At 43.6% G+C, this 60948-nt stretch overlaps 2 protein-coding genes across 2 annotated transcripts; one reads left to right on the top strand and one right to left on the bottom strand.

The window, feature by feature from the left end:
* Positions 1-1418: 1418 nt before the first annotated feature.
* slc4a1ap (solute carrier family 4 member 1 adaptor protein) lies at positions 1419-17781 on the bottom strand. Its single transcript, XM_029714080.1, has 14 exons — positions 16816-17781; positions 16392-16590; positions 10748-10876; positions 10594-10654; positions 10203-10342; positions 8644-8804; positions 8252-8321; positions 7755-7944; positions 7414-7516; positions 6943-7171; positions 6402-6491; positions 6036-6121; positions 5563-5632; positions 1419-3100 (listed from the first exon to the last, which is right to left on the bottom strand). The coding sequence occupies exons 1-14, from the start codon at positions 17662-17664 to the stop codon at positions 3051-3053; spliced, it is 2427 nt and encodes an 808-aa protein (XP_029569940.1). The 5' UTR covers positions 17665-17781; the 3' UTR covers positions 1419-3050.
* Positions 17782-17890: 109 nt separating this feature from the next.
* supt7l (SPT7 like, STAGA complex subunit gamma) lies at positions 17891-46190 on the top strand. The gene is made up of 5 exons (XM_029714081.1): positions 17891-17992; positions 40478-40957; positions 41271-41595; positions 42156-42393; positions 44293-46190. The coding sequence occupies exons 2-5, from the start codon at positions 40521-40523 to the stop codon at positions 44571-44573; spliced, it is 1281 nt and encodes a 426-aa protein (XP_029569941.1). The 5' UTR covers positions 17891-17992; positions 40478-40520; the 3' UTR covers positions 44574-46190.
* The last annotated feature ends 14758 nt before the right edge of the window (positions 46191-60948 follow it).

The raw sequence follows: 60948 nt of genomic DNA, 5'->3' as shown, positions 1-60948 counted from the left end.
TGGGCTGGGCCAGGAGCTTAGAGAGGAGGCTCTGGAACGAGAGCCCAGGGCCAAAGCTGTCTGGAGGTCCTGCGGCACTGGGATTTGGAAAAGTGTGTTTATGGGAACTGAGATTTGAACGTGTGTGAGTACAGTACGTGCCTGCATAAAGTATGTGTGTGCAAAGTGTGTGTATTTGCAGAAGTGTGTGCAGCTTGTGCACCTGGTATGTGAGTTATGGGCTTCTGCAGATAGAGGCCCACATATCAGAGAGTGCATGCGCGAATAATAGTATGTATATGCGGGTGCAAAGGCTGAGTGGTGGCGTAGAGTGAGGCAGGACTTGCGTGTGTGTCACATCAAAGACTGCCAAGACGGCAAGGTTCCCACCCCTCCTCACTGGATCACAGCAGAACATCTCACCAAATGGTGCAAGCTGCTTATTGCCAGATCAGACTGTTTGTGTCAGTAGGTAGGTTTCCATTCTCAGGTTTATTCGACAAAGCAAAAAAAAATCTTTGCGACGTGTAATGGAAACGGCAGATATACATATTTTCTAAACATCGGTAACATTTTTATCCGATTGACATTGATGGATTTTTTTCACGTGATGTCATCACACATCTAAAGCTCCACTCCACATTCAAATCTAAAATGTCTACTGCTAGGAAATTACATTTTTTAAACAAAAATGTTTTCTTTGCAGGACAAGGATTGTTCTGACTCAAGAATGCCCGAATTGTTTCGTCTTGCTGTTCTGGTTGGCTGGATGCAAGTTAACCATCCAATTATAACAGATCTACAGGAGTGCAAGTCTCACCATGGCACGGACCGAGGTGACACGTGGGCACATTATCATTATTAGAATATGGCAAATATTAGTCAATTATTGCATTCTATCCATGCTGGCTTTTGCAAGGTACCAGAGACATGAAAATGATCGGTGGGAGGACATACAGGCTGTCACCAATGTATTATTGCGCAATTTGCCTACATGAGTGATGGAAACACTTCAACCACTTAACTTTTATTCAACACTGGTTTCTTTTTTGTTGTTGAGGTGTGACATTACGTCCAGCTGTTTTTAAAATCGACATAGGATGGTTAAGCGGAAACGCACTGTAGCAGGCAATTGTCGCATCCATTTTCTATGTCAACAAAATCACTGGATAAGTTAATGGAAACAGTGGATCTCACACACACTAGCTAACGTAAGCACCACTCCACATGGAGAAACATGCCGGTATACATTGAGATGGATGGGGAGGGTGGAGGCATTGGGGATTGAAAATTGAGGGGTAGAGATTCAGTGGTTGAACTGGAGATGAGGAGACGTGCAGTTGTAGACTCAAACAAATGTCTAAAAACATGGAGCTATTTATTTGTGGGGAAATGAGTCTTCACTGCAAACCTTCAAAGATGGAATCTGAACAACCCCGTGGGCTAAGTACCGTGTGGACAACTTTATTGTACAAATAAAAAGTTACAAAATACACAACTTCTGGAAGGGTATTACTTTTAACCTTCCATGTTTAAGAGTCTCAGCTGGAAGGAATAAGATAGAATAGTAGTGAGGTGGAGGGAGAAAATGAACACAAGAATAAATGTCGTGTGGAATTTCTGAGGCAGTGTAATCCTGCTCTAGGTAGCCACAAACACAAATTAAACCCTACTTCACACACACACCAGCCTCCTAAACGCTGAGTCACTAGTAATGAAGATCTGGTTAAAAAGACACTTTGGAGAGGGAGGACACACACACACTACTTTTGACTTGACTCATTATCAGCTTGCGTTTTATCCAGTAATGCCACACACGTGTCCAGATGGTCTGCAAGCTGCTTAAATGCGCTCCCTCACTCTCCGCCACACTCACTCTCCTTTGAAAGACGGTTATGCCAGCAATTGACAGTGAAACCCAGCAGCGAAACCCATACTGTTCGGACGTCAGGTGGGCTTAGCTGTGAGAGAGCAGCCAAAGTAACAAAGCCGACCTCGGATGAGTGAATGTGGACAATAACACTAAATCCTTCACTATATGCTGTACACTCATCTGACATAGGATAGGGCCAATTCAAATTGGACTCGGTTTAAGTGTAGCCTCTCTATTACATACAAGGGGGGTGAGTCAAGTGCTTTCAGGCAGGCCTACTACGGTAACTAGCCAGCAGATCCAACCTGCTTCCTTACAGCTACACTAGGGTCGGGCATAATTCCTGTTTTTATTAACACAGCTGAGCCTGTTCAAGATATGCCTCGAAAACGAACCTCAATCCAGGGATGTGAAATGCATTATACTCCGAATTGTTCCATTATTCCAACATTTCTCATCCCTGGATTGAGGTTCATTTTCCGAGCCATATCTTGCACCGGCTCAGCGGTGTCTTAATACACACAGGAATGCTTTCCGACCCTAGTGCAGCTGTAAAAGCAAGTGGTTTGGATCTGCTGGCTAGCCTACTAACCAGTATGTGAGGACTGATATCTAAACTGTAATGGGACTGGTCCTTTTTCACACTGTTCGAGGATATGTAATGCAAAACATTCACCAAGTTGTTTCAATGACATGGTCATCTTGGGGAAAGAAGGCAATGGTTAACATGAGGCAACTACAAACCTGCTAGCAACCATCAAATTTAGTCATTTTCACAAAGAGGGCAACACTGTACGCTTTCCCAGTGCGAGCCTCCACATTGTTGCCATTTTCCCAGAAGTGAATTCAAATGTGGTAAAGGGTACACTACCATTCAAAAGTTTAGGGTCACTTAATGTCCTTGTTTTTGAAAGAAAAGCACATTTTCTGTCCATTAAAATAACATCAAATTGATCAGAAATACAGTGTAGACATTGTTAATGTTGTAAATGACTATTGTAGCTGGAAACTGCTGACTTTTTATGGAAAATCTACATAGGCTGAATGGTAGTGTATGTTGTATGCAATATCCCTTACTCAGGAATGTCATAGAACACAAATAGATACTGAGGGGATGGAGGCCTGTGTGTGTGTTGCTGCCAAGTCTGCAGGTGGGTGGAGTCGAGAAAAAAAAGGGTCAAAAGTTTGAGCCTTGTGTTCAGTAGCCATACTTTTCATTGAGGTGGGTGCGGCCATCCCCAGACTGACCTGTAGACATGGAGGACAACGTTTTAGGCATATTATTCAGAACATGAACATTAAAAAAGAAGTGACAGTGCAATGACCAAAGAGTCTAAAGTGCCTGCTTTAAGACCGGCTCGCAAAACACATTTAGTATGTTGGCCTGTTTTGTTGCTATATTAAGTCACTGGCTATCTGCTCCAAGAACAAAACCCTACATAGTCACATGTGTAACAGCTATGTGGGAAATAAATGATTCCACATAACCATGCCAACCTTCCTCACATATCGCAGTGTCTTCCAATGACATACGTTTCCCTTTAGGTACTCGCACGCAATCTTATCCAAGAACCAAATTGTGGGTTTCTTGCTAGTTGCTAAATACAATGAGTTTTGTCAATGAATCCAAATGGCTCTTAGCAGTGTACTTACCCCCGCAAAACGTTAAAACCTTATCTTAACAGTGTGGCTTTGATCTGCATTCCTTGGCCACTGATGAAAATGCAGTCTAAACTCTCCCTTTTCACAAATTGGCCATAAAGCCTGTTTACTTCCCTTTTCTCTTTCTCCCAAGCTCCCTTCATCCCAGAGGTCAGGGACAACCTTATTCCTCTTACTCAGGAGTGGTAGAGAACACAAATAGTCCTTCTGATAAAGAACATTGTGCAGTGTGTTCAATAATAGGTTGACAATAATCTTGCTCTGTAATGTACATTTCCTCAGTCCTGAAACTCTTGGTGTAACTCCAAATGTCACCTAGCTGCGAGGTTACAAGCCTGTGAGATTGTTCAGACAAAAAGGTCTTATGTCTTGATGAAGGTTCTTCAACAAAAACATTGACAGAAATTACATTACTGTAAAATGGTTGAACAGTTGACGAGTTTAACCTGTTGGGGCTAGGGGGCAGTATTTGCACAGCCGGATAAAAAACGGACCCGATTTAAACTGGTTACTACTCTTGCCCAGAAATGAGAATATGCATATAATTAGTAGATTTGGATAGAAAACACTCTTCTAAAACACAGTTTCTAAAACTGTTTGAATGGTGTCTGAGTATAACAAGTCTCATATGGCAGGCCAAAACCCGAGAAGATTCCATACAGGAAGTGCCCTGTCTGACAATTTGTTATCCTTCTGTTGCATCTCTATCGAAAATACAGCATCTCTGCTGTAACGTGACATTTTCTAAGGCTTCCATTGGCTCTCAGAAGGCGCCAGAAAGTAGAATGACGTGTCTCTGGGCGAAGAACAGCAGGAGTATTTGTTAGTGGTCAGGCTGGGAACAGTGACACTGGAGATGCGCGTTCATGAGAATTCTCAATTTTTTTTCTTTCAGCCTTTGAATGAATACAACGTCGCCCAGTTGGAATATTATCGCTATTTTACGAGAAAAATAGCATAAAAATTGATTTTAAACAGCGTTTGACATGCTTCAAAGTACGGTAATGGAATATTTTGCATTTTTTTGTCGCGAAATGCGCTCTCGCGTCACCCTTCGGATAGTGACTTGAACGCACGAACAAAACGGAGCTATTTGGATATAACTATGGATTATTTGGAACCAAAACAACATTTGTTGTTGAAGTAGAAGTCCTGGGAGTGCATTCTGACGAAGATCAGCAAAGGTAATCCAATTTTTCTTATAGTAAATCTGAGTTTGGTGAGGGCCAAACTTGGTGGGTGTCAAATTAGCTAGCCATGATGGCCGGGCTATGTACTCAGAATATTGCAAAAATGTGCTTTCGCCGAAAAGCTATTTTAAAATCTGACACCACGATTGCATAAAGGAGTTCTGTATCTATAATTCTTAAAATAATTATGTATTTTGTGAACGTTAATCATGAGTAATTTAGTAAATTCACCGGAGGTTTGTGGTGGGTATGCTAGTTCTGAACATCACATGCTAATGTAAAAAGCTGTTTTTTGATATAAATATGAACTTGATTGAACAAAACATGCATGTATTGTATAACAATGTCCTAGGAGTGTCATCTGATGAAGATCATCAAAGGTTAGTGCTGCATTTAGCTGTGGTTTTGGTTTTTGTGACATATATGCTTGCTTTGAAAATGGCTGTGATTATTTTTGGCAGGGTACTCTCCTGACATAATCTAATGTTTTGCTTTCGCTGTAAAGCCTTTTTGAAATCGGACAATGTGGTTAGATTAACGAGAGTCTTCTCTTTAAAATGGTGTAAAATAGGCATATCTTTGAGAAATTGAAGTAATAGCATTTTTTAGGTATTTGTATTTCGCGCCACGCGATTCCACTGGCTGTTGACTACGTGGCTAGCCCAGGGAAGTTAAGGGCTTGGCTTATTAGTCAAAGCCGAGCCAAATTTAGTTGTCTTTGATCTCTGTGTTACCCTAGCGTTCACCTCAAGACATGGCCGCCCTATGTCAAGGGGCCAGGTGGTAGGTGATTAACATCACAAGATGAAAGAACTCATAGCAATAAACAAGTGAATATTAACAAGAAGTTATTTATACCTGTGGGGGGCACCCAGACACAATAGTCTGGGTCATCCTCAGGGTACTGTCCTGATTGGGCAGCTGGAGGCTGGAGACAAAAGCATGATAATGTGACACAGCATTTCTCTAACGAGCGAAGAAAAAAAATGCACCAACACTACAAAGTAGCTCTCTTTCCGCAAGGTACAAATTAGGTAGTAAATGGAATATAGACCGAATATAATATAGATTAAGAGGGTGAATCTTCGCATGGTACAAGAAAATTCACAGAGTAACCTACTATTGTATCAGCCCAGTTTCTTTGTATAACTCATGTTGGTCTAAAAGTACACTGGATTTAAATTTGGGGGATTGTGTAGAACGCCAGCATTCTTGATTAACAGTATTAATTCATTCTCAATCAAGTTTTGGCTCATTATTGGCTAGTGTGTGTGAGAGTGAGTGATTGAGTGAATGTGTGTGAGGGAGCCCTCTGAGCTCGAAGTGCTTACTCTGTTGGGGCCGGTGGTTCTTTTTTTCAAGAACATCTTAGGACTGGGCTTGGCAGCTGCCGCCTCCTTGCCCCCTTCTTTAGGGTCTAAAGAAAGATGGGAGGAGAAACACCAGAACTAAAGTTAGGAACTAAAATCCATCCACACAATGGGAGAATCTCAATTGCATTGCCTCCTTCTCAAAACCCATTGGATAAGAAGGTCAGAGGGGCGGGACCTCTGAACTTCTCATCCAATGGGTTTTGAGGAGGCGAGAGGACCCAGGAAATGAAACAGATTCTCCTGTGGACATAGTGCACATCACCAGACAGAGAGAAAAACAGTGTACCAACAGAAGAGCAGAGACACAAACGTGAGTCCCTGTACCTGGTAAGGGCTTTAAACGGCCGAGAGGCGCATCTTCCATGGTTTTCTCAGGTTCCTCTACATCTATACTTCTCTGGGACAGCTTTTTCCCTATAAAAACCAGACAAAAACACTGTTCAATGACCACAGCTGAATAGTGATACAGAAAACAATTTCACCATGATGATGCCACATCAGAGCCAAACTTTGGAGATACATAGATATGTAGTATAATATGTATAGCGCTGTCCAAAGTAACACTGCCATCTACAGGCGATTGGGAGAACAACAGCTCCATATGGATAAAATTGACACAGGCTACATTCCAATTAACTACCCTTCAATTGTGCACACCTACACCCCCTCATTGATTTAAAGGAATGGACTGCTGTAAGGAATATGGTGGAAACTCCCAGCAGTCATGCTTGCACCAATCAAATGCTTTTAAATATATGAGGGGAAAGTAAACGAGTGCACACCTCTGGAGAAGGGTAGAGAATCGGAACGCAGCCACAGTGAGAAAAATGGCGGCAAGACACAGCATCCAACTTTTATATCATACCTCTGGGGGGTTGGGACAGAGGTGGGTCCTGCCTCTGGCATCCTGTACTGCAGCCCTCTGTGGAATCAGTGCTTTCATTGGACTGTTGGGGTTCCTCAGCCTGGATGTCAGCCTCAGTCAAGTCTTCACTCCCTTTGTTGTTGTCATCCTCCTCCTCTTCTTCCTCCTCTTCCTCTCCTTTCATGTTGAAGAGTTCTGCGGGCAGGTTGGCTCGCTTTGGGGGCAACTTCTAAGAAAGAGGGAAAGAGAGCACATTGAGGAGTGAGACGACAAAAAATATTGAGTGGTTGTGAAGTAGAGGCAACTGTTGAGTAAGAGATGCAGAGAGGGAGAGAGCTAAAGAAAGACTTAAGACCGAAAGAAATGGCAGAAATAGGGATAGTGTAAACTGTAAAGCTTTTCCAGCATTTGCAAAAACCCTCTTATGAAAAGCTATTATGGATATTCTCCTCTGTTGCCAAGTGAACATACCCCTATGGTCCCAGTCTTCAGTTTGAACTTGGCGCCTCCCTTCATGGCACCAAACAGCGGTAGGGACCGCTTCTTAGGCTTGTCTGCGTCGGACGACCCACTCCTGGACCCGTGAAGAAGAAATTGTCAGAGTGCAATACTGTACAACCATGTGAAGCGGACATGCAGTATTCCTAGGAGGGAACAGCAATAGGCACTACTAATATACAATCATCATCTAGAGGCATTTGAGAGAATAACAGACAAATGGATACATTGTGAGAAAGAGGCACCAAGACGCAACATTCAACTAGGTGATTCAGATATTAGGGGAAAGCTGCATGCATATACATATATATCACCCCGTCTGCAGTGAAGGCATCTGGGCTGGCCGCGTGAGCTCCACCAGCCGACGCAGTCTCTGGGCCTCCTTGCGCAGGTCGGCGGCGTGCACGTGCAGCTTACGGCGCTCCACTCCGTCCAGCGCCGCCTCGCTGCGCACGGCGACCATGAAGGCATCCAGGGGGTCCTCGGAGGACGAGTGAGAGCCGTCTGATAGGGAGGAGAAATAGAAGTGAATGGAAACCCGAGGATAAAGCACTATGTCTCTGTCTCACACATATACAGACAAACTGACAGATACAACACCACTCACTTGGGTGAAACTACACATAGTAGACAGCAACGTAGGTGTACCAGTGTTTCTTAATCCTGGTCCTGGGGAACCAAAGGGGTGCACATTTTGCCCTAGCACTACACACCTGATTCCACTTTTCAAAGGACACAGGATTCAGAAACACTAACCTATACACATTGCGATGAAAGGTGGTTGAAAATACATTTTCTGTGCACCACTTACCTCTCCCTGTAGCACTGAGCTTCTTCTCGGTCTCTGCCAGCTCCTTCTCAACCACCAACAGTTTGGCCACCTTAGCAAGATAACAAGCACCCTGTCACTCTAGTTCACACCATAAAAGCCATAGTACCCTTCCTCCCCTGACATATCACATACTGTGCACACAAAACATTTCAATAGACAGAAGAGGCTATTTGAAACAAAAACTTTGTTTTAGGGATTTGTAAAGTGTACTTCTGTTTCAGAGAATTGGCAACATCAGTGATATCACATTACAACTCTGTATGTGGTGCACTCTTAGGTGAGCACTTCATTTTGAGAGATACTTTGTATTACCTTTTTTAATTCCTGAGGTAGAAATGTGAGAAAGCGTATTTAATGACATGATTCTTTACCAGTGACTCGTAAGTGTCCGGGCGCTCCTGAATCTTTCCCGCCCTCTTCATGCGCCCCTGTCTCTTCTTCTCCACAGCACCGGTGCGGTCCAGAAAGTTATCATCGTCACTGTCATAGAAATCCTCGTCCTCCCAGTTCTTCTTCTTGCGCTTGCGGGAAACTAGAGGGAGTGGATTATGAACAAGTTAAAGTACGACAACAGTAGAAGTTACAGACAATGAGCACGATTACATGTACACAATAGTGATAATTGTGGATAGTCAGGTTAATATAATGATTTGTTTAAAACGTTTACATGCTTTGCAACAAGAACGATTTCCCTAATAATCCTGTTTACATGGACACGGAAATCAGGCTACTGATGGGCCTTTTGATAAATGCAGAAAATCGGTCATCAAAATCAACAGTGACCATGTTATTTTTGCTAACACTTTTTGATTCTCAGTTTGGACATATAAAGTTTGTATGTAAAAACTATTTACAAGATGCATACTTTGTTTTTCTGAACTCACTTCACTCGAGCACAAGAGGGAGGCTTGCGCTACCCGGTGCTGGAACATGCGCAGATGCCGATGAAGTTTTTTTACATGTAGATTGCTCAGAAAAAGCAGGTGTTTTAATCGGCGTATGTTTATGACCTTACGCCGACTAAGATAAGCAGAGTAAGGTGTTTACATGACTAATACCATACTCTGCCTTAATGTTTAAAATGTCATTATTAGTGTGCATGTAAACATACTCAATGGTACCGAGTAAGGACTCAACGTCTGGCGGACCAAGGGGTTAAGCCTACATAGGGAATAAACAAAGTTGTTGGCGCATCTTCCAAGTGCCTAAACAGGCTACGATATGTCCAGAACTATGCTGCACGTGTCCTCAACCACACCTCCTCCCGCAAGCACATCACTCCAGTGCTGTTCAACCTCTACTGGCTCCCCATATGTTCACGCGTCGACTACAAAATCCCGGTTCAAACCTACCAAGCCATCTCTGGACTGAAGTATCTGTCTGACCTCATTCTACCCTCCTGTCCCACACGCACCCTTCGCTTCTCCAGGTCCGTATCCCTTCAGCAGCCCCGCAGCAGACTATGGGTGACAAGACTGTCAGTTGCGTGGCGCTGCGGCACGTATTTCCAGACACAATTAGGCTGCAGTCTCTGTCCTCTACTAATTCTGTTCTCCGGATCTGGCAACACCTGTATATAGCTTTGATTGTTGTCTGTGTTCTGGATTGTTTTTATTAAATGTTTTATTTTTGTGTCTGCGAAAATCGCTTTACAAATTAAATGAATTATTATTATAATAAATATACATTGTAAATAAAAACTTGAATAACAACCAAAACGGCAAGCCATCACCTCAATGTGAGCTATTCAGTGTTTTGTAGGGTATTCACTGTGTATAATGTTACATTTCAATATAACTTTGGAATATTTGAACAAATGACTAGGAGCTGCTGAACCACTCATTCTGCTGATGTAGCAGGCTGCATTGACTACAGTAAATAGTAACAGTTCTGCTGTGGGCTGATGTAGCAGCTCTGCTAGGACCCCCACCTGCCTCCTGCCTGAGCAGGCCCCGGGCCTCCAGGATGCGACACGCCTCCAGGGAAGACTGGATGGCCGCATCTTTCTTCTTCCCTGTGTGGGTCACCTCAGCGACCAGCTGCTTCCCCGAAGCGTCATCCACTGGGAGCCTGTGTGTGGAAAGGAGGTGACATGTTTTACATTCTATTCAGTATGTACATTTTCTACCTGGTAGTTTGTTGAAAGATAAATGTCACTAATTGACTAGGTCTGAATCAGTCCCTGATTAGTGGGGATGAATAAAAACCAGAGGGGCTGCAGACCTACAGGTCCTAATTTGAGAAGGACGGAAATATAATTTGCATGATATAATACATGGTTGCACACAATTACATACCCTCATACAAAATAAAAAGCTTACTTTACTCTGCAGAGCCAGGTACCGTGGCTTTTGTCTTCATACTCAAACTCGAGCTCTTCCCCTGAAATAAAAGACAGATAGCGAGACACTGTCAAACACACCAACAGGAAACATGATTATGGTACTAGTGAACGTCTTTCTCCAAAGGTCTGACCTTCTCTGTCAAAGAAGCCCTGCAGTGCTTTCTTAGGGTCCTTCAGGTAAGCAGCCTCTTGGTCCTCCTGGAACTCTGTGGAAAAGGGGTTCTCCTCGTTCTCATCCTCTTCAGGGGCCGCCTCATCAGCTACACATGTACAGTTGAAGTCGGAAGTTTACATACACCTTAGCCAAATACATTTAAACTCAGTTTTTCACAATTCCTGAAATTTAATCCTAGTAAACATTCCCCGTCTTAGGTCAGTAAGGATCATCACTTTATTATAAGAATGTGAAATGTCAGAATAATAGTGGAGTAATTAATTTCAGCTTTTATTTCTTTCATCACATTCCCAGTGGGTCAGAAGTTTACATACACTCAATTAGTATTTGGTAGCATTGCCTTTAAATTGTTTAACTTGGGTCAAATGTTTGGGTAGCCTTCCACAAGCTTCCCACAATAAGTTGGGTGAATTTTGGCCCATTCCTCCTGACAGAGCTGGTGTAACTGAGTCAGGTTTGTAAGCCTCACCCCTTTTCCTCCAAACATACCGATGGTCATTATGGCCAAACAGTTCTATTTTTGTTTCATCAGACCAGAAGACATTTCTCCAAAAAGTACAATCTTTGTCCCTATATGCAGTTGCAAACCGCAGTGTGGCTGTTTTATGGCGGTTTTGGAGCAGTGGCTTCTTCCTTGCTGAGCAGCCTTTCAGGTTATGTCGATATAGGACTAGTTTTACTGTGGATATAGATACTTTTGTACACGTTTCCTCCAGCATATTCACAAGGTCGGTAGGGTAGCCTAGTGGTTAGAGTATTAGACTAGTAACCGAAAGGTTGCAAGATCGAATCCCCGAGCTGACAAGGTAAAAATCTGTCGTTCTGCCACTGAACAAGGCAGTTAACCCACTGTTCCTAGACCATCATTGAAAATAAGAATTAGTTCTTAACTGACTTGCCTAGTTACATAAAATAAATAAAAGGTCCTTTGCTGTTCTGGGATTGATTTGCACTTTTCGCACCAAAGCATCTCCTTCCTGAGCGGTATGAGGGCTGCGTGGTCCCATGGTGTTTATACTTGTTTGTACTGATGAACGTGGTACCTTCAGGCATTTGGAAATTGCTACCAAGGATGAATCAGACTAGCTCCACAATGAGATAGGGTGCAGGCCAGGCAGCAGGGTGCGTGCAGGCCAGGCAGCAGGGTGCGTGCAGGCCAGGCAGCAGGGTGCGTGCAGGCCAGGCAGCAGGGTGCGTGCAGGCCAGGCAGCAGGGTGCGTGCAGGCCAGGCAGCAGGGTGCGTGCAGGCCAGGCAGCAGGGTGCGTGCAGGCCAGGCAGCAGGGTGCGTGCAGGCCAGGCAGCAGGGTGCGTGCAGGCCAGGCAGCAGGGTGCGTGCAGGCCAGCCTGCCAGTTTAGTGGAGTCTGCCACTAGCACAGTCAGTGTAGTCAGCTCAGCTATCCCCATTGAGACCGTGTCTGTGCCTCGACCTAGGTTGGGCAAAACTAAACATGGCGGTGTTCACCTTAGCGATCTCACTGGAATAAAGACCTCCTTCATTCCTGCCATTATTGAAAGAGATTGTGATACCTCACATCTCAAAATAGGGCTACTTAATGTTAGATCCCTCACATCCAAGGCAGCTATAGTCAATGAACTAATCACTGATCATAATCTTGATGTGATTGGCCTGACAAACATGGCTTAAGCCTGATGAATTTGCTATGTTAAATGAGGCCTCACCTCCTGGTTACACTAGTGACCATATCCCCCGCGCATCCCGGAAAGGGTGTTGCTAACATTTACGATATTTCAATTTACAAAAAAACCCCCAAAAAACGCAGTTTTCGTCTTTTGAGGTTCTAGTCATGAAATCTATCAATCACTTTTTATAGCTACTGTTTACAGGCCTTCTGGGCCATATACAGCGTTTCTCACTGAGTTCCCTGAATTCCTATCAGACATTGTAGTCATGGCAGATAATATTCCAATTTTTGGTGATTTAAATATTCACATGGAAAAGTCCACAGATCCACTCCAAAAGGCTTTCGGAGCCATCATCGACTCAGTGGGTTTTGTCCAACATGTCTCTGGACCTACTCACTGCCACGGTCATACTCTGGACCTAGTTTTGTCCCGTGGAATAAATGTTGTGGATCTTAATGTTTTTCCTCATAATCCTGGACTATCGGACCACAATTTTATTACGTTTGCAATCGCAACAAATAATCTGCTCAGACCCCAACCAAGGATCATCAAAAGTATAGCTATAAATTCTCAGACAACCCAAAGATTCCTAGATGCCCTTCCAGACTCCCTCCACCTACCCAAGGACGTCAGAGTACAAAAATCAGTTAACCACCTAACTGAGGAACTCAATTTAACCTTGCGCAATACCCTAGATGCAGTCAAAACCCTAAAAACAAAAAACATTTGTCTTAAGAAACTAGCTCCCTGGTATACAGAAAATACCCGAGCTCTGAAGCAAGCTTCCAGAAAATTGGAACGGAAATGGCGCTACACCAAACTGGAAGTCTTCCGACTAGCTTGGAAAGACAGTACCGTGCAGTATCGAAGAGCCCTCACTGCTGCTCGATCATCCTATTTTTCAAACTTAATTGAGGAAAATAAGAACAAATTACCTTTCAATGGCGTCAGACCGAGGCTCTGCATCTGTCCTTGTGCTCCTAGACTTTAGTGCTGCTTTTGAAACCGTCGATCATCAAATTCTTTTCGAAAGATTGGAAACCCAAATTGGTCAACACAGACAAGTTCTGGCCTGGTTCAGATCTTATCTGTCGGAAAGATATCAGTTTGTCTCTGTGGATGGTTTGTCCTCTGACAAATCAACTGTACATTTACATTTACATTTTAGGCATTTAGCAGACGCTCTTATCCAGAGCGACTTACAGTAGTGAATGCATACATTTCAATTAATTTCATACATGTTTTATTTTTCCCGTACTGGCCCCCCGTGGGAATCGAACCCACAACCCTGGCGTTGCAAACACCATTGCAAACACCATGCTCTACCAACTGAGCCACAGTGTTCCTCAAGGCTCCGTTTTAGGACCACAATTGTTTTCACTATATATTTTACCTCTTGGGGATGTCATTCGGAAAAATAACGTTAACTTTCACTGCTATGCGGACGACACACAGCTGTACATTTCAATGAAACATGGTGAAGCCCCAAAAGTGCCCTCCCTGGAAGCCTGTGTTTCAGACATAAGGAAGTGAATGGCGGCAAATGTTCTACTTTTAAACTTGGACAAAACAGAGATGCTTGTTCTAGGTCCCAAGAAACAAAGATCTTCTGTTGAATCTGACAATCTTGAAGGTTTTACAGTCGTCTCAAATAAAACTGAAGGAAATCGGCGTTACTCTGGACCCTGATCTCTCTTTTGACAAACGTATCAAGACTGTTTCAAGGACAGCTTTTTCCCCCCCATCTACATAACATTGCAAAAATCAGAAACTTTGTCCAAAAATTTTAAGAAAAAAATAATCCATGCCTTTGTCACTTCTAGGTTAGACTACTGCAATGCTCTACTTTCCGGCTACCCGGATAAAGCACTAAATAAACTTCAGTTAGTGCTAAACACGTCTGCTAGAACCTTGACGAGAACCCCCCAAAAATGATCCTATTACTCCAGTGCTAGCCTCTACACTGGCTTCCTGTTTAGGCGAGGGCTGATTAAGGTTTTACTGCTAACCTACAAAGCATTACATGGGCTTGCTCCTACCCATCTTTCCGATTTGGTCCTGCCGTACATACCTACACGTATGCTACGGTCACAAGACGCAGGCCTCCTTACTGGCCCTAGAATTTCTAGGCAAACAGCTGGAGGCAGGGCTTTCTCCTATAGAGCTCCATTTTTATGGAATGATCTGCCCATCCATGTGACAGACGCAGACTTTGTCTATTGAAGACTCATCTCTTCAGTAGGTCCTATGATTGAGTGTAGTCTGGCCCAGGAGTGTGAAGGTGAACGGAAAGGCACTGGAGCAACGAACCGCCCTTGCTATCTCTGCCTGGCCGGTTCCCCTCTCTCCACTGGGATTCTCTGCCTCTAACCCTATGACGGGCTGCGTCACTGGCGCTCTTCCATGCCGTCCCTAGGAGGGGTGCGTCGCTTGAGTGGGTTGAGTTACTGACTTGATCTTCCTGTCCAGGTTGGCGCCCCCCTTTGGGTTGTGCCGTGGCGGAGATCTTCGTGGGCTATACTCGGCCTTGTCTCAGGATGGTAAGTTGGTGGGTGAAGATATCCCTCTAGTGGTGTGGGGGCTGTGCTTTGGCAACGTGGGTGGGGTTATATCCTGTCTGTTTGGCCCTGTCCGGGGGTATCGTCGGACGGGGCCACAGTGTCTCCCGACCCTTCCTGTCTCAGCCTCCAGTATTTATGCTGCAGTAGTTTGTGTCAGGGGGCTAGGGTCAGTCTGTTATATCTGGAGTATTTCTCCTGTCTTATCTGGTATCCTGTGTGAATTTAAGTATGCTCTCTTTAATTCCCTCTCTCTTTTTCTCTCTCTCGGAGGACCTGAGCCCTAGGACCATGCCTCAGGACTACCTGGCTTGATGACTCATTGCTGTTTCCAGTCCACCTGGCCGTGCTGCTGATCCAGTTTCAACTATTTTGCCTGCGGCTATGGAACGCTGACCTGTTCACCGAACGTGCTACCTGTCCCAGACCTGCTGTTTTCAACTCTCTAGAGAGAGCAGGAGCGGTAGAGATACTCTGAATGATCGGCTATGGAAAGTCAACTGACATTTACTCCTGAGGTGCTGACCTGTTGCACCCTCAACAACCACTGTGATTATTATTATTTGACCATGCTGGTCATTTATGAACATTTGAACATCTTGGCCATGTTCTGTTATAATCTCCACCCGGCACTGCCAGAAGAGGACTGGCCACCCCTCATAGCCTGGTTCCTCTCTAGGTTTCTTTCTAGGTTCTGGCCTTTCTAGGGAGTTTTTCCTAGCCACCGTGCTTCTACACCTGCATTGCTAGCCTACCTGTTTAAATAAAGGTGAAAAAAAACAATTGAATGATTGGATTTTTTTTGTTGAGGTCATGGCTTATTTATTTTGATTTTCCCATGATGTCAAGCAAAGAGGCACTGAGTTTGAAGGTAGGCCTTGAAATACATCCACAGGTACACCTCCAATTGACTCAAATTATGTCAATTAGCCTATCAGATGCTTCTAAAGCCATGACATAATTTTCTGGAATTTTCCAAGCTGTTTAAAGGCACAGCCAACTTAGTGAATGTAAACTTCTGACCCACTGGAATTGTGATACATTGAATTATAAGTGAAATAATCTGTCTGTAAACAATTGTTGGAAAAATTACTTATGTCATGCACAAAGTAGATGTCCTAACCGACTTGCCAAAACTATAGTTTGTTAACAAGAAATGGTTGAGTGGTTGAAAATTGAGTTTTAATGACTCCAACCTAAGTGTATGTAAACTTTGATTTCAACTGTATGTATAGATAGGAAGGCGAGAGAGAGAGATTAAAGTCAACATATTGAGGGCTTGAGTTGAAGCAACAGAGTTGTTATATGGTAGCAGTGGTTAATTGCAATTATTGTAAGTAAACAATTCTGAGCCATGCATTACAGTCTCTCCGGGTGCTGAGCACTGAAAGCTTACCTATTCCCCAGGAACAGCCCGAATCATTGTTTAAACTCATTCCCTTGATGCCACTGCTTTCTTTCCCCTCTTCCTTTTCCTCCTCATCCGAGCCTTCTCCCATCATCCTCCTCTCCAGGTCCTCCCGCTGCTTCCTGGCTCGCTCCCGCAGCTCTGTGACAGTCAGGTCTGACTCCGCCTCTTCGTCAAACTCTGGACCCTGCAGAGACAGACAGTAGAGTAGGGCTATTCAGAACTACAATGATAAAGGACTACATAAGTGATAGAGGTTTATAGTCTAAGGATGTCTATTATGGTCTAGTACATCTAGCCTACTTGGGGTAGTAAGTGCACTGTGTATAACATTTTACTTAGCCTATTTCTGAATGGTACGAACACCAAGTAATGTTTTCTGGCATGAAGGAACAATTCTTATATTTTTTACCTGCATGATGAAAAGTCTAGTGCTTCCCCCGAATTTGAGTACGTGCCCAACTCGCACTCTGATGTAGGTATTCGGTGGTATCTTGTTCTTGTTGACGAAGGTACCATGTGTGCTGCCCAGGTCATGGACATAGAACCCTCTCGCCTCTCCAACTGCCTCCTCCTCTCCTGCCAGCCCACGGTACTGAATGACAGCGTGATACCTGGAGATTGAGGGGTGTTCCAGGGTTACGTCACACACAGGTAAACGTCCGACCACAAAATAACTCTGCTGGGTGAGTGGGACCGTATCAACTATAGTGCCATTCTTGAGGATTTCTAGGGAATATGGGACATCTGCCACTCCTGCCCAAGGAGGTTCGGCGTATGGAACAGGAGGGTGGGGTTTTAATTTGTCAATAGGTGTTCCTTTGACAGGAAATCTTGGTGGGGGTTGGACGTCTTGCAGTTTGGTCTTTGCGGCTACACCATCACTAGTCTTGTCTTTTTCGCTTGCTGCACCTTTCCGTGACGTTGTGTTGTCATTATCCGACGTGGAAGGGGTGGTTTGCTCATCTGAAGATGCCTCACTACTATCAGAAGTAGATGGTTGTAGTTGTTCTTTGTCGCCATTTTCTTCATGTGTGGGCTTTTTTGCTGCTCTGCTCGAGACAAGACCTCGTTTACTCACGAGCGAAGGCGCCGCAAAGAGAGCAGGTTTTTTGAAAGGGTCCTCTGTTTGAGTGTTAGTCACGTCTTCTTCCTTGTCACATTCACCACCATTCTCATTATTCACACGTTCTTCCATTTGAGTGTCCATTTCTTTACCAGTAAATATTTCACACTCTACTGTGCGCGAGGAGTCCGCCATGTTTATTTGGTTCGGCTCTCAACTCGGACCGTGCTGTAACACAATTCTATACTAATTGTTACCGTCAGAGATGTTATCTGGGATATTATGCAAATATTATGAATTACTCTAAAATACAGAACCCGTAAAACGGTACCATGTTAACTAAATTCATTTGTTTTTATACATTAACGTTACTGTGTGAAGCCAAATTATTAGCAAGGTGGAACTATTCCAAACATTCAAATTATTTACACGGTGCCTTTTAATGACACGGACCAGAAGCAACGTCTGAAAGCTGTTAAGTTCTGGACGTAAACTATACTCTTGTTACATCTCTTCGAATACGGTGAGAAGCTAGCTAAATATATTTTACTGATCTATAAAATCGCTGTGTTAACTACCTAAATTATAAAGCGCCGCCGCCAACCGTGGATTATCCATTGAGCGTGCGTAGCTAGTTAACAAGCTACATAGAACAACGTATGCACCTCATTTGTGTAATTGCAATTTGTATCGTATCTAGTAGCCAGCTAACACTATACTATGGGCAGAAATTGTTTTGGGGTAATGGCGGCAAATTCAAGATACAAGAACCATTTGAACAGTTTTCTACTACAGTGGATGGAGTAGCAGAAAGAGCATGTAGATTTTTTTTGGAGAGGAGTTGAGTATTGAGGAAGACTGGCGTCAAGTACTAAAATACGTACTCCGGTAGCTCAGAAATTAAACCTGACGAGCGTGGTATTGGAAGGAGAGTGGAAACGGTTCAGACAGAACAATGAGACAGATATTTCACCGGATGTATGAATGTGGAGCATCCGCTTGGCGTTTCCACTCAATACCAAATATGGTAGTGCGAGAAGATGGAAGGAGATGGATTATTTTTCAACTTTTATCATGGATGAATCTTTTGATCTCAGTACAGTTTTCCGTTCCCAAAACTAGAAATATGTTATGAACAGAGTGGACTGCGTTTTGTAGAGTGCAAAGGCGAATTGAGATATTGCACATGCGCACTTCAGAGTAGATTTCCCTAACGGAAATATGCAGATGTCTGCTAGCTCGTGTTTGGCACTGCCCACCTCCTTGCTTGTTCTGCCCACTATGACTCATTTGTTCCCAACGCAAACGACAGGATGTGGTGTATCTTGGTTTAGTTATATAAATCTTTGGGTCAGACTTGCCTGTGGAAAAGGCGGAAGTATGTCAGACTCGGATGGCACGTTGAGTAGAGTTAATGGAAAATTGTAGCGTTGAAAGTTTAGCAAAACGGACTAAAGTTGTTAATAAAGATAGTATTATATCTATTAATGCCTCGTTCCTTGTTTGAGAACGTTTCATGGAAAAGTATGTGTTTTTGGGAGATCCATTTGCGGTCAGGGAGATGGAGGCTGCACTGGGAAAGGTAGAGTCAAAGTGAACAGGGGCCGCATTTATAAACGCTACATACGCACAAAATGCCCCAAAACATGCGTGGGCCAGTTTCCAAGCAAAAGTTGGCATTTATAAAAACTGAACTTGACTTGAATGTGCTTATCCTCCCGTAAACTTTAGACCATGCATACGGACAAGCTCTAGTGGTTGAAGTATTACATTGTAAGAAGGCAAAAGCGGCCTAGGGGAATATATGATGGCAATCTTATTCGTAACAGAAAACTGGCAGTTAAGCCTAAATATAATAAGATGCAATCATTTGCTGTTAGTGACAAGTGAACATTTCTGTTTTTTATCTTTACATTCTAAAATAATTATAAATAGTCCTATTTATACTATTTATTTCATTTGCATGATAATTGCAAAATCAATTCCTCACCTGTTTGTGACTGATGGTTTCGTACTCAGAAAATGGCCTAAAGCCCTACACCAAGTTAGGATAGGCTACTATTTGTCCCATCTCTCATTTAATTGAACCCACTTCACAGTAGTAAATAGATGCGCTATTTCAAGTACACTGCTCAAAAAAATAAAGGGAACACTAAAATAACACATCCTAGATCTGAATGAATCAAATACTCTTATTAAATATTTTTTTCTTTACATAGTTGAATGACCTGACAACAAAATCACACAAAAATAATCAATGGAAATCCAATTTATCAACCCATGGAGGTCTGGATTTGGAGTCACACTCAAAATTAAAGTGGAAAACCACACAACAGGCTGATCCAACTTTGATGTAATGTCCTTAAAACAAGTCAAAATGAGGCTCAGTAGTGTGTGTGGCCTCCACGTGCCTGTATGACCTCCCTACAACGCCTGGGCATGCTCCTGATGAGGTGGCGGATGGTCTCCTGAGGGAGCTCCTCCCAGACCTGGACTAAAGCATCCGCCAACTCCTGGACAGTCTGTGGTGCAACGTGGCGTTGGTGGATGGAGCGAGACATGATGTCCCAGATGTGCTCAATTGGATTCAGGTCTGGGGAACGGGCGGGCCAGTCCATAGCATCAATGCCTTCCTCTTGCAGGAACTGCTGACACACTCCAGCCACGTGAGGTCTAGCATTGTCTTGCATTAGGAGGAACCCAGGGCAAACCGCACCAGCATATGGTCTCAAAAGGGGTCTGAGGATCTCATCTCGGTACCTAATGGCAGTCAGGCTACCTCTGGCGAGCACATGGAGGGCTGTGCGGCCCCCCCAAAGAAATGCCACCCCACACCATGACTGACCCACCGCCAAACCGGTCATGCTGGAGGATGTTGCAGGCAGCAGAACGTTCTCCACGGTGTCTCCAGACTCTGTCACGTCTGTCACATGTGCTCAGTGTGAATCTGCTTTCATCTGTGAAGAGCACAGGGCGCCAGTGGCAAATTTGCCAATCTTGGTGTTCTCTGGCAAATGCCAAACGTCCTGCACGGTGTTGGGCTGTAAGCACAACCCCCACCTGTGGACGTCAGGCCCTCATACCACCCTCATGGAGTCTGTTTCTGACCGTTTGAGCAGACATGCACATTTGTGGCCTGCTGGAGGTCATTTTGCAGGGCTCTGGCAGTGCTCCTCCTGCTCCTCCTTGCACAAAGGCGGAGGTAGCGGTCCTGCTGCTGGGTTGTTGCCCTCCTACGGCCTCCTCCACGTCTCCTGATGTACTGGCTTGTCTCCAGGTAGCGCCTCCATGCTCTGGACACTACGATGACAGACACAGCAAACCTTCTTGCCACAGCTCGCATTGATGTGCCATCCTGGATGAGCTGCACTACCTGAGCCACTTGTGTGGGTTGTAGACTCCGTCTCATGCTACCACTAGTGTGAAAGCACCGCCAGCATTCAAAAGTGACCAAAACATCAGCCAGGAAGCATAGGAACTGAGAAGTGGTCTGTGGTCACCACCTGCAGAACCACTCCTTTATTGGGGGTGTCTTGCTAATTGCCTATAATTTCCACCTGTTGTCTATTCCATTTGCACAACAGCATGTGAAATTTATTGTCAATCAGTGTTGCTTCCTAAGTGGACAGTTTGATTTCACAGAAGTGTGATTGACTTGGAGTTACATTGTGTTGTTTAAGGGTTCCCTTAATTTTTTTGAGCAGTGTATTTTGCTCTATGCGATCCGATCCGTAGTGCAGTTTAATGGTAGAACAGATGGTTCACCTTTTCCGTTTACCTTTGTAGGCTATGTCTGAATAATGTAATGTTTCATTTCTAAACATAATACATAGGCCTAATATATTGCAAAGAAGTTGGCAACATTGCAGAATAAATTCCTCACATTTTCTGGCCATGATGAGTTATTATTCCCGATGTAGCCATAAAACAAATTACCATGCACATCTCTCTTTTAATTGGGCCTATTAGAAAGGCTATTATAATTAAACGTTTTTGCTCTATGCTCCGAAAGGGAGCGCAGTTTAAAGCCTGTTTATAACATACAGGTGAACATGAAGTTGATCTTTTGCATTGACTTTTGTAGGCTACCATGATAAGTAGGCCTATAGGCTACAGTAGTTGTATATTATTTCAGAGTAGACAATGTTTTAGAATTTGCGGGCAGTGCACCATATTTAGATTTGGGAAAATTTACATTCAGAACGTTATTGAATTACAACAATCTGTTTACAATTTGCAATAGTTTTTGTCTTTCAGAAATGGTCAGATACAGCAAATGTCACTAGAAAAGAAAAAATCACCTCCAAAGACATTTGATCAAGTTCACCATTACTAATTCCTTTAGATACTGTCTTTGCCTAATTCCTATACTTCCAAGGTACACAACAAATAAGGGCATTATTTGTTATACAATGTAAGGTGAATAATGGGCGTTTTTCAGGCGGAGTTATAATGCTCGTTCTCACATGCACAGTTTTATGACTGGTCTGATTTATAACGGGAAACGTGTATGTCAGTGCCGTTTAAGATGAGGGAGGATTATTTATTTTTTCTCCATGAGCATGGCCTTATTTCTATTACAGTATATTGGATGACTGTCATTCATATTCCATTCACCCAGTTCAATGTAACAGCGATAGGTTTAGATTTAATTTCCCAGCCTGAATACAACTGAAGAAGTCTTGAACTCAAAATTATTTGCTACTAAATGTACTTAAGGATCAAACATAAAAGGACATTTTGAAGGTTTTGTAAACCTATCAAATGCTTAATCATTTTAATCAACTTACCGTAATTTCCGGACTATTAAGCGCACCTGAATATAAGCCGCACCCACTGAATTAAAAAAATATATTATTTTTGAACATAAATAAGTCGCACATGTCTATAAGCCGCAGGTGCCTACCGGTACATTGAAACAAATGAACTTTACACAGGCTTTAACGAAACACGGCTTCTAACAAAAATAAATAGGCTTTAACGAAACACGGCTTGTAACAAAAATAAATAGGCTTTAACGAAACACGGCTTGTAACAAAAATAAAAAAATAGCAGTAAGCTTTAGTTGTCTTTTTGCACTGAGTCAATTCCTCACGCTGCTTTTTCCAACGTCTTATCATCGACTCATTAAGATCATGCTCCCGTGCAGCAGCTCTATTTCCTTTTCCAACAGCCAGATCAATCGCCTTCAACTTGAAAGCTGCATCATATGCATTTCTCCGTGTCTTTGCCATGATGAGGGTGACAAAATGACTACCGTAATCAGAATGATGGGAAGTTTGAGAGCGCTCGATTTAATCTAAACAGTAAACAAAAAAGTTGTTTGACCTTAACCCGTTCGGCAATTTCATTTGTCTAATGAAAGCTTCATGCCGCCAAAAAACTGAGCACGTCACAGAATGTGTTTTTTTGGAAGAATTTTTTTTAAAGCGGGTAAAATCCATATATTAGCTGCGTCATTGTTTAAGCCGCGAGGTTCAAAGCCTGGGAAAAAAGTTCCGGCTTATAGTCCGGAATTTACGGTAAACCTCTTCATCAGACTCCTCACTCTCTACCGCAATCACCCTCTTTGCACGGTCCATGAAGTCTGGACATTTTTGGCATCAGCAGATTGAATCTGAAGTACATAAAGAACAAAGACATACAAATAGACAATTAATTGCTGTCCAAAAATAACTATATTAGATATGACACATTTTATCAGTGAATAAAGCATTGAAACATGATGTTACCAATTGTAACCGTGTTTGTTATTTACTGGACATTACATATTGATGATGACTTTTGGAGTACTTAGCCTCTTACATCTAGATGTTCCGCTAGCGGAACGTCTGCTCCAATATCCAATGATGGGCGTGGCGCGAAATACAAACTCCTAAAATCCGAAAACTTCCATTTTTCAAACATATGACTATTTCACAGCTATTTAAAGACAAGACTCTACTTAATCTAACCACACTGTCCGATTTCAAAAAGGCTTTACAGCGAAAGCAAAACATTAGATTATGTCAGCAGAGTACCCAGCCAGAAATAATCAGACACCCATTTTTCAAGCTAGCATATAATGTCACAAAAAACAAAACCACAGCTAAATGCAGCACTAACCTTTTGATGATCTTCATCAGATGACACACCTAGGACATTGTGTTATACAATACATGCATGTCTGTTCAATCAAGTTCATATTTATATCAAAAACCAGCTTTTTACATTAGCATGTGACGTTCAGAACTAGCATACCCACCGAAAACTTCCGGGGAATTTACTAACAAGTTACTAAATTACTCACGATAAACGTTCACAAAAAGCATAACAATTATTTTAAGAATTATAGATACAGAACTCCTCTATGCACTCGATATGTACGATTTTAAAATAGCTTTTCGGATGAAGCACATTTTGCAATATTCTAAGTAGATAGCCCAGCCATCACGGGCTAGCTATTTAGACACCCACCCAGTTTAGCCTTCACCAAAATCACATTTCCTATAAGAAAACTGGTCTTACCTTTCCTGTTCTTCGTCAGAATGCACTCCCAGGACTACTTCTTCAATAACAAATGTAGGTTTGGTCCCAAATAATCCATCGTTATATCCAAACAGCGGCGTTTTGTTCGTGCGTTCTAGACACTATCAGAATGGTAAATCACGGTCTTGCGCATGGCGCAGAATGTGACAAAAAACTTCTAAATATTCCATTACCGTACTTCGAAGCATGTCAACCGCTGTTTAAAATCAATTTTTATGTAATTTATCTCGTAGAAAGCGATAATATTCCGACCGGGAATCTGCTTGTCTGTAAACTGAGGGAAAAACCGAAAGACGGGGGCGGGGCAGGTCACGAGCCTTTCTCCTCTGATAAAGCACTCAGCAAAAGCGCTTGTGTGTTTCAGCCAGGGCTTTGAATTACGTCATTCCTGTTTTTTCCGGGCTTTGAGACCCCATTGGAGACGTGGGAAGTGTCACGTAACAGCAGAGATCCCTTGTAATAGATAGAGAGAATCAACAAGGGCAAGAAATGTTCAGACAGGGTACTTCCTGAACAGAACCTTCTCAGGTTTTTGCCTGCCATAGGAGTTCTGTTATACTCAGACACCATTCAAACAGTTTTAGAAACTTTGGAGTGTTTTCTATCCAAAGCTAATAATTATATGCATATTCTAGTTTCTGGGCAGGACTAATAATCAGATTAAATCGGGTACGTTTTTTATCCAGCCGTGAAAATACTGCCCCCTAGCCATAAGAGGTTAGCATAGCAATCTAGAGCCACTACCTATTCCAGGTGCTGAACAAGCCCCTGGTAACCTCGCAGGAAGTGGTCCAGTGCACACAATAGGTGTCCAACCCATCGGGTCCCGCCGATTCTGGTGTGCACCAGTGGTGTGTGCACAATAGCCTGGAAGCTGTTTACCAGGTTCTGCAAAAACTGCAAAAATCAAACATCAAAAATACTTATTTCCCTCATTAAAATGCAAATCAGTTTATAACATTTTTGACATGCGTTTTTCTGGATATTTTTGTTGTTATTCTGTCTCTCACTGTTCAAATAAACCTACCATTAAAATTATAGACTGATCATTTCTTTGTCAGTGGGCAAACGTACAAAATCAGCAGGGGATCAAATACTTTTTTCCCCCACTGTATGTTTGGCAGCATGAGTGAAGGATGCTTTGTTGCAAAATAGGATGCCGATTCTAGATTTAATTTTAGATTGGAGATGCTTAATGTGAGTTTGGAAGGAGAGTTTACAGTCTAACCAGACACCTAGGTATTTGTAGTTGTCCACATATTCTATGTCAGAACCGTCCAGAGTAGTGATGCTGGACGGGCGGGCAGTTGCGGGCAGCGATCGGTTGAAGAGCATGCATTTAGTTTTACTTGCATTTAACCTGTTTGGACTAGGGGGCAGTATTGAGAATTTTGGAAAAAATATGTGCCCATTTTTAACTGCCTCCTACACCAACTCAGAAGCTAGAATATGCATATTATTGTTCAGGTTTGGATAGAAAACACTCTGAATTTTCTAAAACTGTTTGAATGGTGTCTGTGAGTATAACAGAACTCCTATGGCAGGCAAAAACCTGACAAGGTTTCATGCAGGAAGTACCCTGTCTGACAAGGAGTCGTGCGTCTTGCATCTGTTTATTGAAAAGTAAGGATCTTAGCTGTAACGTGACAATTCCCAGGGCTCCGATAGGCTCTCAGAACCCGGGAAATACCTGAAGGTTGACGAGGCAGCCTCAGGCTGAAACACATTATCGCCTTTGGTAAGTGGCGGATCAGAGGACCTTTGAATGAGGCGCGTGCACGATTCGCTCCTGAGGAGAAATTTAATTCGGCTGTTTAGGCTGATTGCATATTCCCGGTCGGAATATTATCGCTTTTCTACGAGATAAATGTCATAAAAATTGGTTTTAAACAGCGGTTGACATGCTTCGAAGTATGGTAATGGAATATTTAGAATTTTTTTGTCACGCCAATGCGCCATGCGCAAGACCGTGATGTAGCATTCTGATAGTGTCTAGAACTCACGAACAAAACGTCGCTGTTTGGATATAACGATGGATTATTTGGGACCAAACCAACATTTGTTATTGAAGTAGAAGTCCTGGCAGTGTATTCTGACGAAGAACAAGCAAGGTAAGAACATTTTTCTTATAGGAAATGTGATTTTGGTGGAGGCTGACCTGGGTGGGTGTCTAAATAGCTAGCCCTGTGATGCCGGGCTATGTACTTAGATTATTGCAAAATGTGCTTCATCCGAAAAGCTATTTTAAAATCGGACATATCGAGTGCATAGAAGAGTAATGTATCTATAATTCTTAAAATAATTGTTATGCTTTTTGTGAACGTTTATCGTGAGTAATTTAGCAAACTGTTAGTAAATTCCCCGGAAGTTTGCGGGGGTTATGCTTTTTCTGAACGTCACATGCTAATGTAAAAAGCTGTTTTTTGATATAAATATGAACTTGATTGAACAGACATGCATGTATTGTATAACACAATGTCCTAGGTGTGTCATCTGATGAAGATCATAAAAGGTTAGTGCTGCATTTAGCTGTGGTTTGGGTTTATGTGACATGATATGCTAGCTTGAAAAATGGGTGTCTGATTATTTCTGGCTGGGCACTCTGCTGACATAATCTAATGTTTTGCTTTCGTTGTAAAGCCTTTTTGAAATCGGACAGTGTGGTTAGATTAACGAGATTCTTGTCTTTAAATAGCTGTAAAATAGTCATATGTTTGAGAAATTGAAGTAATAGTATTTCTAACGATTCAAAAATCGCGCCACTGGATTTCAGTGGCTGTTACGTAGGTGGGACGAGTTCGTCCCACATGCGCCAGAGAGGTTAAGAGCGGTTGGAGGCAACAGAAGGAGAGATGTATGGCATTGAAGCTCGTCTGGAGGTTAGTTAACACAGTGTCCAAAGAAGGGCCAGAAGTATACAGAATGGTGTCCTCTGCGTAGAGGTGGATCAGAGAATCACCAGCAGCAAGAGCGACATCATTGATGTATACAGAGAAGAGAGTCGGCCTGAGAATTGAACCCTGTGGCACTGCCAGAGGTCCAGACAACAGGCCCTCCGATTAGACACACTGAACTCTATCAGAGAAGTAGTTGGTGAACCAGGCGAGGCAGTCATTTGAGACCCAAGGCTGTTTAGTCTGCCGATAAGAATGTGGTGCTTGACAGAGTCGAAAGCCTTGGCCAGGTCAATGAATACGGATGCACAGTAATGTCTCTTATCGATGGCGGTTATGATATCGTTTAGGACCTTGAGCGTGGCTGAGGAGCACCCATGACCAGCTCTGAAACCAGATTGCATAGCGGAGAAGGTACGGTGGGATTCGAAATGGTCGGTAATCTGTTTAACAAAATAGAATGTTACAGAGCCATAGGAAAGCTTGGAGATTCGTGTTAGCATCAGTAGGCCTATAATTTTATGGTATTTATACACTATTTTGAGGTGAACCAAAGCTTATCAAGAGCTGAGAAATAACTTACAATACTGGACATCCGCACATCCACTCACTCAAAGTCAGAAAGTGGTCTCGCCTTGCCAATGTTTTGTACAGTCCTAACAGTATCTTCATCTTCACGCTGGTCTGCTCTGACATTGCCATTAGTGCTGTCACAGAGGGTGTCAAGAGGAGAGGCTCCGATTGAGCCCTGGACACAGACACGCAGGCAATGTGACACTTGTTGTGTTCATGGTCACGAATGTTCTCCAGCTTCATCGTTTTATTTTTCCGATGACAAATTAGTTGTTTCTGCTTTTGTCTTTAGCATACTGGCGACACACAGAACAACTCATCACCACAGCCTCAGCATCATACTGTAGCCAGCCTCTTGAAATCTTATCTCCAAACCTCCATTTGTCACAAAACGTATTTTTTTTTAATGTGATTCGTCCTCCTTTTCGTCTGTGGGTTTTCGTTTCAAAGGTTGACTTCCCCAGGTAAATGTCGCCACATAACAGCTTTTTAATGAATGGTAGCTATCAGCAGACCTGTGGCAAGTGAGCGATGTCGAGCAGGTGATGTCCCGTATGGTAAACAGTGCCGCGAAACTTGGAGCACTAGAGACGGTCTGTGGCTGGCAAACATGAGTAATTTCCTCCGAGCCATCTTGCCAGATATTTTATTACATTACTATTTTGGTTCAAACATTTACCCGCCAGTGTTGCGGATAGCCTTCTGAGATCGCTCTGGATAAGAGCGTCTGCTAATGACTTAAATGTAAATGTAAATGATTTACTCACCAAACAGAAAATCTACCCGCATTTGGCACTTGGCGGGTGTTAATTCCGGACCCTGAGTGTAGTGCTAGCTAGCTGTAGCTTATGTTTTCAGTTCTAGATTCATTCTCTGGACAACATGTCAGTTCATGCTGCAAGAGCTGTGATAGGTTGGAGCACGTCCTCTGGAAATTGTCATGATTACTGTGTAAGTCTATGGAAGGGGGTGAGAAGCATGAGACTCTTAGGTTTTGTATTGAAATCAATGTACCCAGAGGAGGACGGAAACAAGCTGTCCTCTGGCTACACCATGGTGCTACACTACAGAGTGCTGTTGAGGCTACTGTAGACCATCATTGCAAAATATTGTGTTTTAATCAGTTATTTGTTGATGTGATTATATTAATTATAGTTTTTTCGAAAAGGATAATTTAAAAAATAGTTTATTTTAATGAAATTCATTGAGGATGATGGTCCTCCCCTTCCACCTCTGAGGAGCCACCACTGGTGTATGTATGGCTTGCGCCAAGTTTATAAATATTAATATTTTGGTGCAGATATTTAGTGTAAAATGTACACACCGTTTATAAGTAAGGCCCCAGGGTCCGGTTTTCCGATAGCGATGGAACTTAGTAGAGGTCGACCGATTATGATTTTTCAACGCCAATACCGATTATTGGAGGACCAAAAAAGCCGATACGGTTAATCTGCCGATTTATTATGATTTTTTTTTAGTGAGTGTGTGTGTGTGTGTGTGTGTGTGTGTGTGTGTGTGTGTGTGTGTGTGTGTGTGTGTGTGTGTGTGTGTGTGTGTGTGTGTGTGTGTGTGTGTGTGTGTGTGTATACATACATACATACATACACACGCACACACACACACACACACACACATAGCTCTGAAGTGACAACGATACTGAAGAATCTGTTTAGGAGACAAATACTGTTTGAATAATAAAAATAGAGTTTAAGTTACCTGTGATGAATGCTGAAAACAAAAACTGTAATTTCTATATGCAGGAAATCCTATTTTAATAATGGGAATGGTAAGAATTGACTACCAAAGTGCGAGTCATAATTCCCATGACACCTTCTAGCAAAATCTGAAAAGCGGTTCCTTCATTTATTCCATAGGATATTTTTATATTAACTTAAAATAAGGTCTGTGTTTGGTTTAGGCTTACACCACCTTGCCAATTTTATAACTGTGTAGATATCCATAGGATATAACTCTGATCAATATAAGCGAAGATAAAAAATTTTGTAGAGTGGATTTATGAAAATATGTTGACAAACGTTACCTAGTGAAATTTACACGGGTATCAAAATGCCGATGCGGTTTAAGCACAAAACACAGACCTTATTTGAAGTAGATCAAGACATTCTCTATGGAAGACATGAATGGTAAAATAACGAAGGAACCCCTTTCAAGTTCAGCCGCAAGTTATTACAGGAATTATGACGCGTCGACTATTTCTCTCTAAACCATATACCTTTGACTGTTACGAGCCTGCTGCTGTCTACCACCGCTCAGTCAGACTGCTCTATCAAATATCAAATCATAGACTTAACTATAATATAATAAACCTTAGGTCATTAATATGGTAAAATCCGGAAACTATCATCTCGAAAACATTATTCTTTCAGTGACATATGGAACCGTTCCGTATTTAATCTAACGGGTGGCATCCATAAGTCTAAATATTCCTGTTACATCGCACAACCTACAATGTTATTTCATAGTTCTGTAAAATTCTGGTAAATTAGTTCGCAACGAGCCAGATTCTGTATACCCTGATTCTGCGTGCAACGAACGCAAGAGAACTGACACAATTTCACCTGGTTAATATTGCCTGCTAACCTGGATTTATTTTAGCTAAATATGCAGGTTTAAAAATATATACTTCTGTGTATTGATTTTAAGAAAGGCATTGATGTTTATGGTTAGGTACAGTCGTGCAACGATTGTGCTTTTTTTCCGCAAATGCGCTTTTGTTAAATCATCCCCGTTTGGCGAAGTCTGCTGTCTTTGTTAGGAAGAAATAGTCTTCACAGTTCGCAACAAGCCAGGCGGCCCAAACTGCTGCATATACCCTGACTCTGTTTGCAAGAGAAGTGACACATTTTCCCTAGTTAAAAGAAATTCAAGTTAGCAGGCAATATTAACTAAATATGCAGGTTTAAAAATATATACTTGTGTATTGATTTTAAGAAAGACATTGATGTTTATGGTTAGGTACACGTCGGAGCAAAGGCAGTCCTTTTTCGCGAATGCGCACCACATCGATTATATGCAAAGCAGGACAGGCTAGATAAACTAGTAATATCATCAACCATGTGTAGTTAACTAGTGTTTATGATTGATTGTTTTTTTATAAGTTAAGTTTAATGCTAGCTAGCAACTTACCTTGGCAACGTAAAGCAGGTGGTTAGAGCGTTGGGCTAGTTAACGTAAGGTTGCATCCCAAAGCTGACAAGGTAAAAATCTGTCGTTCTGCCCCTGAACAAGGCAGTTCACCCACTGTTCCTAGGCCGTCATTGAAAATAAGAATGTGTTCTTTAACTGACTTGCCTAGTTAAATAAAGGTTTAAAAAATAATAATAGGCAAATCGGTGGCCAAAAATACCGATTAACGATTGTTATGAAAACTTGAAATCGGCCCTAATTAATCGGCCATTCCGATTAATCGGTCGACCTCTAGAACTTAGGCTTGCTAGTGTTTTTTAATTATGTATCTTTCCTACAACGGCCGAAGATGTAACATGCATTTCCCAAAACACCACAGAGAGAACTGTGCTAAGTGCATCGTTGGAGCATGTGTCGATACTGATAGGATCAAAGGAAAGGGAGCACTGCTCTATGATCAGCTTTCTCTATTCAAATCTTACCTTAACATTAGAATTATTTCTTCCTCGAGAAATATTACCACCTACGCCTGTAAATTTTAAGTCGCCTTATTCTAATGCTTTCCCAATAAAAATGCACTAAATCACAGATTTGGTACATCATTGTGCACATGTTAGGCTGCACATCATGAAGTCTATTGAGACAAATTACAGACAGTGATGCAAGTTAGATGTCAATTGTTCGTGGGTAGCTAGCTAACAATTCTTCGTGGCTATCTGGCTAGCTAACAGTAGTAGCTAGCCAGTTAGCCCTATTGACTTATTATGGGATTGCGATCTACGGTTGGTAGACAGGTAAATATGCCAAAATTAACAAAGCATGTATTTATTAACATGTCAAGATAAAATATTTTAGTCAGGCAACATATGAGATGTGAATAGGCAACATTTCATTCCGAAGTTGGAATGCATTTTCTATCGCTTCAGCTCAAATAATGTCCGCCATTGATTTCAAGAAATTGTGCCACATTTTTTACGTGGTTGCGTCAAATTTCTTTGCATACTTTCCGTTAAAGCTTGCATCGATGCATGCTTCAAAATATGTATACTGAACAAAAATATAAACGCAACATCTAAAGTGTTGGTCCCATGTTTCATGAGCTGAAATAAAAGATCCCAAAAATGTTCCATACGCACAGAAAAGCTTATTTCTCTCAAATTTTGTGTACAAAGGTGTGGCATTCAATTATATGAACTGTAACTCAGTAAAATGTTGAAATTGTTGCATGTTGTGTTTTATATTTTTGTTCAGTATACAAACGGAGTACACATTCGAGAAGTGCCCTCCATGCTCCGGTTGGCATACTTTAATTTGGATCATACTCCGACCGTCCCGTGCTCCAATTTGCATGCTTGGAGCATGGTAGTATGCATTTTGAAAAACCCCTGGAGTAGTGGATGCTAGACTTGGGCGGTATACCATATACCGGGTTATTTGGAAAAAGCCTCCGGATGGTTTTTCAATACCATCAATACCATTGAAACTATTTCTTAAATTTTTTTTTTCTTATGAATTTGAATATTTGTAGCTAGCTACTTTGTAAGAAAATACCTGCAGTCAACTTGTGCAATATGTTAGGAGATAAAGAACATTGCGTTCTTCATTTCACCTGTCAAATTATTATGAAGCTTACGGTAGTCTGTTTACAAGCACACAACTACAAGAGACCAGAGCCTTGTGAGTCACTCAATGTTGTGCAGCATGTGCCAGGTGATCTAATTACAGTATGGAATTCACAACTAAATGTTTGCCAGCTAGATAGCTTATAACTATAGCTCTGCAGTTGTGCATATGGTTTGCTAATTTAGTAGCTAGTTAGCTTCTTCCAAAAGCAAGCATTCGCTTGTTAAAAGCAGAGAATTCCCCTCTTAAGAACTCCTAATGGATCAAGAGCCTTGCTGTCTAATATTTGTTTTGTGCGCAAGAGCCTTGCTGTCTAATATTTGTTTTGTGCGTGCAGCAAACTGAGTAGCACTTTTTAATTATTTGTATAGTTTTAGGTCCGAAAGTGTAAAAAATGTTCACAATGCACTTGTTAGCATTTAGTTAGGCTTCTCTATGGAATTTTACATGTACTTGTTAGCATTGCTAACATTTGGATTAAAGAATATGGGTGGGGTATTACCGAATATCCCAGTATGGCACAAGGTCGATATGAAGGTATAACAGCTCAGAGCTCAACACCATAGTGCCCTCGAAGCTCATCACTAAGCTAAGGACCCTGGGACTAAACACCTCCCTCTGCAACTGGATCCTGAACTCCCTGACGGGCCGCCCTCAGGTGGTAAGGGTAGGCAACAACACATTTGCCACGCTGATCCTCAACATGGGAACCCTTCAGGGGTGTGTGCTTAGTCCCCTCCTGTACTCCCTGTTCACCCACGACTGCATAGCCAAGCACGACTCCAACACCATCAAGATTGGTGACGACACAACGGTGGTAGGCCTGATCACCAACGAGAGAGCCTATAGAGAGGAAGTCAGAGACCTGGCAGTGTGGTGCCAGGACAACAACCCCTCCCTCAACGTGAGCAAGACAAAGGAGATGATTGTGGACTACAGGAAAAGGAGGGCCGAACACGCCCCCATTCACATCGACGGGGCTGTAGTGGAGCGGGTCGAGAGAATTTCAAGATCCTTGGTGTCCACATGACCAACAAACTATCATGGTCCAAGAATACCAAGAAAGTAATGAACAGCACATGACAACGCCTTTCCCCCCTCAGGAGACTGAAAAGCTTTTGCCTGGGTTCCCAGATCCTCAAAACGTTCTACAGCTGCGCCATTAAGAGCATCCTGACCGGTTGCATCACCGCCTGGAATGGCAACTGCTCGGCATCCGACCGTAAAGCGCTACAGAGGGTAGTGCGTACAGATCAGTACATTAATGGGGCCAAGCTTCCTGCCACCCAGGACCTACAGTGGCAAGAAAAAGTATGTGAACCCTTTGGAATTACCTGGATTTCACAACAATAGACAAACGCAGTCTGCTTAAACTAATAACACACAAACAATTAGATGTTTTCATGTCTTTATTGAACACACCGTGTAAACATTCACAGTGCAGGGTGGAAAAAGTATGTGAACCCTTGGATTTATAACTGGTTGACCCTACTTGGGCAGCAATAATCTCAACCAAACGTTTTCTGTAGTTGCGGATCAGACCTGCACAATGGTCAGGAGGAATTTTGTACAATTCCTCTTTACAAAACTGTTTCAGTTCAGCCATATTCTTGGGATGTCTTGTGTGAACCGCTCTCAAGGTCATGCCACAGCATCTCAAATCGGGTTTAGGTCAGGACTCTGACTGGGCCTCTCCAGAAGGTGTATTTTCTTCTGTTGAAGCCATTCTGTTGTTGATTTACTTCTGTGTTTTGGGACGTTGTCCTGCTGCGTCACCCAACTTCGGTTGAGCTTCAATTGGCAGACAGAGAGCCTTACATTCTCCTGCAAAATATGATAAACTTGAATTCATTTTTCCCTCGATGATAGCAAGCTGTCAAGGCCCTGAGGCAGCAATGCAGCTCCAAAGCATGATGCCCCCTTCACCATACTTTAGTTGGGATGAGATGTTGGTGTGCTGTGCCTTTTTTTTCTCCACACATAGTGTTGTGTGTTCCTTCCAAACAACTTAACTGTAGTTTCATCTGTCCACAGAATATTTTGCCAGTAGCGCTGTGGATCATCCAGGTGCACTTTTGCAAACTTCAGACGTGCAGCAATGTTTTTTTTTTGGAGGAGCAGTGGCTTCTTCCATGGTGTACTCCCATGAACACCATTCTTGTTTAGTGTTTTACGTATCGTAGACTCGTCAACAGAGATGTTAGCAAGTCTTTAGCTGACACACTAGGATTCTTCTTAACCTCATTTTGCATTTTGTGCTGTGCTCTTGCGGTCATCTTTGCAGGATGGCCACTCCTAGGGAGAGTATATAGATTTATAGACAATTTGTCTTACTGTGGACTGATGAACATCAAGGCTTTTAGAGATGCTTTTGTAACCCTTTCCGGCTTCATGCAAGTCAACAATTCTTCTGAGATCTCCTTTGTTCGAGGCGTGGTTCACATCAGGCAATGCTTCTTGTGAATAGCAAACTCAAATTTTGTGGGTGTGTTTTTTATAGGGCAGGGCAGCTCTAACCAACATCTCCAATCTTGTCTCATTGATTGGAATCCATGTTAGGTAACTCCTGACAGCAATTAACTTTTGGAGAAGTCATTAGTCTAGGGGTTCACATACTTTTTCTTGCAACTGTATATACTAGGTGGTCTCAGAGGAAAGCCCAAAAATTGTCAAGGACTCCAGTCACCCAAGTCATAGACTCTTCTCTCTGCTACTACACGGCAAGCGGTACCGGAGAGCCAAGTCTAGGTCCAAAAGGCTCCTTAACAGCTTCTACCCCCAAGCATAAGACTGCTGAACAATTAATCAAATGGCCACCCAGACTATTTACAAGGAACCCCCACCTCCCCCTTTTCTTTACACCGCTGCTACTCGCTGTTTATTATCTATGTAAAGTCACTTTATCCATACTTACATGTACAAATTAACTCGACTAACCTGTACCCCCGCACATTGACTCGGTACCGGTTCCCCCTGTATATAGCCTCGTTATTGTTATTTTATTGTGTTCCTTTTTATTTTATTTGGTAAATATTTTCTTAACTCTATTTCTTGAACTGCATTGTTGGTTAAGGGCTTGTAAGTAAGCATTTCACGGTAAGGTCTACACCTGTTGAATCGATTCTCAATTGCAATACGGTTCTAGAAACATAAAGCCCTTTACTTTCATATCACATCAAAATAACTTCCCAAATGCGAATATACATTTTTTACATTTTAGTCATTTAGCAGACGCTCTTATCCAGAGCGACTTACAGTAGTGAATGCATACATTTCTTTTTTTTTTTTTTTTTTCTGTGCTGGCCCCCCGTGGGAATCGAACCCACAACCCTGGTGTTGCAAACACCACGCTCTACCAACTGAGCTACAGGGAAGGCTATATACACTTCATGTATTTACTGTGTTTTAACCGGCTTCATCCCAATTGCAGCCGACAGTTGCAGCCTTCTTCCGTTACACACAGGTGTTCGTTAACATGCTTAGATGGCTAATTAGCACAGGTGGTCCCTCTGTCTTCTGTAAACGCGCCCTGTAACATGGAGATATGGCCATGTGGGAACACTAACCCTATAAAGGTGTGTATCAATTGCACCTTATTGTTTTTTTAAAGATAAGGTCCTTGTGCTTCCAAAACCGTACCGCAAGCGATACGTGTTAATGTGCTTAGCAAAACTCCCCTGTACAGAAGACGCCTTCGTCCAATGACTCTTATCTGTAATGTAATGGAACTGAGAGTCATGATGAAGGGCTAGGAGATTCCTAGATGTGAGAAGTGTGCAGGAGGGGCATGATGCAAAGGAATTGGGTACTAATGGTGCTGGAGCTTAGAAGTGTCCGGTGAGATAAAGGCAGGTTGAGGTTGCCAGGATCGGAGTAGCACAGAAGGTGTCGTATGCTTAGACAGTGAAGAGAGTAGTAGAGGAAGATGGGTCCAGGAGGAGGGCTCCTAAGAGGCTTGCTGTGAGTAGGCAGAGGTCAATAGAGAGTGATGGGAATAACGTGCTTCAGTAAGGTTGGTTTCTTAGTGTTCATACCCATTGTTATTTACATTTACATTTAAGTCATTTAGCAGACGCTCTTATCCAGAGCGACTTACAAATTGGTGCATTCACCTATAATATCCAGTAGAACAAACACTTTACAATAGTGCATCTAAATCCTTTAAAGGGGGGGGGGGGGGGGGGGGGTTAGAAGGATTACTTTATCCTATCCCAGGTATTCCTTAAAGAGGTGGGGTTTCAGGTGTCTCCGGAAGGTGGTGATTGACTCCGCTGTCCTGGCATCGTGAGGGAGATTGTTCCACCATTGGGGTGCCAGAGCGGCGAACAGTTTTGACTGGGCTGAGCGGGAACTGTGCTTCCTCAGAGGTAGGGAGGCGAGCAGGCCAGAGGTGGATGAACGCAGTGCCCTTGTTTGGGTGTAGGGCCTGATCAGAGCCTGAAGGTACGGAGGTGCCGTTCCCCTCACAGCTCCGTAGGCAAGCACCATGGTCTTGTAGCGGATGCGAGCTTCAACTGGAAGCCAGTGGAGAGAGCGGAGGAGCGGGGTGACGTGAGAGAACTTGGGAAGGTTGAACACCAGACGGGCTGCGGCGTTCTGGATGAGTTGTAGGGGTTTGATGGCACAGGCAGGGAGCCCAGCCAACAGCGAGTTGCAGTAATCCAGACGGGAGATGACAAGTGCCTGGATTAGGACCTGCGCCGCTTCCTGTGTGAGGCAGGGTCGTACTCTGCGAATGTTGTAGAGCATGAACCTACAGGATCGGGTCACCGCCTTGATGTTAGTGGAGAACGACAGGGTGTTGTCCAGGATCACGCCAAGGTTCTTAGCACTCTGGGAGGAGGACACAAGGGAGTTGTCAACCGTGATGGCGAGATCATGGAACGGGCAGTCCTTCCCCGGGAGGAAGAGCAGCTCCGTCTTGCCGAGGTTCAGCTTGAGGTGGTGATCCGTCATCCACACTGATATGTCTGCCAGACATGCAGAGATGCGATTCGCCACTTGGTTGTCAGAAGGGGGAAAGGAGAAGATTAATTGTGTGTCGTCTGCATAGCAATGATAGGAGAGACCGTGTGAGGATATGACAGAGCCAAGTGACTTGGTGTATAGCGAGAATAGGAGAGGGCCTAGAACAGAGCCCTGGGGGACACCAGTGGTGAGAGCACGTGGTGCGGAGACAGCTTCTCGCCACGCCACCTGGTAGGAGCGACCTGTCAGGTAGGACGCAATCCAAGCGTGGGCCGCGCCGGAGATGCCCAGCTCGGAGAGGGTGGAGAGGAGGATCTGATGGTTCACAGTATCAAAGGCAGCAGATAGGTCTAGAAGGATGAGAGCAGAGGAGAGAGAGTTAGCTTTAGCAGTGCGGAGAGCCTCCGTGACACAGAGAAGAGCAGTCTCAGTTGAATGCCCAGTCTTGAAACCTGACTGATTAGGATCAAGAAGGTCGTTCTGAGAGAGATAGCAGGAGAGCTGGCCAAGGACGGCACGTTCAAGAGTTTTGGAGAGAAAAGAAAGAAGGGATACTGGTCTGTAGTTGTTGACATCGGAGGGATCGAGTGTAGGTTTTTCAGAAGGGGTGCAACTCTCGCTCTCTTGAAGACGGAAGGGACGTAGCCAGCGGTCAAGGATGAGTTGATGAGCGAGGTGAGGTAGGGGAGAAGGTCTCCGGAAATGGTCTGGAGAAGAGAGGAGGGGATAGGGTCAAGTGGGCAGGTTGTTGGGCGGCCGGCCGTCACAAGACGCGAGATTTCATCTGGAGAGAGAGGGGAGAAAGAGGTCAAAGCACAGGGTAGGGCAGTGTGAGCAGGACCAGCGGTGTCGCTTGACTTAGCAAACGAGGATCGGATGTCGTCAACCTTCTTCTCAAAATGGTTGACGAAGTCATCCGCAGTGAGGGAGGAGGGGGGAGAGGGGGAGGAGGATTCAGGAGGGAGGAGAAGGTAGCAAAAAGCTTCCTAGGGTTAGAGGCAGATGCTTGGAATTTAGAGTGGTAGAAAGTGGCTTTAGCAGCAGAGACAGAAGAGGAAAATGTAGAGAGGAGGGAGTGAAAGGATGCGAGGTCCGCAGGGAGGCGAGTTTTCCTCCATTTCCGCTCGGCTGCCCGGAGCCCTGTTCTGTGAGCTCGCAGTGAGTCGTCGAGCCACGGAGCAGGAGGGGAGGACCGAGCCGGCCTGGAGGATAGGGGACAGAGAAAATCAAAGGATGCAGAGAGGGAGGAGAGGAGGGTTGAGGAGGCAAAATCAGGAGATAGGTTGGAGAAGGTTTGAGCAGAGGGAAGAGATGATAGGATGGAAGAGGAGAGAGTAGCAGGAGAGAGAGAGCGAAGGTTGGGACGGCGCAATACCATCCGAGTAGGGGCAGAGTGAGAAGTTTTTGATGAGAGCGAGAGGGAAAAGGATACAAGGTAGTGGTCGGAGACTTGGAGAGGAGTTGCAATGAGATTAGTGGAAGAACAGCATCTAGTAAAGATGAGGTCAAGCGTATTGCCTGCCTTGTGAGTAGGGGGGGAAGGTGAGAGGGTGAGGTCAAAAGAGGAGAGGAGTGGAAAGAAGGAGGCAGAGAGGAATGAGTCGAAGGTAGACGTGGGGAGGTTAAAGTCACCCAGAACTGTGAGAGGTGAGCCATCCTCAGGGAAGGAACTTATCAAGGCGTCAAGCTCATTGATGAACTCTCCAAGGGAACCTGGAGGGCGATAAATGATGAGGATGTTAAGCTTGAAAGGGCTGGTAACTGTGACAGCATGGAATTCAAATGAGGAGATAGACAGATGGGTCAGGGGAGAAAGAGAGAATGTCCACTTGGGAGAGATGAGGATTCCAGTGCCACCACCCCGCTGGCTCGATGCTCTAGGGGTATGCGAGAACACGTGGCCAGACGAGGAGAGAGCAGTAGGAGTAGCAGTGTTATCTGTGGTGATCCATGTTTCCGTCAGCGCCAGGAAGTCTAGGGACTGGAGGGTAGCATAGGCTGAGATGAACTCAGCCTTGTTGGCCGCAGACCGGCAGTTCCAGAGGCTGCCGGAGACCTGGAACTCCACGTGGGTCGTGCGCGCTGGGACCACCAGGTTAGAGTGGCAGCGGCCACGCGGTGTGAAGCGTTTGTATGGCCTGTGCAGAGTGGAGAGAACCGGGATCGACAGACACATAGTTGACAAGCTACAGAAGAGGCTACGCTAATGCAAAGGAGATTGGAATGACAAGTGGACTACACGTCTCGAATGTTCAGAAAGTTAAGCTTACGTTGCAGAAAATCTATTGACTAAAATGACGAAAATGATACAGTACTGCTGGCTGGTGGAGTAGGCTAGCTAGCAGTGGCTGCGTTGTTGACTTTGTTTGACCGTGTAGCTGGCTAGGTGTAGCTGGCTAGGTGACCTCGATAGTTTCAGTACTACACCTTGTCATGATACAAAAGCAACTTTGTAGCTAGCTAACATAACACTAATCAAGACGTTCCTTTGTAATGTATTTTAGTTTCTACAGTGTTACTAGTTGGCTGGGTTAGGAAAAATGGCGTCGCGGGGGACGGCAATAGCTGGCTAGCTAACCTCGGTAATTACTAAACTACACAATTATCAAGCTATGACAAAGACAACTATGTAGCTAGCTAGCCAACACTGCACTAGTCAAATCGTTCCGTTGTAAAGTATTGGTATCTACAGCGCTGCTAGTCGGTAACGGTTGGCTAGCTGTTGGCTAGCTAGCTAGCAGTGGATTAATGATGACTAGGTGTGTTGACTACGTCTGGCGTCGCGGCTGGCTACTTACTAATAATTACTCTAAACTACACAATTATCTTAGATGCAAAGACAACTAAGTAGCTGGCTCACTAACACTACACTAGTTATCAACTGTACTGCAGAACTGGAACTTAAATCACAGGAAAAAAAAACATTTTGTGGTAGCAGCTGCAGAGAAGTACGTGGGTGTACGAGATTTTACTGCAGAAGAGTTTCAAGGTGTGTTGAACAATAGTGTCCCGTCTTCCCAGGCTGCTGGCCTGGTGCAGGATCAGATATGGCCAAGTAGTGGAATAGTGGTTTTAATGGGTGTAGGGTTAGTTGGTAGGGCCATTTTTGTTCCCTTTATCCCCGTCCTTCCCTTTTTGTGTTACTAAGTGTAATCAATTCACACCCCAGAACAGTAGGCAGAAACACAGGGCTAGATAAGAGAAATGGATAAATTAGGTCCTTGTTCCTTTTAGTGTGTGCTGATTGCCATCTCCCCTGCTTTGTCACATACCAGAAACCTCATCACACGAGAGCCTGAAGCGGCTCACTAGGGAACGATGATGCGTTACTGGGGCGAGATCCCCGGGCCGGCAGGCGCCCCACCGAGCCGCAGCTCCTTCGACCTGCTCCAGCGCGAGTTCCGCTCGGTGGAGATGCAGGACCCCCCTCTGCACCAGCCCTCGGCCCAGCGGCCCCGGCCCACCACCATGCTGGACATTCCCTCTGAGCCCTGCAGTCTCACCATCCACACAGTGCAGCTATGCCAGCACACCCGACGCCTCCGCAGCCTCCTGGCTGCAGCCCAGGGGAAAGGTCTGGTCCCCTCGGAGGGCAGTGGTGCTGGAGGAAGTAGCAGGCTGGAGGAAGGGGAGGCTCTGCCCCCACGGCCACCCACACCGCCGGCCGCCCCCGATGACCTGTTGCCCCTGGACAGCAAGGCACCCTGGCAGCCCTTCCAGCTCTGCCACAGCGACCCTGAGAGTGACTTTTACATGTAAGATAGTAATGGCTGTGTCTTGACTTGTTGCAGTGGCATTCACAGTGTCACTTTGTATTGTGATCTATGTTTATTAATTGAACTTTGCATTCAAGTCACAATAAGCAAATGAAGATAAGCAAAATGTATTATGATCGTATTTTTTTGTGGAAGAATGTGGTGAACAGTGCTCTGGCAACAATGAGGCAAGGAATTATCAGTTACGTTCCAAGTTTTCTCCTCTGAGTTAGTTCTGTCTCATCCCTCCTTCAATCTTCTCCTCTCTCCCCCTCTGTCTCCTACACCCTCTTCCTCCCCTCTCCCCATACAGGGGAAAAGGTGAGCCCGTCACGGAGCTGAGCTGGCCCTCGTGCCGACAGCTCCTGTACCAGTCAGTGGCCACAGTCCTGGCCCACGCCGGCTTCGAGTCGGCCCAGGAGAGCGTGCTGGAGACCCTGACTGACCTGGCCCACGAGCATTACCTGCGCCTCAGCCGACTGCTGCGCACGGCCGCGGACCGCGAGGCCCGCCTGGGTGCCACGCCCTTCCCGGACGTGGTAGAGCAGGTGTTCCACGAGGTGGGCATCGGCAGCGTGCTGGCCCTGCAGCGCTTCTGGCAGGTGCGCATCAAGGACTACCACAGCCACATGCTCCAGGTGAGGAATTGCTGGTGTTGTTTTGGGATGGACTTTGTTTGTGGTGGCTGGGGGAAAAAGTGTGTTGTGTTTAGTAGGACACAACACACAACACAACACACAACACGTTGTGAAAGGATCATATGGACATCCACATGATCCTGATGTTGACATGGTGAGACCAGGCACCTGCACCCTGTGTTATTTGACCTTCTAGTCCTGTGTAGGTTAGATTATCCCACCGTTAACGCTCTATCCCCTGTGCCGTTCCTAGGTCAACCAAGAGCTATTTACCATCCCACTGTTAACTATCCCTTCGTTCTGGGCAGATGAACATTTGTCTCACCTAAGTGATTGAAATATTTGAGGGTACATTGTGCTTGATTGAGCATGGAACACTCCCAAAAACTTTTATTCATGAACCTTTAGTCATTTATTATAAAAACAAGCATACTTTCATTGTGTTCCTAAATTTCTTTGTGTGCGCCAACATTTTTGCTCCTTTTAGAAAAACAATGTTAGTGTAGGGCCCTGCAAGGAGCTCACTGTTAACCCTATCTATCCCCTGGGGCTGTTCCCAGGTCAGCAAGGAGCTGTCGGAGGAGTATGAGCGGCTGGTGAACCCTGAGAAGGCCCTGGAGGACTCCAAGCCCCCACGGATCAAAGAGGAACCAATGAATGACATTGCCTTCCCCATCAGCGAGGAGCCAGAGGCGGACCAGGCCTCTGGGGATCAGGCCCTCCCCATTGGGGTTCTGGGGGCCCCAAACGAGAGGCTGGCTGGGGGCCTGGAGGGGGAACACTCACCACACACCTCAGGTACCGTATATACCCCCGTAATACTAAGTGCAGTCCTCATCATATGTATTTGGACAGTGAAATTACATTTTTTATTTTGGCTCTGTACTCTAGCATTTTGGAATTGAGATCAAATGATTAACATAGTGTAGTATTTGGTCTCATCCCTTGCACGCAATGACTGAACTGTCTGAACATTCTTACATTAATTTGGATGCTACCACGATTATGACAAATCATGAATGAATCGTGAATAATGACGAGTGATAAAGTTAGAGGTACAAAGATGATACACCCCCCCCCCCAAAAAAATGGTAACCTTCCCTGTTATTGGTAATGGTGAGAGGTTAGCATCTGTTGTGTAACCTCTGTAACTTAGCCAAAACTAACTGCATATGCACCCAACAAGTTTCTAGAGACGCAAGCTTGATGTAGTCATTGGGTGCAAGCAATATGGGAACAAAAACCTTTAGACTATTTTAATATAAGTGAATTTGTCCAAATACTTGATTTCTTCAAATGGGGGGGACTAGATCCATAAAGTGCTGTTATGTCCAATGCTTAAACATATGTATAGTGATTCATTTGAGCCAGATCCTGCCGGAACAGGATCCGGCACCTCTCCGTTTTGGACTCCTTCATTACGAAACCTATTTGGCTGGATCCGGTACCTGTCGTGGCATGAAAAATAATTCACAATAAGAGATCAAAGTTCATTCGAGTTGCCTCTTCGTTAATTCTCCAAGCTGTGGATGTAGCCCAATAACAACGCATAGCCTACAGTCGGGAACACATGGCAGATCTGTCAGTGAACAAACAGCATGCAGTTAAAACAGGTCTTTCGCAATATTTCAAATACAATTGAGGGAAAACACAGGTTGGAAAGCAAATGGTTCCTGCTGAAAAGAGAAGACTAATCTGTCTGCTGTAGGCTACCAAAATATTTGATCAACTTCCAAATCTGTTTCTACAAAGTAAAATGACAGAAAGACTTTTGGCACGAGGGCATAGGTCATCACCAGTGAATGAGCTGAACATCATTGTGTGAGTTAGTGAAACTGGAAAGCATTTTTCGGCTTTGCAAGTTCGCTGTCATTTTAAGGATGATCATTTCCTCCTCATATTGTAGCCGACAATATGCCTCCATACGCCTCGGCCATTGATTCAAGACAAGTTCAGCTTTGTTGATCTCAGTGTCAAAGTAGCCTGTCATTATTTGTACGCATTAAAAAAATATTCTGCTAAAGTCTCCAGTCATGTAAAATGACGTAGAATTGCATGAATTGTATTTATAAAAGTCAACAATTGTACCGGACCCTAGGTTACAAAACATTACTCCATGTGTGCAACTTCTGTAAGTGCCTCTACTTTACTGCAATGTAATGCATGCAATGCTTTATTATAAAGGTGAATAAATGTGTGTGGTTGAAATCCAGTTCTCCCTAGGTCAGATAAGAAGTGACATTCTGTACTATCGTGCCATAGTGATCATTTGATCTGAAATTCTAAATGCTCTTTAGAGCCCAAATGAACATGTTAGCTTCACTGTCCAAATACATATGGTAAGGACATACATAACGTAAGGCATAGAGACATGAGTTGGTTGTGTTAAAAAATACCCTAAAAGTATTGCACTGATTCTAACATTGACTTGCATGATATCATAACACTGATTGTATAAAAGTGTTATTTAGCATTTGACATAGATATATGCTTCATTTAGGCCTACATGATATAGGTACTTTTCTTAAGTCGGACAAACACTAGTATGATACCCTCAGGGACCAAGAGGCAATGATAATATTAATTGTATAACATAGTATTGTTTTCATGAGATAGATTTGATTACAAATAACTATTTCATATACAATATTTGTAACCGAGTTCTGTCCTTCATCTTGGCCATTGTGTCCCTGACAGGCGGCGGAGTTGCCATCAGCTCCCCCTTGTGGCACCTGTCGCAGGTGAAGATGGAGCCCCAGGACAGCGAGGAGGGCCAGGTGTCAGGCCACGGGGTACTGGGAGGTGATGTGTTCGAGGAGGGAGGGCCCATGTCCACCATGAGCGAGGCAGATGGCATGGCGCCCTCGCCCGGAGGGGCGGCGTCGGACGGCAGCTACGCCTCGCACTCTCCCGACTCACTCATGGGCACGTCACCCGTCTTCAACCAGAGGCCCAGGAAGCGCATGAAGAAGATATGAGGAGCCTCAGACTCACGGAGGTAGCCATTTTGTGTCAAGGTAACATGGGCACATAGTGGCGATACGAAACATTGCAAGATTGCAAACAAGTTCCTATGCCGTTGTCCATTTCCCCCGAACAGATCTGAAAGTATTGTTGAGACCTATCCAATAGACCCATTTCCGCACAAGGGCCATGCGCACTAGTTGGTGGCAGAACACGGGAGTTATTCTAGAATGCCAGCAAAAAAAGCCTCTATTTACATGTTGCTTATGAATGCATTTCACACTACTTTTGGATTGGATTTTAAGGCTCGTGTGAATGTCCTGCTTGATATAATATGTGTGTCATCATCGCAAATCAACTGCAATATACTTAAAAAACACTTCAACTTCAACCAGTAAAATGGCTCTTTGGCAATGAGCGTTAGCATTCTAGTGAACAACTGCTGCATCCAAAATAGTTATTTTGCAAAGATCACAACCGAATATAATCTTAGCGACTGTTCAAACATTGTAAAAGTTATTTTGTTTAGAAGTAATAAAAAATGTAATATAGTCTGTTGAATGAGCGCAGCCAAGAGTCAGTGTGTTGCCAAACGTCAGTGTGTTGTGCACTGGAAAGGGGTCTATGTCCTAGTGTTGCACGGTATACCGGTACCACGGTAATATCACAGTACCAAAACGTCATGATACTTATGATACCAACATTTAAAAATACCAGTACTACCACATATTTCGCCCCCACCGATCTAAAGAACCCACTGGCGCCTGTTGTAAAAATTTAAAAAAGTCAGTTTTGTTTATAAATACAGTTTTTAATGTAAGCAACAGGAAGGAACTAGTCTTGTATGGGCCAGTCCAATAAAGTCCACTTCACTTTCATGCGCATATCACATGTGGCAGCTGTAATCCGCCAGCCACATCCCCTATCAGCCCTTACTCACCTGCTTTTCTCCTTCCGCTCTTCCTGCACATCTATTTCATCAGTTTTTAAAATATAATTTAGCTGTGATGGCAAGCGGGGATGCAGTATTTCGGTCTAGACCCTGAGGGGTCTTCAGTTGTTAAATGTTATACATTTAATTTGACAAAAGTTAACATTGTCAAATTGTATTGGTCACATACATGTGTTTAACAGATGTAATTGCGGGTGTAGCGAAATACTTGTGCTTCTAGCTCCGACAGTGCAGTAATATCTAACAAGTAATATCTGACAATTACACAACATATACACACAAATCTAGTAAAGGAATGGGATTAAGAATATAAAAATATAATTTAATCCCTGGAATAACCAAGACCACAGGCCAATCAGAGTCGGCTTTGCAAGTTCGCTGTCATGCATCCTCTTAAGTGCCAGAGAGGAAAAGCAGCTTTGCTAAAGACATGATTGCAGCATTTCAGCAAAGAAAACAGCTTGTCTAGCTCAAACGGTATTTTTTTTTTTTATATATTCCTGTGCGATTTCATGCACATTTTTTCAAATAATTTCACAAACCATGTTGCGGGCCGTTTGAATCCAGGTTCGCTAATTATTGGTTTGATAAGGGAAAAAAAACGTTGTTCAGTCATGTTACCTAGCTAACAATCTTGTAACTTGACAGTAGGTCTAGCCAAATTTGATTGCCACAGGAAGAAAGGAAAATTATCTGCTACTCATGAGATGTGCTTCAAAGGTAGGATTTATATAGGCCTAATGTAAGCCTAAACTATACTGAACAAAAACATAAATGCAACAATTTTAAATAGGAAATCAGTCAATTTTAAATACATTTATTAGGCCTCAATCTATAGATTTCAAATGCCTGGGCAGAGACGCAGCCATGGGAGGGTATAGGCCCATCCACTTGGGATACTGTCCCACCCACTGGGGAGCAATGCCCAGCCAATTTTCCCCACAAAAGGGCTTTATTATAGACCAAAATACTCCTCAGTTTCATCAGCTGTCCGGGTGGCTGGTCTCAGACGATTCCGCAGATGAAGAAGCTGGATGTGGAGGTTCTGGGGTAGCATGGTTACACGTGGTCTGCGGTTGTGAGGCTGGTTGGATGTAAAATTCTCTAAAACGACATTGGTAGAGAAATTCATTCAATTCTGGCAACAGCTCTGGAGGACATTCCTGCAGTCAGCATGCCAACGCCACACTCCCTCAAAACTTAGGACATCTGTGGCACTGTGTTGTGTGACAAAACTGCACATTTTAGAGTGACTAAAATTCAAATCAAATTTATTTATAAAGCCCTTCTTACATCAGCTGATATCTCAAAATGCTGTACAGAAACCCAGCCTAAAACCCCAAAAGAGCAAGCAGTGCAGGTGTAGAAGCATGGTGGCTAGGAAAAACTCCCTAGAAAGACCAGAACCTAGGAAGAAACCTAGAGAGGAACCAGGCTATGAGGGGTGGCCAGTCCTCTTCTGGTTGTGCCTGGTGGACTGACCTTTTATTGTCCCCAGCACAAGTTGCATCTGTGTAATGATCATGCTGTTTAATCAGCTTCTTGTTATGCCACATCTGTCAGGTGAATGATTTATCTTGGCAAAGGAGAAATGCTCACTAACAGGGATGTAAACAAATTTGTACACCAAATTGGAGAAAAATAAGATTTCTGTGCATATGGAACATTTCTGGGATATTTTATTTCAGCTCATGAAACATGGGACCAACACTTTACATGTGGCATTTGTATTTTTGTTCAGTATATAAAAAAAATCTCTCTTTCTGGTGCCCCTTAAATTATGCTTGGTGACTAACGTTTTTAAAGTTGGGAGCAGTGTATGTATGTGTTTGTGGGAGAGAGAGTGGTGTGTGTTTATGAGAGAGAGGGAGACGAGAGTGTGTGTCTGTGTGTTATCTGAAGAGTAAAGGTGTCATGTAGTGTTTTCCCCTTATTGCCACAATGACATGCAGATCATTATGCATGTATATTCCTTCCTCCCATTCCTCCAACCAAATCACAGGTAGGCCTTTGCAAACATGATAAAATCAGCCATTTCTATGCAGTATTCTATTATACAGTGAACAGTGTGAAGTTAAATTCAATATGTGTTGTATTGAATATCAGTGAGAGGTTTTTTGTGTAGCATATGCACATAACGTTTAGAAACATGAACAAGCGTCAGTGGGGGATGGGGCGAACAGGACGCTAGGCCAACCTGAATTTTATTTTCCTGCGGTGTTGCAATACTACTCGGTATTGTGATACTTGGGTTGATATATTGTTAGTAAAATGTTGGTATTGTGACAACCCTAATATGACCAAAACTTAACCTAGTGTCAGCCATTTTGCATACTTCTATCCAATCCTTTCAGATACTATGAGGGTATATGGGTGCTGGGTTGGCTTAGATTTGGGTGTGCGTCGGAAAGGCTGTTGAGTAGTAGAGGTGGCCATTCTATCTACTGGACTGGGTGGTCATACAAAGTTCTTCAGAAGGACCATTGAGAGACTGCAGAATGCAAATGGATGGCCATGAAAGGAAATAACAAGATGGCGCGGTTACACACATTCTGTGGATCAGGTAGTACTTATTTTCTCTATATTCCAAATGCTTTAATGGCTCTTAGTTTTGTTTTTTTCCCACCAACTCCTCACTTGATGAACTGATGGTGAAGACATTGTAGTTTGTTCTTGCATGTAGGAAATATTAATTGGATAAATGCTTTCTTTGAGATGGTGTTCATTTAATGTTAAAACGAATAAATGCCTTCTTGATGTCAAATGTGTTAGTGTGGATTGATGCTATTTACCAGCTGAATGAGGATTATGCCACTTCCTATGTCTTGTCCCACAAGTCACATACACCGTTAGTGTAACAGTTATTACCATCCATTACTGTTTGTGTAACAATCAACTGCCATTACCAGTCACTACACACTGTCAACATAGAGAATATACACTGCTCAAAAAAATTAAGGGAACACTTAAACAACACAACGTAACTCCAAGTCAATCACACTTCTGTGAAATCAAACTGTCCACTTAGGAAGCAACACTGATTGACAATAAATTTCACATGCTGTTGTGCAAATGGAATAGACAACAAGTGGAAATTATAGGCAATTAGCAAGACACCCCCAATAAAGGAGTGGTTCTGCAGGTGGTGACCACAGACCACTTCTCAGTTCCTATGCTTCCTGGCTGATGTTTTGGTCACTTTTGAATGCTGGCGGTGCTTTCACTCTAGTGGTAGCATGAGACGGAGTCTACAACCCACACAAGTGGCTCAGGTAGTGCAGCTCATCCAGGATGGCACATCAATGCGAGCTGTGGCAAGAAGGTTTGCTGTGTCTGTCATCGTAGTGTCCAGAGCATGGAGGCGCTACCAGGAGACAGGCCAGTACATCAGGAGACATGGAGGAGGCCGTAGGAGGGCAACAACCCAGCAGCAGGACTGCTACCTCCGCCTTTGTGCAAGGAGGAGCAGCAGGAGCACTGCTAGAGCCCTGCAAAATGACCTCCAGCAAGCCACAAATGTGCATGTGTCTGCTCAAACGGTCAGAAACAGACTCCATGAGGGTGGTATGAGGACCCGACGTCCACAGGTGGGGGTTGTGCTTACAGCCCAACACCGTGCAGGACGTTTGGCATTTGCCAGAGAACACCAAGATTGGCAAATTTGCCACTGGCGCCCGGTGCTCTTCACAGATGAAAGCAGGTTCACACTGAGCACATGTGACAGATGTGACAGAGTCTGGAGATGCTGTGGAGAACGTTCTGCTGCCTGCAACATCCTCCAGCATGACCGGTTTGGCGGTGGGTCAGTCATGGTGTGGGGTGGCATTTCTTTGGGGGGCCGCACAGCCCTCCATGTGCGCGCCAGAGGTAGCCTGACTGCCATTAGGTACCGAGATGAGATCCTCAGACCCCTTGTGAGACTATATGCTGGTGCGGTTGGCCCTGGGTTCCTCCTAATGCAAGACAATGCTAGACCTCATGTGGCTGGAGTGTGTCAGCAGTTCCTGCAAGAGGAAGGCATTGATGCTATGGACTGGCCCGCCCGTTCCCCAGACCTGAATCCAATTGAGCACATCTGGGACATCATGTCTCGCTCCATCCACCAACGCCACGTTGCACCACAGACTGTCCAGGAGTTGGCGGATGCTTTAGTCCAGGTCTGGGAGGAGATCCCTCAGGAGACCATCCGCCACCTCATCAGGAGCATGCCCAGGCGTTGTAGGGAGGTCATACAGGCACGTGGAGGCCACACACACTACTGAGCCTCATTTTGACTTGGACATTACATCAAATTTGGATCAGCCTGTCGTGTGGTTTTCCACTTTAATTTTGAGTGTGACTCCAAATCCAGACCTCCATGGGTTGATAAATTGGATTTCCATTGATTATTTTTGTGTGATTTTGTTGTCAGCACATTCAACTATGTAAAGAAAAAAGTATTTAATAAGATTATTTCATTCATTCAGATCTAGGATGTGTTATTTTAGTGTTCCCTTTATTTTTTTGAGCAGTATATTATGCATCCAAGAACATGAAACAGCAGCAACTACAAGATCTCACATTAAGGAACAATCCCCAATCGCTTCTCCACGCTCAACGCATGGTCATACTCCGCACACGGCAGGACAAATTCCCATGAAGTTGTACGCTCCTATTCAACACATTCCTATGCTGAAACTGTAAAAGATACTGCACAGCTAAATTAGCATCTGTTTACCTTAATGGAACAGTGCTGCGAGTGCAACACGGGAAGTAATTATAGCCTGATGTCGGCTTCAAAAAGCTAAGGGACATCAATCAAGGCTTAATGGCAAATTAATTACAGCGTGCATAAATCTGCATGCTAAATGAGTAAGCCATTTGATTACCTGTTCAAGACAATTTTTTTCCGCTGTTTTCGCTTTAAGGCCCTTGTCTTCATGCCCCCTGTGAAATAGAAACAGTATGTGATTTGGTGCTCTCCTGTTATGAACCTAGGACCCTGTTCAATCAAACCATGAAACTGGTTCTCTGGGGGTAAATAATCACGCATTACATTCTTCTTACACTTCAACTCAGCAAACAATCACAATTTGATTCACAAACTTCAGAAAACTCATATTTCAAACTCAGATGTGCAATTGCTTTTCTTATTTTAAGTAAAGAGAAAACCATAGCTTTAGTTCCCTAATTGCAGCTTATATGATGCAATAAATGAGGGGAAAACATACTTTAAAACGTTTTGATTCAAGAACGTTTATTATTGACTGGGCTGATAAATTGAGTCTGACTCATACCAATTATGAGTCACTCTGAAGTATAACTTAAACATCTTCTCTCAGAGGAATGAAAACAAATGTATCTCACAAAAGTTAAATAGCCTCACTGATCTGTGAACACTTGTGTAGACACTGCAGTGAAAGCATCACTGACATGGAAAGGCATTTCTATCTTCAATGGCATTCATGTCAATTCTGTGGGATATAGAAAAGTATAAGAATCTCTCCTGTTTGTACTCTTACCTGAAAACAAATTATAAATACTTACTGGAGATTGTGCTATCAGCTGGAAGATGCTTAATTACCCATAGCCCGCAATATATCAACCCTATCCTATCCTTCGTGGTGATTGGAGGTAGACTGGGTGCTGGCTGGGAAAAGGGTATTACTGTAAGTACAATGTTCAAGTGGGGTTAACCTAAAAGGGTTTTCTTGACCATTAGAGTGATAAAACAGTTTGTTTTGTTCTCGTGCTGTCCTAAATGAGGATCTCTGTTTAAAAAGTAATTCCAACACAATGTTTTCAAAAAAGTGAGGGGTTGAAAAGGTATCTTATATTTTCACCACATCAATTTCCTCGCACTCCGGGAAGAAATTGCCAACAGACACAGATTTAGGATCCGTTTACCATCCCTAATTATACAGGAAAACATACAGGTGATATTAAATCAGCAACTCTTTGCCGAATTCAATTTTCTCCCCACGGCGTTCAGTGCACTTTATCGCCATCAGGTGGCAGTATTGTGCCACACGCCAATCATGACAGTTGAATCCTCCTCCGCAGACTGGGTGTTCCATACTCCTCTTAGTACTGCTGCTATTGAACAGTGATTCCTACTGAACTGGTAGCAGTTCTATTGGAGGGAGGCAAAGTAATCCATTCCAGATGTTTCCATTGGCATGTGTGATATCAACGGTGGTTCCTCTGCCCAAATTAAAACATGTTATGTAGTCAGTGAGATAATTATCCCTGAGAGATAACCATGTTTCACCCTGAACCTGCAACAAGAAGACACTCCTGCTTAGAGGGGAACCAGACCTAGCTTGTCTTCCAGAGCAGATGGTAGTCTGAAGAATATAATTCCAAGTGTGTCTACCTAAACTCAGCAAAAAAAATAAATGTCCTCTCACTGTCAACTGCGTTTATTTTCAGCAAACTTAACATCAAATCAAATCAAATCAAATTTATTTATATAGCCCTTCGTACATCAGCTGAAATCTCAAAGTGCTGTACAGAAACCCAGCCTAAAACCCCAAACAGCAAGCAATGCATGTGAAAGAAGCACGGTGGCTGGGAAAAACTCCCTAGGAAAAACTCCTGAGAAAGGCCAAAAACCTAGGAAGAAACCTAGAGAGGAACCAGGCTATGAGGGGTGGCCAGTCCTCTTCTGGCTGTGCCGGGTGGATATTATAACAGAACATGGTCAAGATGTTAAAATGTTCGTAAATGACCAGCATGGTCAAATAATAATAATCATAGTAATTGTCGAGGGTAAAACAAGCACGTCCGGTGAACAGGTCAGGGTTCCGTAGCCGCAGGCAGAACAGTTGAAACTGGAGCAGCAGCATGGCCAGGTGGACTGGGGACAGCAAGGAGTCATCATGCCAGGTAGTCCTAGGGCTCAGGTCCTCCGAGAGAAAGAAAGAAAGAAAGAGAGAATTAGAGAGAGCATATTTACATTCACACAGGACACCGGATAAGACAAGAGAATACTCCAGATGTAACAGACTGACCCTAGCCCCCCGACACATAAACTACTGCAGCATAAATACTGGAGGCTGAGACAGGAGGGATCAGAAGATACTGTGGCCCCATCCGATGATACCCCCGGACAGGGCCAAACAGGCAGGATATAACCCCACCCACTTTGCCAAAGCACAGCCCCCACACCACTAGAGGGATATCTACAACCACCAACTTACCGTCCGAAGACAAGGCCGAGTATAGCCCACAAAGATGTCCGCCACGGCACAACCCAAGGGGGGGGCGCCAACCCAGACAGAAGACCACGTCAGTGGCTCAACCTACTCAAGTGACGCACCCCTCCCATGGACGGCATGGAAGAACACCAGTAAGTCAGTGACTCAGCCCCTGTAAAAGGGTTAGAGGCAGAGAATCCCAGTGGGAAGAGGGGAACCGACAAGGCAGAGACAGCAAGGGCGGTTCGTTGCTCCAGCCTTTCCGTTCACCTTCACACTCCTGGGCCAGACTATACTTAATCATAGGACCTACTGAAGAGATAAGTCTTCAGTAAAGACTTAAAGGTTGAGACTGAGTCTGCGTCTCTCACATGGGTAGGCAGACCATTCCATAAAAATGGAGCTCTATAGGAGAAAGCCCTACCTCCAGCCGTTTGCTTAGAAATTCTAGGGACAATTAGGAGGCCTGCGTCTTGTGACCGTAGCGTACGTGTAGGTATGTACGGCAGGACCAAATCGGAAAGATGGGTAGGAGCAAGCCCATGTAATGCTTTGTAGGTTAGCAGTAAAACCTTGAAATCAGCCCTTGCCTTAACAGGAAGCCAGTGTAGGGAAGCTAGCACTGGAGTAATATGATCACATTTTTTGGTTCTAGTCAGGATTCTAGCAGCCGTATTTAGCACTAACTGAAGTTTGTTTAGTGCTTTATCCGGGTAGCCGGAAAGTAGAGCATTGCAGTAGTCGAGCCTAGAAGTAACAAAAGCATGGATTAATTTTTCTGCGTCATTTTTGGACAGAAAGTTTCTGATTTTTGCAATGTTACGTAGATGGAAAAAAGCTGTCCTTGAAGCAGTCTTGATATGTTCCTCAAAAGAGAGATCAGGGTCCAGAGTAACGCCGAGGTCCTTCACAGTTTTATTTGAGACGACTGTACAACCATCCAGATTAATTGTCAGATTCAACAGAAGATCTCTTTGTTTCTTGGGACCTAGGACAAGCATCTCTGTTTTGTCCGAGTTTAAAAGTAGAACATTTGCAGCCATCCACTTCCTTATGTCGGAAACACAGGCTTCTAGCGAGGGCAATTTTGGGGCTTCACCATGTTTCATTGAAATGTACAGCTGTGTGTCGTCCGCATAGCAGTGAAATTTAACATTATGTTTTCGAATGACATCCCCATGTTTTCGAATGACAACATGTGTAAATATTTATGAACATAAGATTCAACAACTCAGACATAAACTGAACAAGTTCCACAGACATGTGACTAACAAATTGAATAATGTGTCCCTGAACAAAGGGGGGTCAAAATCAAAAGTAAGTCAGTATCTGGTGTGGCTACCAGCTGCATTAAGTACTGCAGTGCATCTCCTCCTCATGGACTGCACCACATTTGCCAGTTCTTGCTGTGAGATGTTACCCCACTCTTCCACCAAGGCACCTGCAAGTTCCCTGACATTTCTGGGGGGAATGGCCCTAGCCTTCACCCTCCGATTCAACTGGTCCCAGATATGCTCAATGGGATTGAGATCCGGGCTCTTCGCTGGCCATGGCAGAACACTGACATTCCTGTCTTGCAGGAAATCACGCACAGAACGAGCAGTATGGCTGGTGGTATTGTCATGCTGCAGGGTCATGTCAGGATGAGCCTACAGGAAGGGTACCACATGAGGGAGGAGGATGTCTTCCCTGTAACGCACAGCATTGAGATTACCTGTAATGACAACAAGCTCAGTCCGATGATGCTGTGACACACCGCCACAGACCCTCCACCTCCAAATCGATCCCGCTCCAGAGTACAGGCCTCGGTGTAACGCTCATTCCTTCGACGATAAACGCGAATTCGACCATCACCCAAGGTTGAGAAAAAACCGCGACTCATCAGTGAAGAGCACTTTTTGCCAGTCCTGTCTGGTACAGCAACGGTGGTTTTGTGCCCATAGGCGACGTTGTTGCCGGTGATATCTGGTGAGGACGTGCCTTACAACAGGCCTACAAGCCCTCAGTCCAGCCTCTCTCAGCCTATTGCGGACAGTCTGAGCACTGATGGAGGAATTGTGCGTTCCTAGTGTAACTCGGGCAGTTGTTGTTGCCATCCTGTGCCTGTCCCGCAGGTGTGATGTTCGGATGTACCGATCCTGTGCAGGTGTTGTTACACGTGGTCTGCCACTGCGAGGACGATCAGCTGTCCGTCCTGTCTCCCTGTAGCGCTGTCTTAGGCGTCTCACAGTACGGACATTGCAATTTATTGCCCTGGTCACATCTGCAGTCCTCGTGCCTCCTTGCAGCATGCCTAAGGCATGTTCACGCAGATGAGCAGGGACCCTGGGCATCTTTCTTTTGGTGTTTTTCAGAGTCAGGGCACTAAAGAGGCCTTTCTACTAAGTTTTCATAACTGTGACCTTAATTGCCTACCGTCTGTAAGCTGCTAGTGTCTTAACGACCGTTCCACAGGTGCGTGTTCATTAATTGTTTAGGGTTCATTGAACAAGCATGGGAAACAGTGTTTTTAAAGCCTTTACAATGAAGATCTGTGAAGTTATTTGGATTTTTACGAATTATCTTTGAAAGACAGGGTCTTGAAAAAGGAACGTTTCTTTTTTTGCTTTATGTGCATTCCCAGTCTGCCTAATGTAATTGTTCCTGGAGATGTATGTATCAGCTGGAAGTAGAAGCCTAAGTGTTGTCCATTAGTTTACTCCAATTAGGGGAGGGGTGGTAGGGTTAGGGAAAGATAATAAAAATAATATAGGGTTAGGGGAAATTTATTTTAAAAATTATATATTTTTCAGTTGTGCACCGGGGCCTCCCGCTCCTCTTTCTATTCGGGTTTGAGCCAGTTTGCTCTGTTCTGTGAAGGGAGTAGTACACAGCGTTGTACCAGATCTTCAGTTTCTTGGCAATTTCTCACATGGAATAGCCTTAATTTCTCAGAACAAGAATAGACTGACGAGTTTCAGAAGAAAGTCTTTGTTTTGGCCATTTTGAGCCTGTAATCGAACCCATAAATGCTGATGCTCCAGATACTCAACTAGTCTAAAGAAGGCCAGTTTTATTGCTTCTTAAATCAGAACAACATTTTTTTCAGCTATGCTAACATAATTGCAAAAGGGTTTTCTAATGATCAGTTAGCCTTTTCAAATGATAAACTTGGATTAGCTAACACAACATGCCATTGGGACACAGAGGTGATGGTTGCTGATAATGGGCCTCTGTATGCCTATGTACAGTTGAAGTCGGGAAGTTTACATGCACCTTAACCAAATACATTTAAACTCAGTTTTTCACAATTCCTGACATTTAATCCTCGTAAAAATTCCCTGTCTTACATCAGTTAGGATCACCAAAGAAAATTATGTGGATATATTGAAGCAACATCTCAAGACATCAGTCAGGAAGTTAAAGCTTTGTCGCAAATGGGTCTTTCAAATGGACAATGACCCCAAGCATACTTCCAAAGTTGTGGCAAAATGTCTTAAGGACAACAAAGACAAGGTATTGGAGTGGCTGTCACAAAGCCCTGACCTCAATCCCATAGAAAATTTGTGGGCAGAACTGAAAAAGTGTGTGCAAGCAAGGAGGCTCACAAACCTGACTCGGTTACACCAAGCTTGTGGAAGCTTGTGGAAGGCTACCCGAAACGTTTGACCCAAGTTAAATAATTTATAGGCAATGCTACCAAATACTAATTGAGTTTGTAAACTTCTGACCCACTGGGAATGTAATGAAAGAAATGAAAGCTTAAATAAATCATTATCTCTACTCTTTTCCTATTTTGCTGCCTCTATAAGCTTGGCACATCTAGCAGCTGGGATTTTTGTCCATTTTTCAAGGCAACACTGCTCCAGCTCCTTCAAGTTGGATGGGTTCTTTTGGTGTACAGCAATCTTTAAGTCACACCAGATTCTCAATTGGATTGAAGTCTGGGCTTTGACTAGGCCATTCCAAGACATTTAAATGTGTTGCTTTAGCAGTATGCTTAGGATCATTGTCCTGCTGGAAGGTGAACCTCTGTCCCAGTCTCAAATCTCTGGAAGACTGAAACAGGTTTCCCTCAAGAATTTCCCTGTATTTAGCACCATCCATCATTCCTTCAATTCTGACCAGTTTCCCAGTCCCTGTCGATGGAAGCACATACCCACAGCATGATGCTGCCACCACCATGCTTCACTGTGGGGATGGTGTTCTCGGGGTGATGAGAGTTGTTGGGTTTGCGCCAGACATAGCGTTTTCCTTGTTGGCCAAAAAGCTCAATTTTAGTCTCATCTGACCAGAGTACGTTCATTCGTATGTTTGGGGAGTCTCCCACATGCCTTCTGGCGAACACCAAACATGTTTGCTTATTTTTTTATTTAAGCAATGGCTTTTTCTGGCCACTCTTCCGTAAAGCCCAGCTCTGTGGAGTGTATGGCTTAAAGTGGTCCTATGGACAGATACTCCAATCTCCGCTGTGGAGCTTTGCAGCTCCTTCAGGGTTATCTTTGGTCTCTTTGTTGCTTCTCTTATTAATGCCCTCCTTGCCTGGTCCGCGAGTTTTGGTGGGCGGCCCTCTCTTGGCAGGTTTGTTGTTGCGCCATATTCTTTCCATTTTTTTAATAATGTATTTAATGGTGCTTCGTGGGATGTTCAAAGTTTCTGATATTTTTTTATAACCCAACCCTGATCTGTACTTCTCCACAACTTTGTCCCTGACCTGTTTGGAGAGCTCCTCGGTCTTCATGGTGCCGCTTGCTTGGTGGTGTCCTTTGCTTAGTGGTGTTGCAGATTCTGGGGCCTTTCACAACAGATGTGTGTAGATATTCTGAGATCATGTGACACTTAAATGAAGTCCACCTGTGTGCAATCTAACTAATTATGTGACTTCTGAAGATAATTGGTTGCACCAGATCTTATTAGGGGCTTTATAGCAAAGGGTGTGAATACTTATGCATGCACCACTTTTCCATTTAAAGTTATTGCATTTTTTTTTTTTAAACAAGTAATTTTTTTCATTTCACTTCACCGATTTTAAACTATTTTGTGTTTGTCCATTACATTAAATCCAAATAAAAAATCAATTTAAATTACAAGTTGTAATGCAACCAAATAGGAAAAACGCCAAGGGGGATGAATAATTTCGCAAGGCACTGTATGTTTAGATTCAGTGGTGAGATGTAATCCGATGTCAGTCATTGAATCGTCACTCGCTGTCATGGAGCTTATAAAGATGTAGTCTTAAATTGAGCCAGTTTGCTACAGCAGGAAAACATTTTTTTTACTTTTACAACCACAAATTGTATATCACAAAACAGCTCATAACGTCTCCCAGTAAACACTAAAGTAGACGCCGCTTTCTGGTGCTACAATGACATGAGTCCCATTGAGACCAGCCATGTGCAACCACATTCCATTAGAGGGTTTTAAGAGCTCACCCACTCCCTTTAGTTTAGATTGAATTGATGTGAGAAGAACACCGTTTTTACACTAACAGCCAACCACGATTGTAGTCAATCCCACGTCTACACGGCACCATATTTTCATTCACCTCTCTCTCTGAGGCATTACTGAACCCTGTCCCTTGCCATCTCCAGCAGTAAGAGAGAGTGAGAGGAAGGAGGAGAGAGCTTTTGTCACTTCAACATATTAACCTCTGGGCAAAAACTGGTTGAATCAATGTTGTTTCCACGTAATTTCAAACCAAGAAATCTGTGTGATGATGTAGAATTTTATTTTTATTTATTTCACCTTTATTTAACCAGGTTGGCAAGTTGAGAACAAGTTCTCATTTACAATTGCCACCTGGCCAAGATAAAGCAAAGCAGTTCGACACATACAACAACACAGAGTTACACATGGAGTACAACAAACATACAGTCAATAATACAGTAGAAAAATAAGTCTATATACAATGTGAGCAAATGAGGTGAGATAAGGGAGGTAAAGGCAAAAAAGGCCATGGTGGCAAAGTAAATACAATATAGCAAGTAAAACACTGGAATGGTAGATTTGTAGTGGAAGAAAGTGCAAAGTAGAAATAGAAATAATAGGGTGGAAAGGAGCAAAATAAATACAGTAGGGGAAGAGGTAGTTGTTTAGGCTAAATTATAGATGGGCTATGTACAGGTGCAGTGATCTGTGAGCTGCTCTGACAGCTGGTGCTTAAAGCTAGTAAGGGAGATAAGTGTTTCCAGTTTCAGAGATTTTTGTAGTTCGTTCCAGTCATTGGCAGCAGAGAACTGGAAGGAGAGACGGCCAAAGGAGGAATTGGCTTTGGGGGTGACCAAAGAGATATACTTGCTGGAGCGCGTGCTACAGGTGGATGCTGCTATGGTGACCAGTGAGCTGAGATAAGGTGGGACTTTATCTAGCAGGGTCTTGTAGATGACCTGGAGCCAGTGGGTTTGGCGACGAGTATGAAGCGAGGGCCAGCCAACGAGAGCTGTCAGGTCGCAGTGGTGGGTAGTATACGGGGCTTTGGTGACAAAACGGATGGCACTGTGATAGACTGCATCCAGTTTATTGAGTAGGGTATTGGAGGCTATTTTATAAATGACATTGCCGAAGTCGAGGATCGGTAGGATGGTCAGTTTTACGAGGATATGTTTGGCAGCATGAGTGAAGGATGCTTTGTTGCGAAATAGGAAGCCAATTCTAGATTTAACTTTGGATTGGAGATGTTTGATGTGAGTCTGGAAGGAGAGTTTACAGTCTAACCAGACACCTAGGTATTTGTAGTTGTCCACATATTCTAAGTCAGAACCGTCCAGAGTAGTGATGCTGGACAGGAAGGCAGGTGCGGGCAGCGATCGGTTGAAGAGCATGCATTTAGTTTTACTTGTATTTAAGAGCAATTGGAGGCCACGGAAGGAGAGTTGTATGGCATTGAAGCTCATCTGGAGGGTTGTTAACCTCTTACATCTAGATGTTCCGCTAGCGGAACGTCTGCTCCAATATCCAATGATGGGCGAGGCGCGAAATACAAACTCCTCTAAAATCCGAAAACTTCCACTTTTCAAACATATGACTATTTTACAGCTATTTAAAGACAAGACTCTCGTTAATCTAACCACACTGTCCGATTTCAAAAAGGCTTTACAGCGAAAGCAAAACATTAGATTATGTCAGCAGAGTACCCAGCCAGAAATAATCAGACACCCATTTTTCAAGCTAGCATATCATGTCACATAAACCCAAACCACAGCTAAATGCAGCACTAACCTTTTATGATCTTCATCAGATGACACACCTAGGACATTATGTTATACAATACATGCATGTCTGTTCAATCAAGTTCATATTTATATCAAAAACCAGCTTTTTACATTAGCATGTGACGTTCAGAACTAGCATTCCCACCGAACACTTCCGGTGAATTTACTAAATTACTCACGATGATAAACGTTCACAAAAAGCATAACAATTATTGAATTATAATTATAATTCTGTATCTATAAGAATTATAGATACAGAACTCCTCTATGCACTCGATATGTCCGATTTTAAAATAGCTTTTCGGATGAAGCACATTTTGCAATATTCTAAGTATTTAGACACCCAACCAGTTTAGCCTTCACCAAAATCACATTTCCTATAAGAAAAATGGTCTTACCTTTCCTGTTCTTCGTCAGAATGCACTCCCAGGACTTCTACTTCAATAACAAATGTAGGTTTGGTCCCAAATAATCCATCGTTATGTTCCATCAACAACGTTTTGTTCATGCGTTCTAGACACTATCCCAATGGTAAATCACGGTCATGAGCATGGCGCAGAACGTGACAAAAAATGTCTAAATATTCCATTACCGTACTTCGAAGCATGTCAACCGCTGTTTAAAACCAATTTTTATGCAATTTATCTCGTAGAAAAGCGATAATATTCCGACCGGGAATCTGCATGTCTGTAAACTGAGGGAAAAACCGAAAGACGGGGGCGGGGCATGTCGCGAGCGTAAGCATTTCTCCACTGAGAGACCACATAGCTTTTGCTCTCTATTGTTTCAGCCAGGTCTTTGAATTACGTCATTCCTGTTTTTCCCGGGCTCTGAGAGCCCATTGGAGACGTGGGAAGTGTCAGGTAACAGCAGAGATCCTTAGTTTTTGGAAGAGATGTCAAAGAAAGCAAATAAATGGTCAGACAGGGTACTTCCTGAACAGAACCTTCTCAGGTTTTTGCCTGCCATATGAGTTCTGTTACACTCACAGACACCATTCAAACAGTTTTAGAAACTTCAGAGTGTTTTCTATCCAAATCTACTAATAATATGCATATTCTAGTTTCTG

Source organism: Salmo trutta, chromosome 25 (genome assembly GCF_901001165.1).
Source record: "Salmo trutta chromosome 25, fSalTru1.1, whole genome shotgun sequence".
Lineage (NCBI taxonomy): Eukaryota > Metazoa > Chordata > Actinopteri > Salmoniformes > Salmonidae > Salmo > Salmo trutta.
The sequence above is the reverse complement of the archived record's forward strand: the minus strand, read 5'-3'. Positions and strand labels throughout refer to the sequence as shown.

Coding starts and splice junctions, on each gene's coding strand:
- slc4a1ap (XM_029714080.1), bottom strand. CDS start 17,664: ATGGCGGACTCCTCGCGCACAGTAGAGTGTGAAATATTTACTGGTAAA. Junction 8,322..8,643: donor CGGACACTTACGAGTCACTG/GTAAAGAATCAT, acceptor TATCTTGCTAAG/GTGGCCAAACTGTTGGTGGT. Junction 7,172..7,413: donor TGAAGACTGGGACCATAGGG/GTATGTTCACTT, acceptor CCTCTTTCTTAG/AAGTTGCCCCCAAAGCGAGC.
- supt7l (XM_029714081.1), top strand. CDS start 40,521: ATGATGCGTTACTGGGGCGAGATCCCCGGGCCGGCAGGCGCCCCACCG. Junction 40,958..41,270: donor CCTGAGAGTGACTTTTACAT/GTAAGATAGTAA, acceptor CTCCCCATACAG/GGGAAAAGGTGAGCCCGTCA. Junction 41,596..42,155: donor ACCACAGCCACATGCTCCAG/GTGAGGAATTGC, acceptor GGCTGTTCCCAG/GTCAGCAAGGAGCTGTCGGA.